This window comes from Notechis scutatus, chromosome 1 (genome assembly GCF_049901735.1).
Source record: "Notechis scutatus isolate UNSWTSFEM ecotype Mainland chromosome 1, rNotScu1.2, whole genome shotgun sequence".
In the NCBI taxonomy this organism is placed as follows: domain Eukaryota; kingdom Metazoa; phylum Chordata; class Lepidosauria; order Squamata; family Elapidae; genus Notechis; species Notechis scutatus.
In genome coordinates this window covers 96,774,584-96,846,672 of record NC_142009.1, presented here as the reverse complement: position 1 = coordinate 96,846,672, position 72,089 = coordinate 96,774,584, and the positions used below count along the sequence as shown (strand labels likewise).

Sequence of the window (72,089 nt, the reverse complement as noted above, 5' to 3'; positions counted from 1 at the left end):
CTGTAACTTTAAAAATAAAGTAAAGAGAAAAATACAGGATGAGATAGTGCCCATAAAGGAAGAAACAGATTCAATAGCTGAACAGGATGAGGAAGATGAACAGGTAGTAGTTCAAGAAAGTCCTCCTGTAAGCCCTGTAATTCCCAGAAGAACTACACGTATATCTAGACCACCTGATAGGTACCAGGCTAACACAGTGTGCCAGATTAATCAAGTTCCTAATTCTGTTGAAGAAATTAATAAGTATCCTAATAAGGAAAAAGAAAGATGGTATGCAGCAATGAATAAGGAACTGAATTCATTAAGTGATATGAAAGTGTATGAGAATGCCAAATTACCTGCAGGAAAGAAATCCATTGGCTGCAAATGGATATTTAAGGTAAAAACAGATAAGGATGGTAATTTAATCCATAAGGCAAGGTTAGTAGCCCAAGGTTTTAGGCAGAATGCTAATGACTATGATGAGGTGTTTGCACCTAGTCTTAAGGCAGCAACCTTGAGGGCAGCTTTAGTGTGGGCAGCTAGTAAAAACTATATAGTTAACCATTTAGATGTGGAAACTGCTTACTTGCACGCCCCATTAAAACATACTATTTATATGAAAAAACCTGTTGGTATTAAAAGTGAAAATAAGGATAATAATGATTGTTGGTTGTTAAAGAAAAGTCTCTATGGTCTAAAACAATCAGGCTATGAATGGAACCAGTATATTAAAGGAACTAGACAATATAGGATTTAAAGCTGGTTTAGCCGATCCATGTCTGTTTAAGAAGGAGACAAATGGGAAAGTATCATTATTATTACTATTCACAGATGACATTGCATTGATAACTGAAACTAATGATGAAGCAAATAAAATAATAGCATCATTAGGAAAGAGAATAAAGATCAAGCAATTAGGGGAGATAAAGAAGTATCTCGGTTTGAATATAAAGAAAACACGGAAAGGTTTTAAGATATCTCAGGAAGATAAGATAAGCAAATTGCTAAAAGATTACAAGATGGAGCTTTGTAAGCCAGCTAAGACTCCAATGAGTCAGGAGTTTAGCAACACTGATGAACAAAGCCCGGAGTTTGATAAGGTGATTTATCAATCTTTAATTGGTAGTTTGAGTTATATTAGTAATTGGTCTAGACCAGATATATCGTACTGCGTGAATCAGTTGGCTAGATTCAATTCTGCACCATGTGAAAGACACTGGAATGCAGCTAAGAGGATATTAAGATATCTTAAAAAGACAATGAATTATTCATTGTATTTAGAACCAAAGGGTGATTTAATTCTGTGTGCTTATGCAGATGCTAGCTTTGCATCAGAAAGAGACACTAGAAAGTCGACTTCAGGAACAGCCATAATGCTGGGTAATACATTAATAGGCTGGAAGTCAATAAGACAACAGCATATAAGTTTGTCTACTATGGAGGCAGAATTCTCCTGTTTATCATTGTTATGTACAGAATTAATAATGTATAAACAAATGTTAATTGATATAGGTATAACTGTAGATTATCCTATAATTATACATGAAGATAATCAGGCAGCAATTCAAATGGCCACAAATATTGGAGTAAAAACAAGGAGCAAGCATACAGATCTAAGATACCTAAACGTGAGACAATCTGTAAGAAGTAAGATGATTCAGCTAGAGTACTGTATGTCGGAGGACAATTTAGCTGATAATTTTACTAAAGCCCAAGGTGCCAGTAAGCACCAGGAGAGTTGTGAAAAATATGGGATAAGATTGTAAGGTATTATATATTTATTTCACCCAAAAGGGAGTATGTTAGGTATAACATTGATACCAAATATGGTTTGGGTGAATAAATATATAAAACTTAGATATCATGGTTTAAGTGCTTATCACTTTAAGCACAATGCAGCAGGAAATTAGCCGATTAAGGGTGCGGCTAGAAGTTACAATATAAGGAAGCATTAGAAGCTGGAAAGCTTACTGGCTGTTACTGTCTGTTGCTGGCTGTTACTGTGTGCTACTGCGACTAACTGAGATTACTGACTGTGAGTGCCTGTGACTGAACTGTTCTTGTTTGCTACTGTTTACTGAATATCCAGCGTTTGTTTCTCTGAAGAGTGAAACCGGAGGAGGAGAAATCCAGCGTTTGTTTCTCTGAAGAGTGAAACCGAGGAGGAGAAGATATCTTTATCGGCTGATAAAGATATTGCAAGGACTCTTAACTTGGACTATACTAGTGAGTCTTACTGGATGGAAATACTGTGAATGACTTAATGGACTGAATGACAATGCTTAAACTCTAACTGGATTAAAAACTATTTAAACTACAAACAGTGTTTGTGTTCAGTGTATACTCTGGGGCCCTTCCGCTCTCCTTTGGCTGCCTGGCTTGACTACTGCTGCAATACTCTGCTAGGGGTTAATCTCCAAACCCTAACACTGATGAACAACACCTAAAAACCGAACTAAACACTCTCACCAACGTACTAACAGCCAATGGATTCCAAAGAAAGAAGATTACCCACCTAATCCAAAAAGAAACCCCAACCAAAATCCAAGACAGAGAACAAGAGAACGGCAAAGCCCTCCTCCCATATATAAAAGGCACTACAGACAAAATCAGCAAGATCCTCCAAAAACACAACATTAAAACAGTATTCTGCATAAACAGAAAAATATCCACCATCCTAAGAAACCCTAAAGACAAAATCGAGTTAGAAAGCCAAGGAGTATACGAAATCCCTTGCACTGCCTGCCCCACCACATACATTGGACAAACTAACAGAAGAATAAGTGCACGCATTGAAGAACATAAGAACTCAATCAAAAAAGAAGAACCGACCTCTTCCCTGGTCCAACACCTCAAAGCCACAGGACACGAGATTGACTTTAAAAATACCAGAACTATCACCAAAACCGAACACTTCAACAACAGAATAATCAGAGAAGCCATAGAGATAGAAAAACGCCCACACAGCATGAATAAAAGAGATGACACCTCCCGCTTACCAGCCATTTGGAAACCCGCCCTCATGAACAGACGAGTACCTAACATGATGAATGACACCAGACCCACACCCACAAGGGCCACACGAGATGCCACCACCACACTTCCACGTAAAAAGCAGACTCACACCCACACAGAAGATGAGACACGACCACAGACCAGAAGCCGCACTGCAGCTGCATCACTACCCACTTCAAACCCCTCTGAGCCATACATGAAGCGAACTGACCCCACCATGAAGATGCAGCACGACCACGAACTCGAAGCCAAACAGCAAGATCACAGCTCACCAACTCAAATCCCCCAGTAACTAAGACCAACCTGAGCACAACCAAGCCCCCACCTGAACAGAACACACCTCCAGCCAATCAGAACATGGCCAACCCCTCAACCAATCAGAACACAGCCAAAACCCCAACCAATGAGAACACACCCCACCCAATCAGAACACAGCCAAGCCCCCACCCAATCAAGTCACACCCCCACTAGCAGTTAAAAGGAAGAAGCAGCTGCAAGCTCACATCACTCTGAGAAGCACAGAGTTGAAGACAGAAGCCTGAAGATGATAAATGAGACTTCATCGAAACGTTGCCTAGATACTTCCAATCTTACATGGGAGAAAACCCAAATAACCAATATCTATCTATCTATCTATCTATCTATCTCTCTCTCTCTCTCTCTCTCTCTCTCTCTCTCTCTCTTATATATATATATATATATATATATATATATATATATATATATATATATATATATATATATATATATATATAAAAAAATTTCAGACACTAGAAATCATTATGAATTTGCTTTAAAAGTTTGTATATAGCTTACCATCTTATGTACTATAATTCTGGATGGCTTACAAATCATAATAAAACATTTAAAACCATAAAATCTAATATAAAATTTCCCACCATTCCCAAAATCAACACATCCCTGAGATCTAACAACTAAATTTCCTGAAATGGTAAAAAAAATGGACAGTACCACATTTATTTATTTATTTATTTTGATTTGTCAATCGCTTACAAGCTAATAGGTATAAGTATATACATAGTTATGAATACATGAAATGGGTACATATAAGAAAAATAAAAGAAACAATAGGACAGGGACCGTAGGCACGTTGGTGCGCTTATGCATGCCCCCTACAGACCTCTTAGGAAAGGGGTGAGGTCAATAGTAGACAGTCTAAGGTTAAAGTTTTGGGGGTTTGGGGAAGAAACCATAGAGTCAGGTAGAGTATTCCAGACATTGACCACTCTGTTGCTGAAGTTCATTTAAAACATAATGTACTCGAGTCGTTCTGGGTTATGCAATAACAGTGAACCAGATTATTGGCTCCAATTCTAATGATGTCTTTAGTACTTGCAGAGTCAGAGCTGAACAATACTTTGTAAATGATAAGATCGTTCAGTGTTTTCATCCAGAAATGAGTGTAACTGCCCTGCAAAATAATCTAGTTTTATTATTAAATGTTGCTGAAATTCAATCAATGATATTATAAAGTTGTAATCCATTGCTTTGGAATATTGCCATTTTTAGAGAAAGGTAGTGGGGTCTAAAATTGATGAAAGTAGCAACAAAGGTGATAGAGCTAGATTTTTCCTCACTATAAGGGGAATGGAAGAGAATTATATGAGTGGATTGCTGCTGGTGTAATACTAGTATATTCTGCAACAAAGAGCCTGTATGACTTCCTGTAACATATCTTTTTCATTACATATTATGATATGTAAACTGATTCTCAATTATTTGGCAATAATTTGTTTTTCTGAAGGAATACCAGACATTGAGTATTTCTTCTTTAATTTCATATTCCATGGACACATGAAAGCTTCCAAGGTGTATATGTGATGAATAGTTTCAGGAAAAGAGGCATTGCTATAATGAATGTGCTTATTTCATTTTATTTTACAAAACACAGATGTTAGAAGCTCTCAATGAATGCCTCATCTTAATGTCTAAAGCAGGGGTGTCAAACTTGTGGCCCACTGGCTGGATGTGTCACACGCTGGCCACACAGATGACCAGTTTAGCGAAGGGGGAAAAGTCACAATATGTAACGAGACAATGGCATGATGACGGGAGTTTGACACCCCTGTCCTAAAGTCTTCACATTTCCAATAGACATCAGGTGCAGCTGCAAGACTCTACCCCATTAAGATGTGTATGACATATTTTTATAACTTTATTGGCTTCAACCTCTGATGTTATTCTGAACTTTGCTACTGCTACTTTAGCACTACGACTAACATTTTTTAAAAAATCAACTGCTCCATGCCTGATTACTGCAGAAACAATTCCTTCACATGCCACAGCCTGGCTTTAATAAGAGTTCTCACTTTACAGTCACATAATTACAGTAATGAATAACAGTGGTCCAGACATGCTCCAATATGGAGAAATTGGTTTTGTTCCATTTTACATGAACTTGTAGTTGGCAGTGAAATAGTGAAGGTGGTAGATAATTCTTGAAGTTCAGAATAAAGATGGACAGTATTCTGGAGAAATTAAGACAAACTTAATTTTAAGGAAGAAGGTAAAGACAAATTTAACAGGAATATAGAATGTGTTATAAGAATATTTCAGTGACAACGAAGACCAGAATACCTAAAAAGATCTTTCTTGAGTTGTAAAAGCTGGTCTTACAAAGAAGATAGATAGCTTAAATTACCAACTGGAGACAATTACTAACAATATTAAAGTCTGCAAGGAAGATCAATCAATCAGACCTGTACCAAATAAAGGCTGATTTATTCCTTGAAACAATGTTCCATGGGTACATCACATATTTTTGGCATATGATATAAATTGATGGTGGAGCAGGAGAAATTATTATGCTTAGAACAGGAGTGTCAAACTGGCAGCCCATGGGCCAGATGCGTCACATGCAGGCCATGCCCAACCCAACTCCGCGAAGGGAAAAAAATGTCACAATACATCACGTGGCAGCAATGTGACGCGGCAAGTTTGACACCCATGGCTTAGAAGGTTAAGGGAAGTAGTCAGAGAAAAACAATTGATAATATAAAGGGATAGGACAAGGATTCTTGGAATGCTCTTGGAACAGGCATAGGTTATTAATATATACAGACCAAGACAGTGGGCATTTGTCCATGCAATTTTGAGGAGCTGAATCTGAATAAAGGCACATGACTTCTATACTTTCTATTCAGGGTGAAGCATTCTCTTTAATCAACTAAACTTAAGATTCAGCTTCACCTCTTGACTTTTCCATAAAATCATGTTTATATCCATGCCTCCTTCTTTCCCTTTCCTCTGTATTCTGAGGTATAGAAAGAAAACACAAAATGAAAATTTTGATTCTATGTGTGTATTTTGAGACATGTCTCACTTACTTCAGCCCTGTCACATGGGGAAATTCATTGGAGAAAGCAATTATGTTTGGAAGAGTTCGCAGTAAAAGGAAACCAAGCTGTCAAAGAACATGGTGGCTGGACACCATCAAAGCTGACACCAGCCAAAGCATAGAAAAGCTCAAAGAAATAGTGCAAAAGCAGAAGATTTGGAGAGTTCTGGTCTATAGAATCTCCCAGAGTCAAACTTTACTGAATGGATAACATCATCATCATCATCAATGTATTTTAGCTTATATTTCCTACTTCTATTAGAATCATCCTTCTGTCTTGGCTAAAGCATCATATTTGTAATTACCTGATTGTAATTAAAAAGTGCAGTGTTTAGTTCCCTTATATTTTTTGTTTCAGAAAAGGTAATGGAGCCAGAAACTGAACTTGTTAATTTCAAGAAGAGTAGTCTGGAGGGTTGTAGAAGGATAAAAACACGTTTCCTCCTTTGATAAGAGGGTAGATCCTTTAGCACTATAGACATCTGCAGAAAATCAGGCTGGGCAATGGGAACAAATGATGAAATGTATGTCATATCATCATGACACAAGCATCATCCCTTAATATATGAGGGTTGTCTTGTGATGTCACAATGCATGCATAGTTATTTCAGTATCATCCTGGGTTAAGAGCAGATGTGAATGCTTAGCATCACAGGTACAAGCAAATTGCATGATTGCCAAATAACTGGCCAATAGTTTTATTTATAAGAGCTCTGAGAAATCCAAAAGTAATCAGTCCAAGATAGAGCAGCTGGTTAGAACCTGATGTTGACACAATGCTTTTTTTAAAATAAAAAAAACACACACCTTTATCTAGTTCTTTTTGATTCCATAGCTTTGCAGTGCTCAAGTTAATTAGTTTTAATCCAATCAAGCAGTTTCTCAAACATCTTTCAATCTAGAGGCCAGCTATTGATTTCTTTGTTCTGTTATATCTGAGGCAAACCTTGGAGATATTAAATTCTTTTTGTCATCTTCCTTCCATGGTCAATAATTGTTTTTCAGCCTAGGCATTAGGTGTACTCCCCCCTGCTTCATGTCCATGCATGAATATATCTAGGGCTTACTTGACTTCCCTGATCCTATTTACGTAATTTATACTGCTCTCTCTCCACTTTATTGCAACCCTTTGACTGTAGTTCAAAAGTCAAACTAACCAATCTTTATACTCAATGGGCTATATTAAAATTAATGGTTTTACAACAAAATATTAGTGATTTTGAAGTCAGTCAATCACAGCAAGATTGTTTTGGAAATGGGGGGCGGAGGTCTCCCTACTCATACCATAAGTGCCAAAGTTTATCCTGGACTGATTGCCATGTTCTACCTATTAGTTGTTCTTGTCCAGTTTTGTACATAAAATAATATCTACATCTCTTTAAATAACCATCCTGTTTGAAAAGGCTGAGTACTGAAAAGGAAGCATTTGCCTGCTGAGAGTTTCCAAATATTCATAAACTAACCAAGCAGATTTCTATTTTAGAACAATTAAAAATTGTGCATTCCTCCATGTCGTAGAAGATTTATATACTAACCAAAGTATTAGCTATTCTTTTGTAATACATTTACTCTGAGAGTTGAAAATTTCCCCCAATATTAGAGCAATATTCTTTCCCAAGAATATTAGAGAAATATTGTTTCTATTTTTGAAGCTAAGTGCATAAGTCTGCTAGGGAACTGTAAAAATATTCTTAATATATATGTCTTGACATGTATATCGTTGTGAACTTATATGTGTAGAAATGTGTACCAACTAGCATTGTCCCTATGGCAAAGATTGCAGATCATAGAAAGCCAGCATTATTTTATTCAGATGGACACGATGATGAAAATTATGTTAGTTTTCTTCAACAGTACTGATTTTAATAGTAATATCAAAGTGTAAAATATTTTCAACTTTCCTCTCATGGGATCGTCTGTACATTCTTTTTTCCTCTTATTTTGCGTCTTTATTAACACCATCCTTATGGTCAAGACTAACAATTCATAGGCTAAATTGCTATTTACTTATATCTACCTCGTGCTCCCTTCCCATCTGTTTTAGTAAACTGGATTAGGAGGATTTTCCCTGGAGTCTTGTTCAAATAAAATCTCCTACAGAAATTTAAATCCATTATATTTTCTGATAAGAGATATTTGTCAATACAACGAAAATGAGAAAGCAGAATTCTCAAGATGCATATTTTAACTTAATGACTTATGATTTAACTGAAATATTTCTATATTATTTAAGTGTGGGCAGTAACAGTCTTATTTTTTTTTAACAGAAGCATATTGATTATAGGTAAAAGAGAAGTAATATCATTGTTTATTTGTAAAAATACTAATATTTTCTTGAATTCATATGTAAAAGCTAGCCCTGTCTGCTAAATAAGGTAAAGGGTTAAAATCAGTGTAACTTCTGAATCAATCAATTAGGGATTAGAAACAGTAATGTGATTGATTTATAAAGCAATCTTCTACTTTTGGTGACTGTTCTGAATCTGTTACATTAACTAAATTAAATCTGAATATTTAATGAGGCAGGCAGAGATTCTTTTTTCTAGTTTTCAGACACTGTCTTTGTTTTACGAGAACGTACATTTCTAATGAAGGATGAAACCACCTATAAATGTGATTTTAATTCATTTCTTTAAAATGCATAAATTACACTATCCATGAAAATGAAATTAGTTAGATGAAATATCCTCATTAAGAAAGATGGGGACAATTAAAACCCTCATTTCTGGACAATCTGGACTGCAAATAAAATGCAGCCTACTCTATGTGTGTGTGGGGGGGACAGATGTGACTAAATTATATTTAAATAAACCAAGCTTAAGTTAATCATTAGCTTTTTCTTTTAAAAAAATTCAGCATAATACAATTTCTACCTCAGTAAGTTTTACTTCCAAATAAATGCACTTAGGATCAGAAAGTGTTTTAGAACCAGTTTTTGCTAACATGTACTTTATACTACAAGCTTTTCCTCCAATATTTTCCACAAAATATTAAATAGAGTTGCTAAGATGTATAGTTCTTCCATCCTCTATTGTAGAAGTTTGTAATAACATGCAGGATATTAATGAAAATATTACCCTTTGGTTTAAGTTAAGAATTCAGAAATTAAAATGTAATTTCATGACCAAGTTATTATTTTTCAGCCCTGTTGTAACTTAACTATATACCGCATGAAAATATTTTATATTTGCTTTCTTTTTAAAATCTGTTGTCCCAAACTTAAACTTCCTATAAGCAAACTTTTCAGCTGAAAAGACTGACAGTATTTCAGTTACTTATACTTTGGCATTCTAGGTGCTTTATATGTTTGATTCCCAAGCTGAAATTCTGTTTCTACATTTTTTTTAACATGGAGATGTTGTGATGGTATCAGAAGTCTATAATAGTGATTTATGAATATGAATTTATATGCAGATGACATTAAAAAATTTCAAACTACCTAAAAATTAAAGATATAACAATTACACAAGTCCATTTGAATGTGGATTTTTGATTCCAAAGTGTCAAGATTCAGAGAAAATTTGGTCTAAAGACAAGAGTATATTTGAACCGATATATTCTACTGATAGAATAGCCTATTTGGATCTTAGACTAAGATGGAAAAAGAGGCAAAATGTGTGTCTCAGCCCCCGCCCATGGGGTGGGATAAAACTGGTAGATGGCATTAACCCTGCAAAATTTTGTCCAGAAAGAGTGTCACTGAAATAATGTTTAAAACAATAACTCCTTTAAGGCAGAGATACCAAGAATTAGAAAAGAGGATCCACTCCAGATAATTAAATAAAATCCCCATAAATAGTTTTGCACGACTGCAGAAAGTATTCTACTCCAATTTAAAAATAATGAAAAAATTACAGTAGTCTTTTTTTTATTTCTCACTTAGTTCTCCAAACATGCCATGGTATTGAAGAATGCCTAAAGACTTGCTGATGGACAAATACAGCTTTGTTGCCTCAAATAATGGCTTAATGCCTCACTTATTGGTTTTGGTTGGTTGTAAAATACATTTGCAAAGCTTGGCAACTGAGTTAGGATTGGGACTTGCTCGCAATGTTGTACGCTTATTAGCAAAAAAGAAAGAAAAAAGGATGCCATCATACAATACAATGCCGTGGAGAAAGTGACATTCATAGAATCCACAGTTTCAGAAACAGTTAACTGTTTAACCTAGAGCCTGTAATCAGATGGCTTCCATATCAGAACATTTAAGCCTGCCCCATCTGTGACAGAATGGTGATAATAATATTGGACCAAGTAAACCTCATGGTGACAGATGGCTGAAAGTCCATCATAGCCTTAGAAGTTCAGTGAATGATTTTGGACTGGTCTCTCTCATGTGGGCCACCCTTACAGAGCTGCTGTTATAGATAGAAAATAAAATAAAATAAAAAGAAATGTTGACATAGGTCATCTTGTGCTTCAGAAGAAAGTCAGATCATAAATCGAATGAACCGACCAGAAATTAGACTGGTCAGCCTTGGTCCCATTTTCAGGGCTGAACTTTTACTTGTGTTTGCAGGACAAGCATAAAAGTGTAGTCTTTTATCAGCACAAAGAAAGCCAAGATAATGCTTGTGTTTGGTCATTTTAAGAAACTAAAAAGAAAGAAATGAAGCCCCAAGCAATATTTGCTACCTTAGCAAAATTCTGATAGGTAGATAATTTCACTCAGGGGCCAGCTATTTAGGACCTATTTAGGAGCAATATGAAATTAAACCTGTGGCTTCACTTTCTACACGTTCTTTGTAACAAACTGAGAAAAGCAGGAAAGTTGTATATAAAGTATTTTGAATCACAAAAATGCTTCAACTAAATGGTTTAAAAAGGTAATTAAAAACAGCGTTTTTACCATTGGGGAAGGATGTAATAATAGAAAAAACTGAAAGAGCTGAAGAACTGTAAGTAGAGTGGGACTATATTATGTCAGACCAACTTAAAGTTAAGGATCATAAGGTTAACAGGTTGTGAATGGAGGGAGAATTAGAGAATCACAGCAGAAGAAGTAAACCAGATCACAAAGAACAGCAGAATAAATCTAACTCTGGCTTCTCCCTGCTCAAGCAAACCTGCCTAACAAATTCTATCAGAACAGTGAGAGACAAAAATATTTCACAAAGATGGAAAGGCAGGATTTGTGGAAGTAATAAGACTTATTGACCACAAACTTAGTTCAATATCAGGCAGACCAGCACACAACTCAGAATACTCGCTAACTTTGTTCATACAGGAAAGGAAAATTGCAACAATATTTGAGGCTCTATAAACCCCAAAAGTCTATTGAATCATTTTCAATTCAATCTGGTTTGATTCAGCACCTCTAAGATTTGGTTTCAACATTCATTGAAAGGAGAGTTTGGAATGAATCTTCTCAGGCCAAAAGGTCCATTTGAAAATTCAAAAAGCCCCATTAAAATCACAGCGTAGCAGCTAGTTTCTGAGTTTCACTGAGCTGTTTTTCAAACATATTATAATAAGTAAGATGGCGGCACAGAATAAAAGCTGCTAGAATAAAACAGGAGCCGCATCTCTAGAGTTATCAAGACTATATAATTTAAACTGTTTTTGCAAAATCGTGTTTTTTTTCTATATTAGGAGGGAGTGTGACTTTCAGTAAGTCACAAAGTCATTAGAACAAATTAATGGCCGCTTACTTTTATATTTGCAGAGAAAAGTACCCATTACCCCTGTTACTTTATGTTACTATCTGTTCTGCTGCCAGAAATTCTTTGCAACGGGTTCAGCTTATTCTCCCTAATCTAGGAAAAGAAACCAACTATTCTAAGTTATCCTCTAGCTGACGCAGCTTCGACTTCCTTGGTATTTTCAAACTCCAGATACGGCTGGGAATGATTTCTCTCTCTTAGATATTCTGGAGAGATCCCGATCATATAGCAAAGGAGATAACGTGGAACAAAAAAGACCAGGGGCCTTATTTGCTATATCAAACCTATGTTTCTGTTTCCTTACTCCTTTAATTCCTTTTAATGTTGTGCAGGACAAAGGCGTCTCTAAAACACGCTACAGCTTCCCTGTTTGCTGGCCTCAGGAAAACAACAACAACAACAACCCTGGTGCTTACGCTTTCCCTCAATGAACAGTGCATTGCAAAAGGGACAAAAACGTGGCTCGGGCCGCTCTGCGGAGCCACCACTTTGGAGTCTCCCTCCCGCCAAAGCCAATTTGCCAGGCAGAAGGAACCGCAAGGGCGAGCGCGAGGCTCCCGGTCACGCTCGCTCTCGCCTCCCCCCCTTTTTTTCCCCTCCTCGCCCAGCGCCCCTCCCTTCTCCGGCGGGAAGCAGAGCCGCCCGCCCGCCGGCCGCCGATTGGAAGTTCCTCGCCCAAGCTGCCGCGCGTCCTATTGGAGTCGGCTTTCCACATTTCATGCGGGCTTCAAAAATGGCCCTGGGCAGCCGGGGAGGGAAGAGAGGACAAGAAGCGCTGACTTGGCCGTGACCAGCAGCGCGGCGGAGACAGCTATCCTTCCTAGCGGAGCCTCACACAACCGGCCCTTTCGGAGAGGAAGGGTGGAGCGGGGTCACCGACTTTTGGCCTGACTTCGGTGCCGCTGGAATGGAGCCGTTTTTCTAACGGGGCCGCCTCCGTCCAGGGGCAAAGCGCGCCTCCACGGGGCTAAATCTGCTTATTCAGCGCGGCTGCCTTTCCCTGCCGGAGATGCTGCGACGAGTCGGGATGTCAGAAGCAGCTACCCTCGGGACAGCCCGAGGACGCGCTCGGGGCTGAAGGAGCTTTTTGAGGCGCTCGCCTCACCTGCCCCAAAGCCTTTCTTCCTCCCCTTCCTTCCTTCCCCCCATGTGGGATTCTCCCCGGGAGTCCTTCGACGGGCTTGAGCGCCGGAGCGCGAGGCGAGGCGAGGAGCACACCTGCCCATGGAGTTCCCGAAGGGGACGGCCGTCCCGTAGCCGGAGCAGAGCGTGAACCCCGAACAAGCCTGGTTCTCCCCCTCACACCTTTTTATTAGACACCCCCCCTCCCTCGCTTCCCGCTCCCCCTCCCCACCCCGTCCTCTTCCTTCGGCAGAATGGTCTCCGTCCTGAGGTCGATCGGGTCAATCGCTCCCCTATCAGGGCTGCTGCCGTTCCTCGCCATCCTTCCGACGAGACTGTCAGGAGGAGATAATCGTCGGGGCAATCGGAAAGTGCACTAATCGATCGTCCTCGGCCGGAGTTTGCAACCCCCCCGCTTTCCCCCCTCCCCTTTTTTTTTGTCTTTTAAAGAAGAAGATCGGGAGCCGTTTCTCAGAGACAGGTATTTCTGCTGCTCTTCCGCACCCACTTCCCCCTCCCCACGTCTCCTCCTCCTCCTCCTCCTCCCCAAAGGACACTAGGCGAGAACTTTTTACAGGGTTACTATGCAATTGCGACTGGTTTCTTGGTTCTTTATCACTTGGAACTTAATGGAATACGTTGGCGGCCAGGAGCACCCTTCCAGAGTCCGACGACAGGGAAGAAGTAAGTGCGCCTTTCTCCAAGCGCTTCTCTTGAAGCGGGGCTCGACGCCTCGCTATCCCAGCGGACGCTGTGGTCTTATAAATGAAGGTTTAGGCTCTTGCAGCGAAGGGTCACTGTTAACGGTATTTATTTAGGCTTCTGCATGGCGCCGGATCGCTGTTACGTTCCGTGCGGTTGCTGTGTCAGGTAAAGACACCTTAGGAGTGCAGGGTCTCTTTGCCGCGCAAAGCGATCCTATGAATGCACTGAAGCAAGTGTAGCGGTGGGGCTTTGGCGTGGAGGAAGTGTAGGAACAGGGGCAGGTTTTCAGGAGTCTTGCCTGCCAGTTAAGTACGCTTACGATTGTGCTGCGTGAGCCTGGTTAAATCCGTGGAAGAAAGCCTACGAACTGCAGTCCTTTGAAAAAATGGAATTCGCGGTATGGTCCGCGAAGGAAAAGCTTTTCTCGGCCTTTCTTTGTTCATCAAAAGCTTAGAAACGATCAAGACGAAATTTGATTAAGGAAAGCTTAACCTCTTCCTTATGTATTAGTCTATCCGCTTTCCTCTAGGCTAGCTGGTGTGTCATTCGGGGTCCGGGAAGCCTAACTGTGCCCCACAACCAATTATAGGATGTGTGGCTGATTAGCTTCTACTGCTCCCGATGCAATGGAGCACTGGTGAGGCCCAGCTGGGTTCCAGCAAGTGCCTGCTGATCCTTTTGCAGAGAGAGCTATTGAAACGAGGAAGCTCCTAGTGGTATACTGATGTCCAAAACAGTTACACACTGCAGCCAGTCAAAAGGAAAAGAGAGAGAGAGAAAGAAAGAAAGATGGACAGACACATAGGAGATGTGGGTCGTAGGTGGGCTTTTCTTGAACTACAATATTAGAATGTCGGAATAAATGTCCTAAAGGGAAGATTCTTGTCAAGATTTTTACCTTGAGGCTGGAGGAAGGCAAGGATCATCCAATCTACCTCATCTAATCTCAATCTAAGGAGGGAGGATAACTGGTTGATCTAAAGGTCACAAAAAGATTCGAAATTAATATTGTACAACAAACAAGCCCACAAGTCACAACACACATAACTGAGTGCTGCTGAGCAGTGCAACCTCAGCATTTTCACTGAGAAATAAGTTCAACTTTGTCACATGGAAGTGTTTATAGCTTTGTGCTTGTCACTGATTTCAATAGTATATTTTCATTTATGCATCATAAATCTCGCTGGCTTAATTTTGGCTGGATGGTGTTTTGCTCTTACTCAGAAATATGCAGAGGCCCAGGAACATTGTAGTGACAATGATGGATGCTATTTTTCCAAACATAGTTACATCTACTGTAACTTTGGTGTTACAGTATTCAAGATCATATCAGTTTATGATCTTGTCTCGTGGCTTCATTTTCAAGGCAGTGGCTGAGGCAGCCTCAAAGCTAAATAAAATATATGACTTAAATATGTGTCTTAATTAGTTTGTAGTGTTAAGTCAAATGGAAGAAGGGGATTTTTTTTTTTTAAAAAAAAGGTAAGTTCAGAAGTGTGGGAGTCAATTTGGTCTTGCTCTTCATTTCTGGCACTATCTCGAGAGATGCTATTTCTCTCATTATCATACCCCATTCTGGTGTATTCCAACTGGGTTTGAATTAAAAAGTTATGCACCAGAGGGCACTGGGTTGGAGGACGCAGAATTACCTTTTCCTATCTCTCTTGTGAACAACAGCAACACTTTGCAGAAAATGAAACAGAAAACAAAAATGTTCATCTGGCCTAGTCTTCCCTCAAGATTTATATTTCTAAGACCTTTCTGAAAGTGTCAGCAAGCCCTCTGGGACAGCTTCATCTTCATGAGTATTTTCTCCCTCTGCCTTCTGACACTACTTGTGAAAAGGGCTGCTTATTTCCCTCTTGCTTAATGGCTCTATTCTGATAAAGAGAGGGGAATGTCAGAACACACAGCAGTCTGTATTCATTTTTTTTTTTTTAAGTACACTGCGTTATGTCCTAGGTTTTGCCCAACTTTCCCTTTTCCCACCATGGCATGCATATCTCTTGAAAGGCTTCCTTTGTAGCATTGGACTCTGAAAAAGAAGATCTGTCTGATTTCACTGAAGGTTCCCTAGAAACATCACTTTTTGCAAGGGATCTTCAGACATTCTACAGCCCAGTGAACTGAGAGAAGGAAAGGTAATCAGTTTTTGACAAACGACCCACCTTGGGCAATGGACTACTATGTTTTCTTCAGAGCACCTCCGCTCTTCTGTAGTCTAGCTAGCAAGACTGGTCTCTAGATAGATTTGGTTTCAGAGTTGCTGAAAGGTTGCCAAATAGTTGTGGGGGTTCTTCCCCCTCTGCACCCTCTCGCAAGCAAAAATAAAACAAATCATATCCTATAGGATTAAATGTATCCAATGAAAATATTTAAGTGTGTATATGCATCATCTCATTGCATGCTAATAAATTCAATCATCTATCCAATAGGAAGGCTGAAATAAACCAATTTCTTCTGATTTCTCTCTTGTTCCTACACTTACAGTGGAATGGGAAGGTTATTTTATACTTGCTTATTGATTGATTCTGAAGGATGTCCAAATTGGCAGTCAGAAATCAAACCCCAGAATCTACATTTGCAAGGCAAAGTTTTTATCTACTGTTGTCTTATATACACTGACTTGCATTGGTACCTAACCAACATCCTCTAAAATTGCTGTGCTGATTGATTACAGTGATGTTTAGGCAACAGTCTCTATCACTAATGAGAAATCACCTTGGGGAACCATATCCCCAGCAATTAAGTTGGGATAGGATTACAGTTTCAGATTATGCTTGCTTGCAATCAAAGATCCAGACTTAATAGGAGAACTGTGTTTTCATAGTAGCTAAGATACTGCAAGAATACTATATATGTTGTATTTATATTTCCCTGAGATTTAAAAAAGAATGTGAACCAAGAAACAAACAAGTTATTCAGGATCCATAAGTAAACAGTTACAAACCGAAAATAGTTTAATTTGCCCAAATGAATGGATAATTATTTAAGAAAAAAGAAGAACTTCTCTGGGCATTACCTACTCAATTCAATTTTCTCCATGGTCTTCCATCTCTCCCTGAATTTTCAGTTGTTTGCATGCAGCTCTAAAACTGTGAGAGGTGCGACCTCTAGTGACTGCTGCAGAAATCCATTCAGAACTCATATACACACTTAAGTCACTCTCCCCTTTGCAGATATGGGCTTGCTTCTTGCAAGTGTGCTCAAAGACTACAAGGGTGAAATGCTACCTAGAACACTGCAAATATTTCAAAGGCCTATACTTTGCTTCTATCAACAATTTGCCTTCAAAAGCAACAAACACGGGTCCTAAACTTGTATTTGGAGGTAATGAACATTTGGGTAGTGATTTGGGTAATGATCAGATGAGATGATGCTGATAAGATCAGCAGATTGTTAAACAGCATGTTAGATAATAGTTTATCATCATTACAAATTAATCAGGTAATGTAAAATGTTCCACTGTTGGACAAAGATTTACTATAAAGGTAGCTACTCCTGTTACTTGGGTCAGAGCAAGGAAAGAAAAGCATACAAGGAGAGCCAGGGTTGTAATTTTGAAAAATAACTAAGAAGAGATTCCATTTAAATTAATGGTGGTAGACATCCAAAATTAGTATTTATAACTCATCAGCTGCTGGTATTTTCTAAATTCAGCAGCATTGCTAGTGAAACAACAGTTTCACCATGTGAAAATCCTGGAGTTTGTGTCTTCTATCCTTTTTATTCACGTAGTATCTGTATTTGCAGGAATATTTGTATAAAACATACAAATATGGTGAGGAAGATGAAACCTGGAAATGTTTCAAAATTGCCTTTGAATTTAGGATGGGATTTCTCTCTTTATCCAACAGTAAGCCATTAGTTTTCTTGGATATATAGTAGATGAGTACAGGAAGACAGGAAGAAAAAGGGAAATGCACTCACTTGTCCTCAAGAATGAGGTGGGAATTGGGGGTAGGGGCAGCTGCAATGTCCTTTCACTGGACCTCTCCTAGTTTTTGCAAACAAAACACAATACTTGGATTTGATATTTCCTCCTTTTTAAATTAGGTAAATTAAAAAAGAACTTTTGAGTTTCAGACTATGAGGCTTTGGCTTATGGGTGAAGAAACCAGAAAAATAACAAGGGAAAAACAAGTTGTGGTGAACAGACTACTGGTATGTGGTCACATTTTCTTCTAGTGGGCAGACTTCATGAGAACCTTAAATTTCCTGTGTAAACCAAAAATGATATTTGGTAATATTCTTTCCAGAAAACAATGTTCATGTAATCAAGTAGTTTGTTCATCATGAATAAATTAATGGAATACATTTAAAATGAAAAATGGTTTCTTCTTTTTCTGAAAGAACAAAAGTTTCTTTTGTGGTCAACCTAATAGTCCTGCTTTGCCATGCATGAAAATGAAGTGAAGTAATCACCTTACAGGCATACAGTATTCATATTTAACTTATAAAGTATTTTCCTGTCAGAAGGAAGACACTTATTTTATCATTTCTGGAAAGATTGCTGTATTAGGTTCATCTGAGGATCAGTTGAGGACTAACTTTGGGAAAAGTGGTATAACTGCACTGTCAGCAGAAACACACTTTTACACAGATAAAGCCAATATTTCAGCTACAGTTTATTCAGATAACATGTAACAGAAAGATTTAAAGTAATTAGCGGTCAAGTATTCTGTGTTTTATTCGGGTAAGATTTCTTAAGATTAACACAGTTTGAGAATTTAAAAGGATAATAGCGTAACAATGAAAAAGCCAAAACACATCTTTTCTGAAATATATTCCATTTAATTCAATAAATCTTATTTTCTGCCACTTTACATGGAAAAATAATAGTATATATTAAATAATTTGAAGAGATCCTCTGTGATGAGAATCAGTCAATAAATAAGTAATACTTATCCTGGTCTTGAAACTGATTTTCAATGCATTGTAGTAGAAACATTAAGTAGGATCATTATATGTAATGCAGAATCAGACTTTGTTTTAGGCTATTATGTCTTTTGATGTTTTGTCTTCTCCTTTTATAGGATATCACTCATGACATCTCCTAGTTAAATGAATGGTTACTTTGGAGAAAAAGTACCCCAACCCTCCCAACCTGTTACGTATTACATTTACATTTGTTTCAATCCATCAATTTTGCTGTCATCCCTTCTATATCTTATTTTGTTTTGTTTACTTAGTATTATTTACATTGTATATAGCTATTTGTAGGCTTCCTCATATTCATATTTTTACAGATTGGTTAGCTATTTTGGAAAGTTAGGAAGTTGAAAACAGACATCCAGTATGAATATATGAATATTTTTTCATCTTTTTTTCTTCCTCTATAAATGTAAGACAAGCCTGGACAATTGGCCTGGACATTACTTGGTTCCTGCTGTACTCAGCATAGACCATTAGACATTTAAATAATAAAACAATAAATAACAACAGCAATAATAAGTACAGTTAAATGATGGGGCTGAGGGGAGCACGAAGTATGCAGGGAGAGTGGGGTCTTTTCTTAACCCAATAAGCCATCTCCAGAACGGTGCACTCCCATTGGGGCCCCAGAGCCAGGTCTTCAGGCTTTATGGAAGATGAGGAGGTTCGGTGGGGGTCTCCCCTCAGGGGATTGAAAAGGATCTTCCAAAGGATAGGAGCTGGGACTGGATCAATTGTGTCTGGGGTCTTGGTCATTGAACGAAGGAGTAAAGCATGACCCCTGTGTGACTGTTTTGCTCAATGACTGCAAGCCTGATGCTTCTGTTTGTGGCTGTGGTCATTAAGCAGATGGAGCAAAAGACCTCTATGCAGAAATCAGCTCCCCTCTCTGAGGAAGGAAACTGCACTGGGTCTTCAGGATCTGAGCTCAGTTTCCCCGCTCTGCCAGAGAAGCCTGCTTTCCCTCAGTACATTGTTATTATTATTGGAAACAACTAGCAGTTTCTATGGACGGAAGGAAGGGTTACAATCTTTTCAGAAAATCATTTGCTTGGATAGCGTTGTTGTTTTTTTTACTTTATAAAACAAAACAACCAACAACCACAAGTCTTACTACTACTACTACTACTACTACTACTACTACTACTACTACTACTAGGAAAAGTTATTGGTGGGCAACATAAAATTATCTAGTATCATTTCTCCTAACTTTCTATTAATGTGCCTAAGAACATTAGTCAGATATGACCTGCTATCAGGAGAAATCTACTGACATTGTCTCTGAGAGGATATCAATCTCTTCAGCTTCCATAGCATCTCAATCAAAAGATTGAAATTTCCAAGGCCATTCATGCATACATACATACATACATTTAAAATTAAAATTAAAAACTCAACCCATCCCCATCACATATTTAGGAAAGCAACCAATGGTCAGTTTTCCTGCATAAATGATACTGGGGAGAGGAATTGGCAGGGGATCTACCAATCTCTTCCCTGAAGGTGTCCTTCAGTAAGAACTGTGTGGAAGAGAAAGCTGCAAAGAATATTGCAAGTATCTGTGCTGCCTTTCCTCCCTTCTGTCTGAGTCTTAATAAGTTTTGAAAGGACAATAGTTCCTAATAAGTTTTGAAAGGACAATAGAAATAGGTTTGTCTTAACACATTTGTGTTCTGTTCCTCATTTATTTATTTCCTTCCTATTTTAATTAATTTTCATATGAAAGATTAGTGCAACAGCTGGAAACTAATTGTGGATTGGTTTTCATTTGCCACTATGAATTCAGGAGCATCTAACTATGAAATTAAGACTAGCCTGGAAGAATCCCAAGGACCACTAGATGACAGTAAAGAGACACAATAACAGGACTTCTGGGTACTTAAGTAGAGAATGATTGTCTTTCTTTTTTCTCTTCTGGTCATTTCTTTTCATTTTCCTTTCTCTCTCCCCCCTCCCACTTGGTACCACTGTCTCTTAATATTTGCTTCTCTCCAAGATCATTTCCTTTTCTTCGTGCCTTCCATTTAAGGAACTAACCAATTTACACTCTAGTTTTTAAGTAGAATATAACTCATTTATGATTTCATCATAAGATCCACACAAAGACCTTAGAACTTGACAGAATTAATACTTGGGAGGTGAAGGAGGCAGTGGAAACAAAAACCACCACCAACAACAACAACTGTAACAACAACAACAACAACAACAAAAGAAAAAATCTAATTCTTAAATATTGATAGATTTCTACATTTTCTCTAGCTTTCACACCTACTGCCAGGAGCATTCTATAGTGAAGTCTGCAGTAAGGGCTACCATATCTCAACTGTAAAATCTTGATTCCTAAGAAATGGCAGCCAAGAAATACCAAAAACTCTTTGTTGCCATCTCATGATGATCCAGAATTTTGCAACTACTGTAGATCTGATAGTCCTTACTTTAAGTAGCAATAGCACTAACACTTAGATTTATATGCCACTTCACAAGGCTTTACAGCCCTCTCTAAGCATTTACAAAGTCAGCATCTTGCCACCAACAATCTGGGTGATCATTTTACCAACCTTGAAGGATGGAAGGCTGAGTTAAACCTTGAGCCAGTGGGAATCAAACTCTGTCAGTCAGCAGAATTAGCCTGCAATACTACATTCTAACCACTGAACCACCACAGTCTTGATCTAGTTATTATCAAAATAAAATCAGATACCCACAGGGGTGGGATGCTACCAGTTCTGCCCGGTTCTAAAGAACTGGTAGCTCTGAAGATCAGCAGACACCGAACCGGTTCTGTGTTTGCTGCTGTTTGGCTCACCTGCCTGCCCGGGCTCTTACCTGTCCTTTATTTCCTGCTTTTTCGACCTCAGCTGCTTTGTGCGGCACAGCTGAGATTGAAAAAGCTGGAAAAAAGAGGCTTTTCAAATGCTGCGCACCTGCGCGCAGCGCTTTTCAGCTGTCCTGGTGGCACAGCTTAAGGTTTTTTACACTCTTACACAGTGCGTATCAGGCAAAACATAGTCACCGAACCGGTAGTAACACTGGTTGAATCCCACCCCTAGATACCCATTTTTAGTGTGACCAGCAACTAAACAAATATTTCCAGCTTGGTTACAGAATACTTGAAATACAACTGATCACAGTTGATAAAATTGTAGTCAGAAGAATGTTTCAGAGCTGGGAAGGGTTAATATTTTCTTTTAAGCAATGACACATCTCAAATGTATTCCTGCTTTAAAACATTAACATTAATAATATTTATAATAACTAAAATGTGTAGGCCAATTAAATGGGTTTTACCTGGTGCCTAAAACATAAGACAGTTGAGCCTCTATGGAGAATGCATTCCAAAAACAGTGCACCACCACTAGAATAACCTTATTATGATTTACCATCTACTTCTGAAAATAGCTGCCCCTGCCCCGCAAATGTGCCATGAAAGTTAACGTCTTTAGCAGTTGTGTGCATAAGCAAAGCTATCTGAATCTATATAGCAAGGCGGTGCAAACATTTTCCAGCCTTGCTTACCATAAAGATTAATGTGATTCAAAACAAACAAAAGATTTAAAAAAATGTTGATGAAATTTGGGGAGATGGCATATAGTAAGTGAACACTAACTTCTTGTGAAAATTCTCCTTACTTTTAAAAAATAATATGAAGCATATTGCTTCTTTCTACAACAGACTAGTACCATTATCTAGCCAGTGAATTTAATGAGTTTATCCATCCAATTGCTAATACAAACTTTAGCAGTCCTGATATGTGAGTTCTCACATTCACCTTCAGGTTAAAGTCCATCTCAGCTATGGAAATTCATTATCTGGTTTTGGGCTTGTCACTAGCACTGTGTTGTGTGGGCAGAGTGTAACATAGCATCAACCTGCAACTTCTTAAACAAAGCATTAATTCTCCAGTTGGAAAAATGAAGCCTCATAATCCGTGTGTGTGTGTGTAACAGCTACTTTAAGGAATTCAGGACAATGCTGATCTCCATTTTGCTCTCAAAATCACAAGTACTGATAGCTCTATCAACCACCTTCTTTCAAACCAAGATATCCCAGAGGGTGATTGTTCTGAGAGTAAAATGATATAGGCCACCTTGAGCTCTTTCAAGAAAAGTAGAATATAAAATTAAACATGAATAAATAAACCTTACCCAATATATACAGAAAGGGAGAAAGACAGATTGATTCACTCATAAAGCAGACTGTTTCTCAAAAAGATTGCCTTTTTCTTCCTGATGACTACAATAACATCACTTCTGTCATGACAGGCCTATAATTTATTGAGAATTAAAAACTAGCTATATTAAGAATTTGTAGTTTAGGCACTATCCATATAGGTAAACATATTTGACGTTACCTGGCAACACCAGATTTTGTTATACGTTAGAGAGTATTTGAACTGAATCCAAATATAAATCACAAATGTAGCAATAACTAGCTAATGTAAAAACACCTGCATTACATCTCGGAATCCCCATGCACAAATTTAAAGTAGAAAACCATGACACTTTAATGTAGTTTATGAAATTTATGTGTGTTATCAGCATATTCACTGAACCAACACAATTTATTGAAGAACATGATATTTGATTCCTATCAGCCTTATTGGTCAGAGGGAAAAATTAACTATATTCCATGAAACAAATCTCCCACATAGCAACAGTAAATATTAGCCTATTGCTTCTTCTAAATGTCAGAATCTGGAAATATTTTATGACTTGCATTACTCCACCTTGATGTTGTCATAATTCATCCATAACATTTTCTCTCATTCCTAAGTAAATGCTTAAAAAGGTTGAATCAACCTTAAAATTACTTAAAAATAGACAATTTAAGTTCATGGAGATTATAATACCATAGTTGTCTGCTTAAAGTAAAACAACTGAATCAATAAAATGTTCAAGAAAACTTGTAGAGGACTGCAGTATTATGTTGCCAATCTATGCCTGTTTCTTTTCATTAGCTTTATATGCTGTTTCAATCACCAAGTGATGCTGAACAGTTCACAAACCTTATTCAGCAACACAGCTTTTAAAATGATAAAACCATAATAACAATGATAAGGCATGTTAACTTCTAATAAACGCTTTGCAGTTTTGGGAGTGTGGCTTGAGGCTCATGATTTAATTGGAGTAACTGCTGGAATCCTGACAGCAGAAAGAATATCTAACATGCTTCCCCTGTCAGAAGGAACCAATCTATCCACCATATACCCAAAGGATCCTTAAAGAGATTTTTCATGGTTTTACAGAATAACAGTAACAGAATTGGAACTGATTTTAGAAGCCTTCTAGTCCAATCTCCTGCTTAAGCAGGAGACCTATACCATTCCGGATAAATGGCTGTCCACTCTCTTCTTAAAAACCTTCAGTGATGGAGTACCTGCAACTTTTGGAGGCAAGCTGTCCCACTTATTAATTGTTCTCACTGACAGAAAAGAGGTTGGATCTCTCTTTGTTAAGTTTCTATCTGTTATTTCTTGTCTTGCTCCCAGGCTCTCTGGAGAATAGGTTAACCCTTTCTTCTTGTGATTGCCCTCAAAATATTGGAAGATTACTATTATGTCAATCCTAGTTGCCTGAACTGTGAGATGGACAGTAAATAAATTTGATAAGTAAATCACTTCATTAAATTAGACATTCCCAGTTCCTGTAACCGGTCATCATACAGTTTAGCCTCCAGTCCCCTCTTCATTTTCGTTGCTCTTCTCTGCACTCTTATGGAACCTCAGATGAATAGGGAATGGTAATATTTCCTAGGGGTGCTTTCTAAAAAGGGGGGAATATAACAAAGAATGTGTGTCCCTACGATCTCTGTATATGACAGTCTCTAAGAGTAGAGATACAGATTTATCAAATAGGCAAAGGCTACTATGAGAAAACAATCCCAAAGAAACCAGCTGCCGAGCAAAAACCCTATAAACTGTAACTAGTGCAGCTCTCAGACTAATTGTTTTCCATAGTAAACTGATTAGTATACATAAGTAGATAAACCATTCTGTTTTCACTGCAGATTGTAATGCCGTTTAAAGGCAGTATCACACCATAGCATGGATGACTAATGACTAATTTATGACTAAATTCCCTGATACTACTAGATGACCTTGCTAGGGCTCACTGCCTTAGAAGAGTGAGGAAAATTCTCAGGGACGACTTACACTCCAGTCAGCACTTCTTCACTCTCCTACCTTCGGATAGGAGATACAGAAGCATAGCCAGCTGCACCAACAGGCTGAAGAACAGTTTCTACCCGTGGGCTGTCAGACTTCTGAACAGAAAAAAACTTCATGTCAACATAGTATGATAGACTTGCGGGGCCGGTGCGTTGTGCAATAAGGTCACACAGTGTAATAAGATTGGGACTGGGTTAGGGACTTCTGTCCCCACTGTGAGTTGTGGTTGGGGCGGGGGGTACATGAAGGGAGGCTCAGCCAATCTCATTGTACACATGTTGTACTCTGGCAATAAAGATAATAATAATAATAAGAGTAGGGCCTTCTAATTCAGAAAAGACTGTTAATTGGTGTATAAGATGAAACTGTAGAGACACTTCTAGACACAACTATCCTCGAACAGGAACTAGAGCATCAGATTATGGAGCAGTTCTGCCTGATGCTATCTATGACAAAGATGGGATATCACTAGAATCAGAGAGCTTCCAAATTTAGCCCTCTTGACTGAATGTGAGCCTGTTTGTCCCATGTGGATTGTAACCGCTTCCAGGCACATGACAGAACCTCATTTGCATCTTCTGCTGTGCTTGGGGTCAAGAGTTAGATGGCAGAGAAGTTATCAAGTATGAGGGGATTCTACCCCAAAAGAACACTCTATGCTCTTTGCTGCATTTAGAGGGGGGGGGGGGGGGGGGGGGGGGGGGGGGGGGGGGGGGGGGGGGGGGGGGGGGGGGGGGGGGGGGGGGGGGGGGGGGGGGGGGGGGGGGGGGGGGGTGGTGGTGTTTTGTGTTTTTGTTTGTTGGTGGGGGGGGGGGGGGGGGGCTACCTTGCTGTAACTCTGCTTCTCCTCCATTATTATTATTTTTAAACCATTGCCTCTGATCTCATTGTACACATGTTGTACTCTGACAATAAAGGTAATAATAATGATTGCTAAGCATCAGTTGGCCTGCTCTATAAAAATGCTATACCGTTCAAAGCTTAGTAGCTACGTAACATTTTTATGAAAAGAATTTAAGGTATGAGTAACAGAGAGGGGAATTACTCAAATACTGTTTTTGGAACATGGGGCAAATGAGGACTCTGTGATAGTGAGGGTGTTTATTTGTATGTTGTGGCTTTTGTAGGCTAAACATTGAAAAGATAGTTTATAATTAATTCAATTATTGACATTTAGACAAATTGCATGCAGTTGATACAAACGTGACACGGTGGCAGTTATAGTATATCTTTTTGGTTCCTGCCTCAAAGATTGAAAATACTCCAACATTGCAGAGCTCCTTGATTACGTCCTAAAGTATGCCCATGATTATTTGGAGAGAAATCTGTTTATGTTTAACTGGGCTTAATCTTAATAATACCCAAAAGTAAACTTGTCTAGAACTATAGTGTAGATTTCACAAGAACTCTAGAAATAAAGTATTGTGTTTTTTAAAAAAGTATCAGAAAAAAAGAGGGAGAAGTATAACTGACCTGTTAAATGAAATCTACATTTTTAGTGGAAAAAGGATTAAAAATCCCTCATATTTATTTTTACTATAGCAATGCTTCTAAGCTGCTTCTGAAAGCAGGACATTCTTATATTAGATGACTATATAAGGATACATATTAAGTATTGCTTGAACTGAAGCCGTAAAATTCAAATAGATTGCAAAAGCCAAACACTATGTTGGTTCATATTATTCAATACTTTTTTTCAAAAAGAGCATTTGCTCAGGAACTCACCCATAAAGTGGGAGTGGTTGTGGCTATATATTACCATTGACAAAAAAAACCCACCCAATCTTGTAATCAAGGATTGAAGAAATGTAGATCCTCTAATAATCCATTGATTTACGGAACTCTCAGAATCCTGAACATTCCATTTTTAATCACCCTTTTTATATCTCAAATGCTAATACAGTACATTTGCTATCCTTATTTCAATTAAGTGCTGTCGTTAAGTATATAGTCAAAACTATGGTTTTCCTAGTAATAAGGTATGGCTGTGAGAATTGGACAGGGGAGTCTGACATGCTGTGGTCCACGGGGACACGTAGAGTTGGACATGACTTAACGACTGAACAATAAATCCTGAACTGATTATATTTACACTGAAAATCAACACAAGAATAGTGGCAGAGGAAGGAAAAATAGAAATGGAATTAATAGGGAAGCTATTCATCCTTGTTTCAGTTGAACAGATGTAGGGAATATTGGCGCTCCCAAGTTTTTCCCATTGGGATTGGGGACAACAACAATTTCTACTTGCCCCAACCCATTCAGAGTGGTTTGGAAGTTGTGTTTCCAGTTTCGACGAGTTCAAGTGTTGCTGTCTAGCTGGCCTACTGTGAGTTTTTTTTATATTATTTATTTATTGGGTCACATATATAATGATTCTAGGCAGCTCACAACATCCATAAAAACATGGCAAAAAACAAAAATAATCCTTCCCCACAAACACCAGACCAAACAGCTACTCAGCTCAACCTTCATCCTAGCTTGGAGGAAGAACTGGGTCTTCACTACCTTCCAGAATGCTAAAAGAATAGAGATCCCTCAGATCTCAGGTGGAAGCCTGTTCCAAAGGACTGAAATGGCCACCTAGAAGGCACGTCCCGAGTTTCAGGATTTATTTATTTTTTTTACTGTGGAGTAGGCTAATCCCTGCACTTTGATTAGCTATTGGGCTGAGGTGGAAGTCCTCGTCATAATTTTCCAAGCTTTTCTTAGATAAGATTTGCTGGCGTTTCTGTTAGAGGTCTTCTCCTTAGTGTAAGGAATATAATGCTTACCTGGCATATTAAATATATTTGTGACAAAGAGGCCCTTTGCAAATTTTTATCTTCTGCATTAATTGTGTCTTTCCTGGAAGAGGAGGCCATATCCACTTCCACTTTCATCTTCATCATCCCTTATTTGAAAGTGGGACTGCCCTTGAAGAATATTTGGAAGTTATAGCTAGACCACCAATGTGTTGGCTCAGGTAGTTATGAGTGCCCTTCCAGGTGTCCACATAAAAAACCTCTACTTCAAGAACTGTTTTGTTTGCCAGCTGGCTTCAAGGTGCTGGTAATCATCTTTAAAATTCTTCATGGTTCAGGGTCCGGATATTTGCTAGACTGTCTTCTCCCAGTGACATCTGTCCATCTAGCATTAGCATCTCAGCACTAAATCTATCTAAAGTTAAGTTCTGCTGAATTACCTAATTTTAATATAGATAATAAAAAGTAATTAATAAATTTCATTGAAGTTCATCATGATTGTTCTCCATGCTGGGGATTGATTTATCACTGGAATTTTGGAACGGTCTAAAATTAATATGTCCAAACCAACATGAAAATATATAATATTAACACTTAAACAGCAAAGGAAATACCCAGAGCCCCAGAAGAAACCAGCTACAGGGGCATCTGTTACTTTCACGAATCTACGGGAACTCTCCCTATGATATTTTTACCATTTCTAAAGTATAATTGCTTTTTCTTAAGCCATAAATATATTCCCCATGCTGTAAATAAGTGGTTTAAAAGCATCATAAAATTAATATATAAGAATAAATCTTAACAACCAAATGTCAGGTCAGAAGTATAAATCTTACCTAATTTGCTAGGTCAGAAGGGAAACATACTTTTTAGTGAAGAAATAGCAAGCATCTTCCAGTAACAGTGATACACACACACACACACAAATATGCTGTTGCCAATAAGATTATTTAAATGGCCTCCGTGTAGAATTTCCAAAAGAAAAATAAACATGTGGAATACAATTAATTTATAAAACTCTCTAAGGTTTATCTTGGCAGAATTCTTTTCAGCAGTGAGATTTTTCTTTCCCTTCCTTTCTTCCAGCCATACACATTTATTTTCGTCTTCTCTTCTCATAAAACAGACATGTTATTTAGCTATAATAAAACAAGAGTAAATTGTTTTTAGGCCTAATAGGAGAAGCCATAGTCTTCCAATGCAGAAAGCTCTCATTTCATTTGAAATGGAATTTGCTACCACAGGGAGTCCCACCCAGACCAATCTTCATTGATTTCAGTAAGCTTTGAAATTGGATTCATGCTTTCATCTTTCCAAGAAATCTTTTCTAATTACAAGGCTTTCTTTGAATAACATTAAGGCCATATTTAAGAGTTTTGTGGGATCTGCAAACAGGTCAGTTGCACTGCTGTACCTTCATGTCTTCCCACCTATGAAAATTCTTGCCACATGGAATATGTCCAGAGTTTATTTCTTATATTGCAATTGGCATTCCAACGTAAACCTAAAATATGATATAGGAAGAACTGTCTACATTTCTCCTCACATTTAAAACTCTACTGCAAAGTCAATCAATCTACATGTCCATGTCTATAATGTTATTCAGATACTCCAAATGGTAAATCTTAACTCCCTATTTTGAAGTTTCTGTTCTGGTCTGATGTATCACAGTACAAACATACCCATTATGCTGTTTTGTTTTAAGGTAAAGTAACATTATACAAACTACAGAAAAGGCCTATGAAAGATCTGCTCGAAAAGAATGATGTGAATTTATAATTAAAGTCTGATAAGGTGTTAATAAGAATATAATAGGCATAGTCGATATATATAATATGAATTATAATTTAAATCTAGAAGGAAAAGATTGCTGATATTGTGCACAAAAGATATGCACCAACCAACACACTGTAAAATGGAAGGATGGTTTTATTTGTTGTTTTGTGTTTGTGTTTGTTTATGTTTATGTTTGTTTTTTTAAAAAAAAAAATTGGGGAAGAAAAGGTAAAGTAACATTATGCAAACTATAGAAAAGGCCTGTGAAATAGTAAGCAAAGAAATTAAGTCACACATTAGGAGAAAGACAGGGGTGGGATTCAAATTTTTTAACAACTGGTTCTGTGGGCATGGCTTAGTTGGTGGACATGGCTTGATGGTCATGTGATTGGCTGGGCGTGGCCAACTCAATATCACTCACATCGAGGCACGCATCTCCTCGCCTGGCCTCTCATGACTGTGGGGACGCTGCAACAGTCGCAAGTGTGAAAAATAGTCATAAGTCACTTTTTTCAGTGCCATTGTAACTTTGAACGGTCATTCCACACAAGTAAAGTACCAGCAAAGGAGGAAAAAAAACTCCAGAGAAGTTCCAGAGACAGGAAGTCTAGTCCTGCTAAGAATGTAATAAGAGTTAATGGAGCTGTAAACAACACCAGAATGTTTCCTTCCTGCCTTCCTTACAGGATTAGGCCAGTAATTTCTTTTAACAACCGGTTCTCCAAACTGCTTAGAATGTTAACAGCCGGTTCTAGCGAATAGGTGCGAACCTGTAGAATCCCACCCCTGGAGAAAGAAGAAGAGATAAAACTAAAACAAATTATTTGTATTTCCCTGTATTTTTTGTTTGCAAGCCGTTCTTTCTGCTAGGCCCGCACACTTCATGTACTTCACACACTTTCATTTAATTTCTGTTTTTAGAAGATCTTACCAATTCCATCCAGCTATGACTTTCTCAGTATTCCCTTTAACTTATTGGCGTGTCTTTCATATACTAGTTTTGCATTCTCATTTATGATCAAATCACTTCAATATACTTCTTTTATTTATGTAACTATTTTCATTTCAGCGCTCATAATTTCATCTACCTGTTGTAGGCTTACTTCATCTCAGAATAACTTCTAGAAGTTCACCCCATTTTTCCTATTTCACAACTACTTTGATCTGATACATTAATTTTCAGATCCATACTTCTTGTATCATGGAATCTATTTGACATTTTTTGCAAATTATTTGGATTTTTAGTTAACAACATTGAGTTGTTTCTGTACGTCAATAACCAATGTACCTCTAAACTCATTACCAGCACTAATTAGACATTTATATATAAATATTTTAAATATCCAAGGGGATATTAAACATCTTTGTTTTAATCTCTGCTCAGTATTGAAACATTTGTTCAGTAGATAGTGTCAGCTGTTCATCCGAGGTTGAGGGGGTGAACGATACGATACCAACTTACTCATGTAGCTTCAGTGAAGTTTTTTTATTCGTCTCCCACACCACAACAACAGGTAACAGCGATCAAATTATGTTTAAAGTCAGCTCTGGGTTTCATTGCAACCCAGAGCTGTACTTATACATGCTATACTTTGGATAACAACATAATTACTATAACCACCTTCCGGCCGCCTTCGCTGCCTAACATCTGGCATTCTTAAATTAAAGAAACATGGTAACTGCACCTTTCCCCTGCTCGATGAGTCCATGTACCCCCATTTGTCTCGTATCATTATTACAACACCACCCCCTTGACATCCAGCCATGAATCATTATTATTGTACCACGCCTTGTCAGGAAGCCGATGTCAGTTATTTGAAGAATATTCATCATAACGTCCACGTGGTAACACAAGGCAAGTAAAAGACTATGGTCATATCACATCCTGGCTGTCTCGGCTCCAGTCTGTTCTTTATTGGAGTCATAACAGGGCAGCCCCCTCTACCATGATTCTGCCCAGAATACAAGAACACATTAAACAAAAGGGATAATGGTGTATAGAAGTTATACAATGGCTCCTGGCTTATCGGGATGGCGGTTGTGGAATTTTTTCCTCAATCTATCTGCACACATATCCAACTCATTCACACAGGATGCCTCTGATTCGGGATACCCTTTCCATCGTACGAGGTATTGAATAGTATGTCTTCGTATTCTAGAATCTAGTATTCTATCTATTTCAAATTGTTCTGGTTCTCTATGTACTGGTTTCATAGGTATCTTATCGTTTCTAGTGACACTTGTTTTAAGTAAATTTGTATGAAAAACGGGATGAATCTGCCCTAGCCATGACGGTAATTTGACTTTACCTGTCATGGGGTTAATTACTCTTACTATATCAAAAGGGCCTAAATATTTTGGACCCAGTTTCTGGCTGTTCAATTTTAATTTGATATATTTGGTAGAAAGATACACTTTATCTCCCACCTGGAAGGGTTTAATATCCTTCTGTGTTTTGTTTGTTTGAATTTTATATTCTCTGGAAGCTTTTTCTAATGCTTTTTGTACGTTATTCCAACATCCTTGTATTTTTTCTGCCCATTCTTTAACACCAGGTGGGTCTTCTTCTTGACAGATGAATTCCAAACTTGAGCCAAATTCCATACCATGTACTATACAAAATGGACTGTACCCAGTACTGCTATGCAGTGCGTTATTGTAAGCAATTTCAGCGAACGGTAATAAATCTACCCATTCTCTGTTGATGTGAGATATACGATCTTAAATATCGTTCGACCATGGCATTCGCTCTTTCTGCGGCTCCATTTGTATTTGGGTGGTATGCCGAGCTGAGTCCCTGAGAAGACCCCATCAAAACGAGGAATGCCCTCCAAAAACGCGCCGTGAACTGCACCCTCCCTGTTGGATATTCTTCTTCTGGGCACCCTATACACATCCTGGCTGTCTCAGCTCCAGTCCGTTCTTTATTGGAGTTGTGACAAATAGTCTTTGAGTTACAATCACAACTGAGCCCAAAATTTATGCTGCTAAGTGAAAAATTTGTTGAGTTTGCCCCATTTTACTACTTTTCTTGCCACAGTTGTTAATGGAATCATTACATTTGTTCAGTTAGTAACATGGTTGTTAAGTGAATCTGGGTTCCTCTTTGACTTTGCTTTTCATAAGGTCACAAAAGGGGCTGACATGACCCCAAGCCACTGCAACAGCCATAAGTATGAACCAGTTGCCAAGCATCTGAATTTTAATCATGTGACCATGGGAATGCTGCAACAGTCATAAGTGTGAAAAACAGTCATGTCCCTTTTTTCAGTGCCGTTGTAACTTTGAAAGGTCACTAAATAAACTGTTGTAAGCTGAAGATTACCTATATTCCATTTATTGTCATGCATGGTTTACAGCCATCATGAATTGTTCTTATCAGATTCAACCAACCTTCTATTATATACTCATGGAAAATATTTCAAAACATATACATCTTCAATGTATGTGTTTTCTCTAAATCAACAAACATACAATAATAATTCTTTCTGTCATTCGTACATTTCTCAATGACCTACTTAAGAGCAAAACTCTGCACACTTTACTGGCATAAACCTTCACAGTACTTCCCAAAAAAATTTTATTGTCACTTCTTGTATCTTTTCAACTAGAATTCATCCAAATATTTTTTTTCTGGTACATTAACAAAATAATCCCTCTGTAGATTTTGCCCTGAAATTTCCTTCCTTCCTTACAGTAATAGCATTCTTCCAATAGTTAGACACAGATACTATCTTCACACATATGTTAAACAAGTCACACAGCACTTAAGAAAACCACAATGATAACACTTCTCCAATTACACACTCTACACCTGCAGCCTGGTCATTTTTTTAAAACATTCACTGCATTTACTATTTGTTTTTTTGTCCTTTTTTCTTTGACAGTAAAATTTCTTTCAATTTCATTCTTAACATATCACTATAATTCCTGAACTCCTCTTTAAAACATATTTCCAGCATTCTCTCACTTCAATTTTATTCCAAATGATTTCATCCCTTTTATTTTTAATCCCTCTTTCTTTTGCAGAGACTTCTTGGCTAGCTCTCTTCACCCAATTTCAAAACTACTTTTATTTCTATTAAAACTTCTTGCATTTTCTCTATCTCCTTTAATCCTTGTCTTCCTTCCTTTGAATAAATTCTCTGAAGCTGTGATTCATCCTCATGTTCATGGTAATCATTCTCTTATAATCATATTTTTCCTGTTCACAGCCTTTTTCATTTCCTTATTTCATCCAGGACCTTTTTTCATTCTTCCCAATCTAACTTCATGCCTTTCTACAAACTGCTGTGGTTAATCATGCTCACCTAAAGCAATCAGATCATTCTGAAGATTCAAATTAAGATTTCTTTCCCTCTCACTACTCAGGGTTCAATTCAGTTTGCACTAAATATTTTCTTACAGAAGCACTAAGCAGTTTCTATGTATGTGGACAGAGGCATCTCCTAGGTTTGATATTGAATGAAGTTCACATGTGTATAGAAAGGGGGTAAGACCTTCTTTTTCTCTGATTCTTCATTTTTCTTGTTGTTGTTTTACTTTTCTTTTTCTTCCACATTAACTCCTTTTTAGTACTAATCTTGACACTACCAAATAATATTTTGTTACACATTCAGGACCTCTCATTATCCTTGTATTCTAATTTTCCTCAATCTTTCATTATGAACAAAATCAAGCTTTTCAATTTACAGTCATTCAAGTAGATTTATACTTACACCATATTTTCAAATCACAAATTTTCTAAGCAGATGCTCACCATTTATAATTAAATCTCTTAATGGTCCAGGCACTTTTTCTATATCTCTGATTTTACTACCATATATCAATTCATGTCATCTCTATTTTCCCACTCCTGGATCACATTAATCCAGAATATTTAACATTTTTCCACTCAAAACTCATTTCTGATGATTTCATTATGGCCATTCGTGGAATATAATATACAACCATAATTAGCCTATGGATTCCTACTTTCAAACACCCACAACTACTTAAGACGGCCAAATCCCATTTCATTCAAAATTAAACCTCCACTGTCACAGACTTGCATGAATCATCTCCATTTCCAATAATCAGTCCACTTTCATTCAGTTTTATTACACCATTCCCTATCTCTTAATTACAGTCATCCAACATAACTATTTTTATTTATTTCATTTTTGTTAATTAATTGTTCTTTATCATATACTCCTCATGTTCAAGTCACAATGTTCCATATGCTGTGGTTGCCACCTGATAGGCTCTGCTGTCTATCATGATTGTGATCAATTGAAGCATTCACAGAACATTTTTTTTTTAGAAAAACAGATTTGAATGAAAGGAGAATTCAATAAACCGATTTCACTGAAGCTTATTTCTCAATAAACAAATATGACGTTATGCCTTCTGGAGATGTTGAAATCACTGCCAAAGTTTATTGAGCAAAAGTCAAGACAATTAAATATGTGTCTACTTGAACCCACCAAACTAAACAAAGCCATATATGGTGGATCCTATGGACATGCTGAAGGCCTTTGCTTAGGTTTTCTGTCTGCAGCTTTAAAAATAAATGAGAGCATCAACATGTATCTAAAAGACCATAATACATAGTGGACTGTGGGTCAGACTGTTTGTTCAGTTTCTGTAATAAAGCTGAATGATTGCATTAAGTCTTATTTCTTTAACAATAAGCAACATAAAAAAATCCTAAAATAAACTTACAGGATTTTGTGATATAGTATGTGCAGGAATAAGAAAATAAGATTTAAAACTAAAAAATGTTCCTGCTAATATTTCTGTGGCTTCTGTAAAAAAAACGGTGTATAACAAAAACTTAGAAGGCTGTAAGAAAACCTTGCTACTGGTGTTTCATAATGCTAATGGTATGAATTGAATGGCTCCCATATAGTTTGAGAGCTGAGAAGGAAATATGTAACATTTAACAATGGAAGTTGTTAAATTTCTAGCCAAGTATTTCAACTCAGCTTTTGGTTACAATGGTGCACAATTAGTGATTGCATAACACTTTCCTAATATCACATTTTTAAATATTATGCAAATAAATGACATCTGTAAAGTCAACTCAAGCAAGAGCTAATAACAATTGAAATATATAATTTTAGAAATGATCAGTGCAAGTAATACAGAAATGTGTATTTCCCCTGCATTATTTAGTTCAGATTGCAAATATGGATCTATAACCCATGTCTTGTTTTAAGCATGGTTTATGAGCAATCATCTATTCACATTCAATATATAAGATATAAAACATGCTTTAGAAGGCCACAGTAGCTCAATTCATATATAACATAAAGCCAAAACTAGTCTAGTGTGAAATTAATTCATACTATGGCTTGGCATAGACAGGGGGAAATGCTTTGTATGACCTGATCTTTTTATAAATAAATAAATAGAAACCGCCATGCTGTAAAACAATTGCATTTACTTGCAGAAATACATTTAGGCCCATGAAGGTCTGATTGGGAGCTTCTGAAGAAGCTAATTCATTTTGTAGTAGTTGGGTGTTTGTAATTAATCATAACACCAGGACAACACTTTTGCTAGTGTGCAGATCTGCCTCAAAATTATTGCATATACTTGGTGTAACATGAGGTATTGATGCAGTCATATGCTAACATCTGAGAGGCTCTAACATGTGACAGGAAATTGTGGTTTGCCACTATATAATTCTGCCTCTCAAAGACCAGACACACATCCCTTTCCTTACTCCATTCTTTTTCCATGCCTTGGAAGATGATTGCATCTGCTTCTGATTTGAAATCAGGAGTAAGCAATTTTTTCTGATAAGGGTGCACAGATTGCATTGCTGGTGATGTGAGAGCACCAGAGTGAATATTTTCCTATTTGGGGCTTTCAGCCCCCCAAAAAAAAAAAAAAATGCCTTTAGGGTCTGTAAGGCTCAAGGAAAAAAATGGGTTTATTTTGGATTTTTAAGGACTTAAATTCAAAATTCAAAATTGAGTTAGATAATTTGGGGGTTCATTAGAAATTTAAAGTTCTGTTTCATGATAGTCTATTTCTCTTTTCTCCTATCAAATTGTTTGTTATATTGGAATTTTCAAAGTAGGTCATAATATAATTGCTACAGAAAAAGAATATTATGAATTCCAGAATATTCAAGTACTTGGGAATATCCAACAGGTAATATACACAGGATAGAAGTAATAGATTAACTAGGCATTTGTTGTGGTAGCAACATTATTATTTTTGGAGGCAACTGAAGGAGTTATAGAAACAAAGAAACCAGATGGATAAACCTTAGCAGTATCCTAAAATCAGACCATTCTTTTTGCAGTGCCATAACTGGTGGATGATTTTTTCTCATCGGTTAATGTCATGCTGACAGGACAGTAGTATGGCCAGTAGTATATCCTATTATAAGTGGTATACTGATGAATCAAGAGGATGCCATTCAGGATTGACCTTAAAATTAAAAATTAGCAAATGGGAACAAGATTTTTTTTATGCTAGCTTTGTTTGATGCTGATCAAGGGTGGCTAGATAGCACCTTAACTCAATAGCCAATTTAAACACTCTTTCCAGTAATGTGAGGACAGCGAGCAAAACCATTCATTAGGAACATTGGCATGGTTCTTAATTAACTAGGTATAGAGATACTGTGTGTGTGTAATGGAACTAACAATTAAAACAAAATAGCAATAGCAATAGCACTTAAGATTTATATACCGCTTCACAGTGCTTTACAGCCCTCTCTAAGCGGTTATACAGAGTCACCATATTGCCCACAACAATCTGGGTCCTCATTGTACCCACCTGAGAAGGATGGAAGGCTGAGTCAATCTTGAGCCTGGTGGGATTTGAACAGCCTATAGTCAGCAGAAATGGCCTGCAGTACAGCACTCTCACCACTGCAAGATAGGTTGGTACAATCTAACCAATCAATCTGCTTTTTCACAATGTGCAGCTGCCAAACTTGTCTGAATTAGGCCTTACTAACTAAAATCTCATTGTTGATTTTATAATCCTTTCTGTTTCTGCATAGAAGATTGCAATCTGATTGACTTTAGGGGTCAAATAACTGTTAAAAGTATACCCAGGGGTACTATTTATTTATTTAAATTTATATAGTGGCCCCGCTTGCCAAAATGACATTTTGTGCAGAACACAGCTCTATTTTTTTAGTTTTTCATTCAAATAAGCTCCAAGATACATTGACCTAATAAAATACCTTTATCCTAGCCTCCTTGTGCATATATGTATGTATGCATGCACATAACTTTGCCAAAATGAGTTCCTATAAATTTTAGAAGAACAAGGAGGAATGTACGGACTGGAGGGGGGGGGAAGAACTGTTCATTCATTCTCTAGACAGAAAATTCTTCTCAGTTTATTTATATGAAATATTCTTGGATGGGAAGCAAACCACTGGCGGCTCATGTGGCTGATCTGGAGGTTATTTCTGTTGTGCCAAAGAAATTAATAGACTGAATAAATTATGCACCCTTCCATGGCGGGTTTTCTTAATCTTGAAACAGTTTCTCAACAAATTCAGGATGCATGGGGAGGGGATATAATTTTCACACTCAATGCGTCTATTTTCTATTTAATATTGAACTGCCTGTGGAATATTCATGTATACTGAATATTTTTATCATAATTGTTGATATTTTCAGTTAGGGATATAATTTTTATGGATCCACACAATACTAAATTCTTAGAACATAAAATCTTAGGGATGGAAGGGACCTCAGAATCCACCCGCCTGTTCAAGGGAGGAGACCTTATTCCACCCAGTGGTTGTCCACTCTATTTTTGAAAACCTCTAGCGATGTAGCACCTACAACTCCAAGAGGCAAACTATTCCATTGATTAATTATTCTTGCTGTCAGAAAATGTGTCCTTACTTCTAGGTTGTTCTGAGAATAATCAATCCCCGCTTTTCTGTTTAGCCTCCAGACACTTCATCATATTTGTTGCTCTTCTCTGCACATTTTCTATGGCAGCGATGTCAAACTCGATTTCATTGAGGGCTGCATCAGGGCTGGGGTGGGCGTGGCCAGGGTGGGCATTGCCAGCTTGACGTCACTCATGTCAAGGACACCTATGGTTGCCCGAGGGCTCTCCCAGTGAAAATGGGCTCCTGAGCTCAATTTTCAGCTGGGACAGCCTCCTGCAACCCTCTGCCAGCAAAATACAGCCCTCGTGATGCTCCATTTTCAGCTAGGATGGCTTCCTGCACCCCTCTGCCGTGAAAACAGAGGTCCATTTTCCCTGGCATTGCGGGCTGGTCCTTCGCTGTTTCCAGGGAGGCCCCATGGACCAGATCTAAGCTCCCCATGGGCTGGATCCAGCCCACAGGCCTCAAGTTTGACATCCCTGTTCTATGGTCTCAATTTTTTTTTTTTTTGTATTGTAACCAGAACTATATGCAGTATTCCAAATCTGGCCCAATTAATGCAGTGTAAAGTGGCGTTATTACTTCTTATGATGTTATCTCTCTATTGTTGCAACCCTGGGCAGCATTGGCTTTTTTGGCAGCACACTTCTGGCTCATACTTAAGTAGTGATCCACTAGAACATCTAGAACCACTTATTTTGTACCTATGCATTTGGTTTTTCCTGCCTAAATGGAGGACCTTATTTTTCTCACCAGTGAACTGCATCTTGTTGGACAGGGCCCAATGCTCAGGTCTGTTAAAAACTTTCTGAATCTTCAGTCTATATTCCAAAATGTTAACAATCTCCCCCCCATGCACATATATTTGGTTTCATCTGCAAATTTGATGAGTTTCCCTTCTATCTCCTCATCTAGATCATTTATGATCTTGAAGAGTACTGAGTGTCAGCTTTGGAAGCCATATTGAGATCTGATGCTGCCACGCTGCCACAATTGACCCTGGGAAAGTGGGAGGGGGGAATTCCTTTGGGTATATCTAGTTAGACAAAATAAAATTATTTTGCTGATTCATGGTCAGGGAGTGTTGCGCATAGTGAAAAGGAAGTCTTACTTTGGGACGGATGGTGATTGGGCCATGTGATGTGGTGATGGGATTAGGGGATGGATTTGTAGTTTTTTTACTTTTGCAAGGAAGCCCGGAACTTCAGCTTCAGGATTCCACAGATGTACCAGTTACTATCCAATTAAAAGGAACTTTTAGGGGATGTCTGTCTCAGAGTTATTGGTTGGAATGGAGGTTTGCTGGAATGCTGACACTGAGTCAAAGACAGAACCTTGAAGTACCCCACTGCATGCTTCCTTCCATGTAGATGTAGTTCCATTAAGGTCTACACATTGGGTGTGGTTGCTCAGCCAATTCTGGATCCATCTGGTGGTGGTACTGTCTACTTCACATTTTCTACCTTATTAAGAAGTAGACTGTGATCTACTTTGCCAAATGCCTTAAAGAAGTTAAGTATACTATATCCATAGCTTTTCGTTGGTCCACTAATTTAATCACTTTGTCAAAGAAGAATAAGTTTTGCCTGGCATTATGTGTTTTTAACAAACCCATGCTGGCTTCTAGTAAATCACCTTGATCATTGCTAGATGTTCACAAATTTTATTTCTTTATTATTAAATAACAATAAATCCTCCACTGGCTTTCCAGGATTTCCCCATGTATTGGTGTCAAGCTACTTGGCCTATAATTTGCTGGATCCAGTTTTTCCTCTTTTTGTAGATTGGTATCACGTCAGCTCTTTTCCAGTTCTCTGGTAATTCCCCTGTGCTACAGGAGCTTTGAAAGATTATATTCAGTGCCTCCAGGATTACGTCTGCCAGCTCTTTCAGAATCCTGGGATGCAAAGCATATAGTCCAGGTGATTTGTATTCATACAGGGTAGATAAGTATTCTCTTACTATTTCCTTACCTATTTTGACTTGTGCACCTATTCTATCTCCCTCAGTGCTGCTTTTAATAGATTGGGCTATATCTTTGTGTGTGTGTAAAAAACAGATGCAAAGAAGGAATTAAGCAGTTCTTCTGTTGCCTGTTACCTTCTTTCCATCTGTTCCCATTGGTGGTCCTATCAGTTTGTTGACTTTCTTCATGGAAAGAAGGATTTTTCATGTGCACTTAACAATCCATGCATTCAATTAGCGGTAATGTGTATAGAGGTTAAAAAAGGCAGGAGAGAAGCATGGATTCACTTAGTATTACATGATTCACTCTTAGGAATCCTATGTGGCAGGGGGGGGGGGTGGGGGGGGGGGGGGGGGGGGGGGGGGGGGGGGGGGGGGGCGGGGGGGGGGGGGGGGGGGGGGGGGGGGGGGGGGGGGGGGGGGGGGGGGGGGTGGGTTTTGGTGGCTTTGTGGTGGTTTTTGGGGGGGGGGGGGGGGGGGGGGGGGGGGGGGGGGGGGGGGTCGGTGGGGGGGGGGGGGGGGGGGGGGGGGGGGGGGGTTGTTGGGGGGGGGGGGCTTCTTTCCCCCCCTCCTTCCTTCTTTTCCTTTTTTTCTCTCCGTCCTTCTTTTACCACTCCCTACCTCCGGTTACCCATATGTGGGGGGGACAAAGGGGGGGTCTTTTTCCTTTTTTCAATTCTTTTTTGGAAAATTTTAGTTACAAATTTAATTGGCAGGCTCCATTACATTCATAACTCAAGGATTACCTGTATTCTAAAGCTATATTTTTCAGGTATTTTCTACTTTGAAGCAGTAGGAAACTGAAAACTGTAGATGCATGTGGTTAAAAATGAAATTCATTCTATTTTATCTGCTATTAAGATCCTGAAGAAACATAAATCAAGAAAGTATAAATTCACAGTTACTATTAGATCTCAGTCCTTCCATATTTTTGTCCTGCTATTTCAACTAAAGATTGTTGTATATAGACATTTGCATACTCGTAATACAAAATTCCGATTGGACAATCACTGCCGCCTAGCGATTGGTGGTTAACAACGAATTATGATTGGCCGCCTAAATGGCGGGAGGTTTAAAATGATGCCATTGGTTGCGAGCTGCGAGCAGCTGCTATAAAAGAGGCTGCCGCGGCTCGAGTTTAGTTGAAGTTACTGACAGTTAAATAAAGAGCTGAACTCAACTCCGGTCTCGAGTCTACTTTGTTCTGGTGATAGAACAGAATGTATAGATAGAATGTATTAAGATAGAAAAATCTTATGAATATTTTTATTTTTAGATTCTATTGGTACTGATTGAGTGTTCATGAAGAATTCAAGAAGTCCTTACTGATTTTTCTTCATTTCATTTTCTTCATTTACCTTTCATGACTTGTGATGATTTAGTGAACAAGAATTCTTTTAAAGCAGAATGTATGATATGAAAATAGTAATCCCAATCAAGTTTATATTAAAGCAGAACATGCTTTAGATTTTCAAAGATTTATTTCTATTGTAATAATCTGAAAACAGAGGCAAAATGCAATAAATAAATACATAGTAGTTATATAAACTATGAAATGGGAGCCAGTTTGTTGTAGTGGTTAAAACATCAGGCTCAACAGCGAGAGATCTTGAGTTCTAATTCCATTTCAGGCACTGGCCTTGAGCCAGTCACTTTCTGTCATCCCAAAGAAGAAAGAAATGGCAAACCCTTTCTGAAAATCTTTGCCAAGAAAACTGCAGGGACTAGTCTATTCTAGAATTAACAGACATAGACATAAGCTATGATGACTATGATTTAGAAACAACTAAATATTAATATTCATATAACACAAATGAATTTCTATACCATATTTTTTCCTTTCCATACAGTTATTGGACCTTGCTATTATTCATATAAATTACAACTGCAATCTAAATCCTTCTTTTCTAGGTTATTTTGTATCATCTGATGTCAGTCTGATGGCAAAATTCCCAGGGATATTAAATTGCTGTTTAATATTTCAAACAGTTTAAATATTTCCTGGAACCAAGTTAAACATAAAGGGAAGAAAATTAAGTCTATTTTCTGACAATGCAACAGAAGTCATTTCTACTTATGAATAATATGCATATTTTCTGTATACCATTGAAGCTGTAATCTATATATTGTACACATATTGAAACTAAAGTAAACCTCATTATACTTGATATATAATTTCTTTCAAAAACACTGAATTAGAAGCAAAATATCAGCTCTCTGAATTTTTGCTATCTTTTTTCTTTCTATAAAGACATTGAAATTCATTGTATTAAACTTATTAATAATGTTGAAATATGAACTTATTAATAATGTTGAAAAATTTTGAAATATGAATATATATATATAATATTAATGCTAATGATAACACCTGTGATTTTTCTTCTTAGTGCATCGCAATATGAGCCAAGCTTGTCAAGGAGGATGTGCAACATGTTCTGAATATAATGGATGCATGTCATGTAAACCTAGACTCTTCTTTTTTCTGAAGAGGAGTCACATGAAACAGACCGGGATGTGTTTTTCATCCTGTCCTCCTGGGTATTTTGGACAACGATCCCCAGAACGAAATGAGTGTATGAGTAAGTTGATGGAATGTTGCAACCATTGCTTTCTAAATTTTGCTTAATATTTGGAAAGTTTTGGACTTTGAAAGCACAAAAAAAACCATGAGCTGCTGGTTAATTGATCAGATAATAATAGCAGATATGACTGCTCATTTGAGCTCACGTCAATAAGCTTCGTGCTATATATTTGTTCTGACTTAAGTATCACCTGATTTATTCTATATCCTCACATTAAATACCAGCATGATGACAACAATAAATCAAGGTTTATTTAGAATCTGAATCTAAAATACAATGTTTCATAGATATTGTTATTAGATACACAGTTTGAGACTGTTGGAAACTTAATAATTCAAGTCCAAATCAAAAATCTAAGAATTATTAAGTTACTAAGATTTATTATTATTAAAGTATGTCTAAGATTTAATATTAAATAATATTGTTATTTACATTATGAACCCCCTCTCCATTGAGGGCTTCATCAGGGCTGTGGTTGACCTCAGGGGGCCAGCTGGGCCAGCTGGGTGGGTTTGGTCAGCTTGACACCACTCCCCAAACTGCTGGTCTATTTTTGCACTGAGTAGACTGGCCCAATGTTTCCTCTTCACATTGGGTAGACCAGGCCAAAGCGATGTGGCTCCTTACATTTTCCAGGATGGTCCCACGAGCCAAATCCAACCACATCGCAGCCCGAATCCAGCCCACGGGCCTTGTGTTTGACACCCCTGTTCTAATGTGCATTCAGGGGCTCATCTTCAGTCATCCCTGCAGTTGATACTGTTGCTTATAATAAATCCTAAGATACAACATGGGTTTTACAATTAAATTTTCCCGGGTACTTACACAATACAGAAGCCTGATGATGGCAGATGAGATTCTGCCAAAATGTTGCTACAACTTTAAAAGCACAACTATAATGACATGGGAGAATACCCGAACAAAGCTGAATACCATACATATGTGTGTGTGTGTGTGTGTGTGTGTGTGTGTGTGTGTGTATGTATGTATGTGTATATCTATATCTATATCTATCTATATATCTATATCTATATCTATATCTATATCTATCTATATATCTATATATATCTATATCTCTATCTATCTATCTATCTATCTATCTATCTATCTATCTATCTATCTATATGCATATTAATTGTCAATAACTTATGAATATTCAACACTGAACACTCCAGCAAGAGAATAATCAGGGAAGCCATCGAAATAGAGAAACACCCCCATAACATGAATAAATGGGATGATACCTCCTGCCTTCCAGAAACCTAGCCCTCACCAACAAACGAGTCCCAGCCATGAAAACCAACACCAGACCCAAAACAACACTGGACACCACTGCCAATCCCCATCAGACCCAGGCCCAAAATTAAGGACAACCACCATCCAGAAACCAGACCAGCTGTCGCACCCCCGACCCCAAAACCAAACAAGTTGACACACACCAACACAGACCCAGACCCCAAACTCGAAGCCAGACCAAAACCCAGAATGCTACATCACAGCCACCCGCTCAGGATATCACATCAGAAAACTCAGGAAATTACACCACAAGAACCAAGAAGTTGCAACACAGCAAATGACCCAGAAAATCTCAGTACAAGACCAAGGATACCACAGCAATAAATCTCACAAGGTCATCACACAACCCATTACCCAAGCCGTTACAACACAGGAGGCTAATGGAAAAGAGATCAAAACACAAACAACCCAGGAGATTACAATGCAGGACCCAGGATACCACAACAAAAGAACTTGCAAGCCCATCACACAACCCATTACCCAAGCCGTTAAAACACAGGAGGCTAATGGAAAAAAGATCAATACAAAACAAACAACCCAGGAGATTACAGCACAAGATCCAGGATATCTCCACAACAAAACTCACAAGGCCATCACACAGCCCATTATACCAACATCAACTCCATCAACCAATCAAGAGGCAGCAGCGCAGCCAACCAGCCCAGCACACCAGCCCCCACCACCAGTATTTATAGAGAGACGGCAGCTCCGATCACACACTGCTTGCACTGGCACAAAGCCGAAAGCACCAGCCTGAGGATGGCGAGTGGGACCTCGCCGAAACGTCACCAATCTTACTCTTACCAATCATACTCTTAATCTTAGTCATACTCTTACTCTTACCAATCATACTCTTAATCTTACACGGGAAAAGACCCAAACACACCTAGACATACATACATACATACATATAAATGGAATCATTTTTATTTAAAATATTTATAAGTTGTTGACAGCATAAAGCCTATGGTAGTTTACAAATACATACAATTTATGAAATATCACCTTTACAAAACAACACAAATGTGAAACCCTTCTTAAATTTGTCATTCTTGCATAGGATATTCTTTCCAAAGAATGAAATTCACCAATCTCATCTTCCTTGTATTTATTCACATCAGTTTTTCTTCCTGTTTTCTTTCTTTCTTTCTTTCTTTCTTTCTTTCTTTCTTTCTTTCTTTCTTTCTTTCTTTCTTTCTTTCTTTCTTTCTTCTTTCCTTCCTTCCTTCCCTCCTTCCTTCCTTCCTTCCTTCCTTTCTTTCTTTCTTTCTTTCTTTCTTTCTTTCTTCTTTCCTTTCTTTCCTTTCCTTCCTTCCTTCCTTCCTTCCTTCCTTCCTTCCTTCCTTCCTTCCTTCCTTCCTTCCTTCCTTCCTTCCTTCCTTCCTCCCATTCATTCATTCATCACATTTCTATGCCACTCATCACCCCTAAGGGTCTCTGGGAGGTTTACAGTAAGCACATGTCTGTTCTTCCTCAAATTAAAATAATGTATGGAACATCATCCCTATAATTTTATAGGAAAGTTCACTTTAAAAATGTCAAAAATTAATATATATAATCTAAACCCTGATTTTCTCAGATATATTAGGATAATGTATATTTCCAGATATGTTTGATCACTCAATTATGTCTTTATGCACCCAGTTTTAAAAAGAAGCTAGTTGATAAGGTATCATACAATTTTATTAAAAGCATAATTTGATTTTTCACTACCAAAGACTATCACCATTTTCCTCCTACAATGATCCATGTTGCAGAAACAATGTCTCATAGTCATTTTCTATGTAAATTGGATGCATTATCGAATATGACCAGAAAGTGATTGGTTATTTCTTGTACTTCAGAATGTAAAGCTGATTGTGAAGCCTGCTTTAATCAAAATTTCTGTACGAAATGTAAAAATGGATTTTACTTACACCTTGGAAAGTGTCTTGAAAACTGCCCTGACTGGCTGGAACCGAACAATCACACTATGGAATGCAATGATATTGGTAAATAAATTGTTTATGCGAATAACTTTATCCAGTAAACAATTCTAGGCGAATACTGTTTTGCTACTGTTAGCTCTCTGTAAAGGCATGCAGCTTAACGTTAGCAGAAAAGAGCCTCACACAGTTTGTTTTATGAAATAAAAGATGTTCCTCTTTATATTTTAGAATTTTGAATTTCAGAGGGATTAAAGTAGGAGGAGTAAAGTGAAAGAACCACTGAAAACTATTGAACTACTGAAAACTACTGAATACTACAAGTATTATTTGCCCAAAAGGTTCTGCTCCAGCTTTCTCCTTACCCATGCTAGGAGTGGTTTTGTATATAATATTTTTTTATTATTTTCAGCCCAGAATTTTATGGTACAGGACCCATCTTTAGCTGAATTAAGAGGCCTTTTTGCTGATGCAATGCAATGATATAGTCATCATCACATTATTTTGTTATTCATCCTATTTATTGTACTGCTTTTTCACTGTCCAGTATATAGAAAAGTTCCAGAAATCATAATGCAATTTCTTACAAGACAATGAAATTTTCTTTAGCTCATTTTCCAACTAGTAACTCATAGCCAGCAGGGTTCAAACTTCTTCAAGACACATATTAGTTAAAAAGAAGTCCTGAAATTCCTGATTAAGAGACAAAGCTCTAATGATAGAAAACTGGTTGTGTTCAAGATTTGTTTGTTTGTTTCAGATTCTCTGATTTATAGCATCTTCTATGGTCCATAAGATCCTTTATTGCGATAAGGACAGATTTTATATTACTCCAGTGATTGTTGAGTGATGCTATAAAGAGTCTGCATGTCACCAGTGGGAAAATGAGCTTTGAACAAATAAGAACTTGCAGCCATATTTGAGCAAATGAAAACAGCCCTTGGCTCTTCAGAAGGAGTAATTTAAGATGATGCAAATTTATATAGAGACTTTTTCTATATTTAATTTACAGACTAAATATCTGGTGTGCATTGAGATGGGTGTATCTCATTGGCTATTGACCCATATTTATTGATATCATGTTTTTGTTACAGTTCACTGTAAAATTAATGAATGGAGCCAGTGGAGTCCTTGCACAAAGAATGGAAAAGCATGTGGTTTCAAAAGGGGAAATGAAACAAGGGTCAGAGAAATCCTACAGCTTCCTTCAACAAAGGGCAAATTATGCCCACATACAAGTGAAACAAGAACATGTGTTGTACAAAAAAAGAATTGCCAGAAAGGAGGAAAAGGTACTTAAGATTATTATTGCCAAATAGTTTTTATCTAATGAAAATCAGTTCCATATAATGTTTATTTCACCAACATTTTTGTTAGGCCTTAATTGTAGTTTTGCTTTGATAAAAAAAAATGGACATGTTGTTGGTATTGTTGATTTATAGCCTTTGTCTCTTCCAGCAAGCAAAAATAGTTCTGGTGTTTGCCATCAATTTTACTTCATTACTTACAGTAATTCAGCTATATGAAGTTATGTGATATGCCTATGTATCTGCTTACAATTAATATGTTTTTGTTAAATACTATTGGAAAACATGATGCGATCAAGCTATAAAATACCATTTCTCACTTGGCAATTGCTATAAGAAGAAGCAGATGTTCAGGATAATTCCAGGGTTAATTTTAAAGCAGTCAGTGCCTTCCAGGAGACAGACTGTATTCATGGAAGGGCCTCTGTATACGTGTAGCAACTCTTTCTGATACACAGTGCCACACGGTGGGTAATAGAAGGCCTGTCAAACTGGCGACCCGCAGGCCAGATATGGCCTCCACAGGCCACACCCACCCCGGTTCTGCAAAGGCAAAAAGCATTGCAATATGTCATGACATGGCCTTCAATGCAAGCATTGAATGCAATGCAAGATTTGACACCCCTGGTGTATAGCATAGGACAAATTTTTTTTTACTATTGACTAGTATTGACAATTACAGGTAGGCCTCGACTTATTATCATAATTGAGAAGAGAATTTCTGTTGCTAAGGAAGGCAGTTTTTAAGTGAGTCACGCCAAATTTTATTCATTCATTCATTCATTCATTTTGCTGTTAAGCAAATTTCTGCAGTTGTTAAGTAAATCCAGCCTCCCCCATTGACTTTACTTGTCATAAATTGGGTGGGAAGATCACAAATGGTTATGATGTATCCCCAAAATCTACAACTGTTGTAAACACGTTGCCATTTACACAAATTTTGACAACATGACTGTGGGGATGCTATGACAGTCATAAATGAAGACCAGCTGTAAGTCAACTTTTCAATGTGATTATAACTTCAAACAGTCACTAAATAATGTTTGTAAGTCGAGTATACCTGTTAGGTCACCATCTCTGAGAAATAGATTGTTAATAGATAGTCATATGCTCAAAAGTTATATTTGGAATGTTTGGACCTCGTGGGTTGTAATTTGAATCCAAGTACTTTTCTCTGAAATAATATAATTGCTTGCTGACTACTTTTGCATGTCAACCAAAAAATAAACAAGTGCAAATCAGAAAGTGGATCACTATTGTCTTCTGCTATTCGCCACAAATTCTTATGCACAGCAGAAAATTTGAGTGCGCGTATCATAAATTAAATATATTTTTTAATTTGAATAATCTCTGACCTAAGTCTCTAGTCTAGGTTGAAGAAGATACTTCTTTGCTAAAGGTTGAAAAGGGAGAGAATTTTATTTTTAGACTCACTCTGCCATTTCATCGAATCTAACAAGATTTCTTTAAACACAATATTTAATATTTAATATTCACCACATGAGGCTTCACTATAATCCCCACAAACACAGTGTGAAATGGCAGTATAGAATGTACCAAGTGCTATCTTACAGGTGTAATAGAATGATAGTAATAAAGAAAAGGCTATCTTTTCAAAAGCTATTATTTCTGATTTTATTGCTCAGAAACTAAAATACCCCCAGGAACATATGAAAACTATTAATTCATTTATTATGATACAGCAAAATTCTTAAACGACAGCGCAAATATAAATAGAATAGAAAACATCCAATTAACCTTCTGCCATTTGTAAAGCCAGGACAGAGAGTGGAAAGAAGTAACAGTATTTTATATTCTTCTGAAATTCTGCCTGCATTTTTCAATTTCTATGGTTATTCCTCAGACTACGATGGTCAAGAATTTTAGTTTGGAACTATAGAAGGGGACTAAAGGAGCTTTTAATGCTGCATCTTCATTAAGACAGAGACACTTCCACCCTTCCACCCCAACAGAAGAAGATTAGGATAATTTCCTGTTATGTTTAAATCATGTCTTCGAAATCATAGGAACATTCATATAATTAGTATATGGTGAAGTACAGTAATACAACAAAGACACTTTATTTTGTATATAGAATCCAGGAGAATGTCCTTTGGTGCCTTTCTAGAACACTCTTGAATTAAATTCCAATAGCCCAACTATTCATTAATGATAACTGTGTTTCTTCATAATGACAGTGTGATATAATATAAACAGATTTAAATTATTAATATATTGGGTGATTTTATTTGCATCTACTCAGATACCACCCAGATGCAGACATCATTAAAATGTAACACAAAGAAAAATAAGCTACTCGTATAGTGTTTCTTTTGAAACAATGAATGCGTAATTCATTTCTGTTCAGTTTCGTCTATTTATAATAATATAATTTTCTAGTAGCAATTAAGATTTGAAGACACGTTGTGAGGTCCATTAAAAGGAGAAATAGCTGGAAGTCTTAAAAAGTAGCTTGCTCACTGTACTTAGCTTTTATTGTTTCGTGCTTATTTGTTAATAAGCTATTAATTGCATTGTCACCTTTATGATAACACATTGTTAAATCATGATCATAGTCCTGGGTTTTGGCTTGAAATAATCTGCTGCTGTTAGCCAGTTTGAAATAATGTTTTTGTTGTATTATAGTGATTGCAACAGCAACTTAGTGTGATGTACAAATAAGGTTGCATAGTTTCTTTTCAGATTCTTGGCTTGTTTCTGGTTGGATTTATGCCTTGTCCACTTAATCAGAAGAGCAAGGAAAAAACAAACCTCTCATGAACAAAATATTAAAAATAAAATAGGAATTGGCCAAACAAGTCCCAAAACAGGCTTATCCTTTAATTCTGGATTCCTCAAATAATGTCTACATAAAAGTTAACTAGAGTAACATATGAACTTATCTCAGCAGTTTCTGCAATCTTTGCAATTTTTGTCCCTTGCAATATTACACTGTAAACTCCACCCTTTCGGGAGCAGGTTTCATCATGATGCATGTAGATAAGGGGCCACCATCTGACCCTATCATTCTGATCCCATGTTCACTGCTGACTCAGCCTATAAACAAGGACCTATACACCATGCACCTGACATGGCATATAGTGCTATAGTGGGAACACTACAAGTGGGAAAGAGTTTATTTTGCCCGGAGCTCTATGCATCTTTCATAACCCTTGGGGTAATGGCAATATTGTACTTTGCAATTGAGAATAAGGCTGTTAACCCTTTTAGATAATATTATATTTATAGATAGGAAGATAAAAAAATTTCACTCCAGAAAATAAATATAACACGCTGAAATAAATAAGAAAGCAAATAAATAAAATATCTTAGGGATTCTGCAGCTGGAGCATATTGTTCCTGCATAATTTTCTAGCAACAGCCTATGAATGACACCAGTATGGTTACAGTTAATGCTCTTTCTTTATAGACTGTAGAGGATTCAAAATTAACATGACAGTAATTGTTGTATCTCAATGTTGACATTTTTACCTACACTGCTGGGTCATCATAACTTGGAACTGCAACTCTAATTCTACTACTATAAATGATTCATTAAGTATTGGGCTTTTAATTGCTTATTTTCTGCCAACAAATCCTCTTAATGCATGTTTTTTCCTTTCTCTTGCAAGGAATGTAGCATATTTCTGCTTCATATGAACCACTTTAAAGTAGGTTGAGAGTTCCCAATATAAAAACATTTAGCTGAATTGGCATTATCAATGTGACTAAAATGCAACAGAAGGGGACAAAAAGAAAGGAAAATTATGTTATTGTTCTGGACATCTGGACACATGATATATTATTAACTATAATTTTAATCTGCCCAATAACCCAGGTTTCAGGGAATAATTACATCATAGATTTTTAAACTCATAAAAAGCAAATGAACGAATAAATAGCACAGGAAATGTAGTAGATAAAATAAAATCCATTATTCTAATGGTCACTTACGATCAAATTAAATATCCATTTATAGAAATGCCTCGGGATGAGGCAAACTGCCTTATGTGATATTAGTTGCATGAATGTAATGAATTTTAAGTTTATACAATGTAAATAGCAACCCTGAAGAGACTTCAGCATTTATGAAATTGCATAGATGGAAAAGATGATTAGACAAAAACTGTTTCTCCCCAAATGCTTTTTGCATTAACTGTTTCAGGCTGCCAATCTGTCTTAATACAATTGAGTCAGAATATTCATCCTTCTTGTCTAATGCAATTTTCTTACCCAGTAATCATCCATGACAGTAATTTTGCTACAGATTAAATTTATATTATTTCTATATCAAAATTGGTCCTTTAGTTTCCTTCTTCTTTGAAATGCTTCCTGTTTTGCTACCTTTTTCTCAGGGAGCTTGATAATTTCTTTCACATTTCTTTGATATTATTGATTTTTTTTTGCTATTGCCACAAAGTAGATATTTGTCTACTACTCTGTAGGCACTCTGCTCTGGAGAGGAGTTCCAAGCAGAGAGTTTTGCTTGATATCTTTCTTCGTGGGCTTCTTTGAAGTGTGCCAGAGTATATTGACTACTGGAGAGATGATTGTACACTGATGGAACCTCAGAACTATCTTTTAACCATTTAATCTATCAGAATTCCACTAACATTTCTCTTGCATTTCTTTTTTTTTTTTAAACAGACTTTATTCAGTTTTCACATTAAAAACAAAAATCTCTTTTTAGTGGACAACATATTTCCGGGTCATCATCTTTACATACAAATATGACAGAAATTATACATTGATATATGCATACTTAATTCCATTATTACCTTTTCCATTCCAAATTTTCAGTAAGGAGAGAAACAAACACATTAATTCTAGCCTCTTTCATTAATTTCAATCAATTTTGTTTCATTTCAATTATTTCAAATATAATCCTTTAATATTTATTTTTAAACGTAAAGATAAACAATATATATTTGCCTAATAATGGTAATAATGAAGTTCAATGTCTCTCCTTGCTTTTAATAATCTATATTAAACTTATTAAGCTTATTAATTTAGCTGGTTCTTTAGTCTGTCACATTCCCTTTCCATTACACTTTTTTTTTTATAAATTCTAAATTAATACAGATCTTAACACACCCACACAAAAGAAAAAAGAACAAGTATAAGTTTCCCCTTTTACTATTTTAAGTGTTCCACCTTAATGATTAGAATATACCTTTATTCCCTCATCTTAATTCCCAATAAACCATTAGTCATTACATCTTCTCAATTGGATTCCACAGCATATTTCCCCCCTTTAATAAGAGTTATCAGTATCTATATTACCCTATTTTCTAAATATTTTTAATTGCAGAAATATTCTTATTACCCCTTGTCACCCTGCAGAATCCCCCTTAATTCATCAACCATTATCTCTGAAAAGGCAATTTCTTTTCAACATTTTACTAGTTCTGTGTTTCTCTCTTTCACACGCGTGTTTCCCACTGCTTCTCCTCCCCTCTCTTGCCCATGTCTTTTCTCATTCTTTCTGCATTTCCTGACTTCACAAGTATTCCTTCTTTTAATTGTAAAGAAACAATTTCCTTTCAACATTTTACCAGTTCTGTGTTTCTCCCCTTCACATGCGTGTTTCTTACTGCTTCTCCTCCCTCTCTTTTCCCCATAACTTTTCTCATTCCAATTTATCTCCTTAATATCTTCCCTTCCCCTTTTCTGCTGAATCTTCCTGCGTCTCCTAACTTCACAATTATTCCCCCTTTTAATTGCTTTCCTGAAATTCAACTTTTTAACCTTCCTTCTTTCCCCACTTCTTTGTAACGTTCTTTGTGTTAATTGTCCATTCAAAATGTCTTCTCCTTGAGTCAATTCCTGCTCCTCTGAGAATCTTTCTTCTTGTTCTTCAATCGCCATTTCCATTTTTTAGCACAGAGCAAAGTGATTCGCCTCTTTCCTGTAGTAATTCTCTCATATTTTTAAGTTCCATTTTTAAATCCCAGAGAGATATCATCATTCTTATATTTTATGATCCTTAAAGTCCACAAAAAGAAACCACTTTTACTTTCCTTCTTTCTTCTTTCAATTTTTAAAGTTCTCAGCTATTCCAGTCCAGGGTCTAAACCAAAAACATCAATCAGTCCCACAAACAATCTTTCCTTCCTTGCTTTTCCTTTATTCTGGTTCTGCTTTCACTTTCCAAAATTCTTACTTTGTTTCAATATTTCTGTAATGTTATATCCATATCAGTTCATTCAAAAACAAAATGTTTTCCTTTTTATTTGAACTAAATTTTTATCAAAAGGTGACACTCTCCATTATACGAAGTCTTCACTTTTTCCCCCTGTATTTTTATTTAAGGTTTTCGAACCTCAATATTCCAACACAATCAGTCTCCAATTTGTAAACTTTATTATTATTATTCTTTGACAATCTTAAGTCCAGCTTTAATTTTATACTTGATTATTCCCAAATTATTTTAGTCCAATTTCATAAAATCTTTAATTCCAGCTTCTTCCTTTCCCGGTTCGAAGCCCCATTTAGCTGACAAAAATATTTTCCTTTTTTTCTCTGTCTCTTTTGTAGTTTCGCCGCTCATGTTTCTTTTCTTAAAAGTTCTATGTTACCTTAATCCCGGGTACTTTTATTTGGTTATGTTGCCCAGTTGTCCCGGTTCAGATGTTATCCACCTCTTTCTTCCCTCCTGCACAAATCTTAGTCAAGCTGAGTCATCCTCTTCGGGATGGCCATTTTAGACCATCGCTGCAGTCGTCTTCGGGAGGAAAAAAAAAACAAGCCCAGGGGGGAGATGCGGCTCCCCACAAACAGGCTTGTTGCTTCCTCTTACTCCGCTGCCCCTCCAAGGCAGTTTCAGCCCCTAATCAGGATGATTGGGGCTCTCCGACGAAAGAGCACGAGCGATAGCCGCAGAGAGTTGCGATCTACCACCCGTCGGCGAGGAGGCTCCGCCTTCTTTTTTCTTGCATTTCTTAATATCTTTATCCAAGTCCATCTGTACTTTCCACGAAGTCTTAAAGATAACACTTGAGATCAAGAAAACTTTTCCAAATCCAGGAAAGTCCTCAGATTCTGCACAAATTTCTGTTTGAACATTGACAAAAAGGAATTGCCTTTATTTTCAGAGCATATTTGGTCATGTACTACATTAACACTTTCTGTATGTTTGTCCTTCCTTTCCCTCATTCTTAAGATGGGCTAAAATGTAACTGTGACATCTGCTGTAATTTACGTTCACAGTTACTTGCCAATTGTGCAGAATATACTGCAAGTAAACAGTTTATTTAAATATATATTGAATATGTTGAGACTCTCTTAAGTAAAAGTTATTTAGTTATATAGTTTAAGTTTAGCAATTAACTATAGAATAAATACTTTTAAACTGCTTACCAAGTCAGAGTACATAATTTGATTTTTTTATATTTATGGTTCTTATTAATTTATCATTATTTTATCTTAAATAATTTTATCCTTAATTAAAAATAATAATTTTATTCTTCAAATATTAGTAACTTAATTAAGTTGAATTAATTAAAACAAGTAAGCAATAAGAAACTAGATGTTCCATAATAAGGAATTGGAATGTTATGCATATTTTTGTATAATAATGAACAGAATGTGCATAACTTCACATGAAGGTTCTAATTTGTAAATAGATTGTATGCACACAACTTTGTGCATTTTTCCAATACACTTATTCTGAATCACTTAAGCATAATATATAGAGGCATGCCCAATCATTAACATTTTATAAGTGCAGCAGTTTTGAAGTTGTTTCATATCCTTACTGTTAAATACAGGCAGTTGTCAATTTACAACAGTTTATTTCGTGACCGTTCAAAGTTACAATGGCACTGGAAAAAGTGACCTAGGACTTTTTTCATACTTATGATTGTTGCAGCATTCCCACCCCCCATGGTCACATGATCAATATTAAGATGCTTGGCCACTGACTCATATTTATGACAGTTGCAGTGTCCTAGGGTTATGTGATCCCTTTTACGACCTTCTGACAAGCAAAGTTAATGGGGAAACCAAATTCACTTAACAACCATGTTACTAACATAACTATGATGATTTACTTAACAATGGTGGCAAGAAAGGTTGTAAAATGGGGCAAAACTCACTTAACAAATGTTTCATTTAATAACATAAATTTTGGGCTCAATTGTTATTGTAATTCATGGACTTTCTGTACTGTCAGTACAGCTGCTTAATTTTTGGGTGATTCCATTGAAGTGACTTAAAACTAGTATCAACCAGCACTGAAAATGCTTAATACAAATAGCTTTTTCATGATGATTCTCAATGTCATTTAGAAAATTGAACTTTGCAAACTTATGATTTCCTCATGTGTACTGGTGTGAAAAGATGCCAATGAAAAACAGGACCAAAAAAGGGGGATAGTATGATGTCTTACACTAGTGTAACAAACTAGCATCAGTACATGATTAGATGGATGGAAATGTCTTTGGTTAATACTGTATTTTAGTGTTTGAATATTGGAAATGTTGTAAGTAGAAGAGAAAGGATGGCAGGGAAGAAAAGAAAAACAAATAATATATAAGTACCTCGGTTAAGCTCAGCCAAAGTATGAAGAACACGTGGAGGAATAGACATTTTAAATATAATGATGGCACAATTTAATACGGGTTAGTTATTTTTCCATGAAATACTTCCATGCATAGAAACTCAGTTAGACCATTGTTAACCACCAAGTTCAGGAAAGTTTATTTATTACTCTGTAATTAACCAGGACTTTATGGGAGTCTTTCAAAGTGGTATTGAGCCATTGGCATTCAATTCCTACTGCTTATTCCAAGTATCACCTTCAATATAGTTTTTATAAAGGAAGACTGGCGAAGTACAGTCAGTTCCATTTATTAGGAAGTGGCTTAGAAAGTGTCCAAGTCAGCGAAGGCATAGGAAAAACTATTCACATCAGGTCCAAAAGTCTGTTATATTATCTAGTCTAGACTCCTACCTTATATAAACCACATTTATCAAATTGTCGTGACATTACTAACAGTCAACTCAAACACAGTTAAGCAATTAGGATACAATAAATTGTAATTTAGTATTTCCTTTGTATGAGCTTTAAGGCTGAATTAATAGAGAACAAATCTTCATCTTATACTATATAGTGGTAAAGTTGTTATAGATTCCTTGTTAAAAAAAAGATTTAATAGGTCTCATTTGTTTACAGTATTTACAACCTTTATTCCTGTTGATTGGACACAAAATGTTAAAGGCGAATATACGTGTTCCAGGATAATGTTGCAGGATCTAATCTGGGTTGGTCACTGGGACCAGAGGTTTTGTCTTCCGAGCTTTCAGGCTTGTTCTGGAGCTCATCCTCAGGGAACTTTTCTCTGGCAGAGTGTGTGCTTTGGACTATTCTGTGCCTATATTGTGCCTTGGAGCTGGGAGATACTTCCAATGTAATCTACCAGATCCTCTGCCTGGATTGCTCTTGTGACTATATAGGACAGATGGGGAGGAAGCTAACTATCAGATTGCAAGAACACAATTGAGTGGTTGGATGAGGAGATCCAAACTCATTGGTAGTCTCACATTGCAATAAACAAGGACATATATTCAATTTTGCAGTTAAGATTGTTGGACGAACAAGCACAAAAATATCCAGGGACATGAATGAAGCCTGAGTAACAGGGCCCTCGTCAATCAACAGGACTCCTGATTTACCCCCAGTGTCAACTCGTAAAGCATTCCTATGCCTGTTTTAGAGTTGCCATAAACAGGGGTGGGGAGGAAATCTGAAGGAGCAGGGTGGCAGTTTAAAACCAGAAGTACATTCCACACTTATCTCACAAAGATTATAACTAAGCTACCAAATCTTCTGCCCACAAAAAACCTTAATTGGAGAATGTGATTGATGACATCCAGCCTGAACGTGCTTCATTGGAGAATCTGATTTATGATACACCCAGGGGGGAGAGAGGAAACAGGGTCACAGGGGACTGTAAATTACATATGCCAGAGGTGGCTTCATACAGGCTAATGCCAGACATGTTGCTCCTAATAAATCTTCTGGATCATGATTTAATTAGGGCAATCACCGAAATCCTGACATCCAGCATATCAAGTACTTAGGAGACGAGGACTTGGCAGCACAAGAAAACAACAGTCAATGACTTAATACCCAGCCATCAGCACCCCAATCTATATCTAAAAAGTGACACACCACACAGGCACCATATAAATGCCACACATAGAATAACCCAAAATACACACTCTACCAGAGAGAAGTTTCCTGAGGATGAACTCCAGCACAAGTCCAAAAGCTCAAAAGTCAAAACCTCTGGTCCTGGTAACCAATCCAGAGTGCTCCTTCAAGAAAATATTAAAATTAAACATAAAACCATGGGACAATGAATCAAAAACCATGCAGCAAATGATTAATTTGGCATTAAAACTGGAAAATAACAAAGGATTAAGGTATTAATATATAACCCAATTTTATAATACATCAAATTTAAATCAGAAGAAAAATCAGCTACACATGAATTCCAATTTTGCAGCTCAGCTCCAAGTGGTGCATAAAAATACATTTCAAAAGATATATAGAGAAATTTTTATGAACAATTTTATGTTTAATAGGTATTAACTGACATGTGTTTCAGACATGTTTGAAATTGAAAAAATATGTTTCTACATAACACATGCTATTTGGACTATTTGTGTGTATCCCTATAGCAACTAACAATAGCACATTCAGTTGCATCCAGTAAAACATTTATTCAAGGCAAATTGAGACTGGAGACTTATTAAGAAATAGTTACTCCACAGCAGTTGTTTAAGTAGTATATTATTACATTACTGGTAACCAAACTGCACTTATAAATGCAGAAGAATTGTATCATATATTAGTGTTTTAAGTACAAAGATATATTGCAACTGGCCCTATTTCTATAAGATGCTTAACTCACTCAGTCATTAAACCAGTCAAATTGCATCACTGATGATTCTGGCAGTGCACAGTAAGTACTGTAAACCAACTAAGTACTTTTTTGACAATATTGCGATCCCATCCGCTTTCTTCAGATGGCATCAGATATCTAAACACAGTCACCAAAGAAGCATTGGTCAACTCTTGAAAATTAGCTCCATCAAATGGAACAATGCCAGTACCTACATTGCAATTAGATAATCTAATTAGGCATGTTACTATAGGTAGTAAATGGGGCTAAATTCAATCTCCTGGAAACTTAGCTGATGGTGTTCCTTATTTCTTTTTTGGTGTTCTCATATCATACATAAAGTTGCTGCTCTCCACTTACCAGTGGTGGGATTCAATTTTTTTTTACTACCAGTTCTGTGGGCGTGTCTTGGTGGGCATGGCAGGGTACAGATACTGTAAAATCTCCAGTCAGAGGTGGTGTTTGCCAGTTCTCCGAACTACTCAAAATTTCCGCTACTGGTTCTCCAGAGCTGGTCAGAACCTGCTGAATACCACCTCTGCCACTTACCCAATTACAAGTGTGTGTGAACAGTGCCGTTAGTTCCAGAATAATTTAGGAATTTAACTCATTAATTTATAAAACGAATAGTTGATTAGAAATGTGCATCAATTAATAAATACTAGTGAGTGATGCAAATGCTAGAACATTGAAATATGGATAATGGCTTACCTACAATTTATTATAATTTCATCATATAATTAGGGTTACCAGATCTGGGCTGCAAAACTCCGGATAGGTACTAGATAGAAACAAAGATTTAGAGTGTTTTGTATCTGCTGCCATCCAGAGATTGTTTAGATCTTCGCAGCCAGATAGAACAGTCCAAACATTGGGCACACTATTTATGAATTTTCATAAATATTTCTATTTATTTATTATGTTGCATTGAGCTACTACCTGTTTTAAAAATTCAATTTCTCACACATATTTTGCACAAATTCTGTGAGGTAAATTAGGCTGAAAGATCATAAGATGAGATGAAGACATTGAAGACAGTCTGAATCTAGAATAACTATGCTACCCTGCTCCATTCCTTCATGATTAATTTGGCTCTGCTTTAAATTAAATTAAAATGAAATTAGCTCCACTTTACAAATTTTAGATGGACAGCTCTAATCTGTTCCATCAAACTTTTAATGGTATAAGATCCTGTTTTATTTTCTAACTGCAACTTTGATTTTGGACTTTATTGAAGTGAATGGTTCTGTTTCTTTTTATTGTTATGACATTAAACAAATTGTACTTTTATTGTATATTAGCAGTGTTGAATAGACAGGAAGTGATTCTTGATAATTAAATAGAGAAATCAGCATAATTGGGCGTTTATATTTTAAATATAAATTAGACTAGATTTACCCTTGATCTTAAAAAGCCTATATATCACACACAAAAATTCTAAAAAGGGTTGGTATATCTAAAGCACATTGCATTCATTAGTGAGGAATCACAGAGACACAAGTATTGTAGGCTATATGAAGAAATACTTGTGTGTTTTGAATATCTGGACAAATCATTAGCATGCTAATCCATAATAGGCTTTGAGGACAGAATTATTTGGAATCCAATACACTATGAAATATGTAATGTGGCTGTTTATGGTTTCCTGCATGCCTAATAGCACTCACAGTTTTAGGAAGAAAAAAAAGGAGGATATAGGACAGTAGAATTTTATTTGTAGTGTATATTGTAAGACAAAGCTGAATACTCAAATCCAAGCAGAATGAATTACTATAGTTTAGATTCCCATGAAATAGCTGTTGTGGCTTTTCTTTCTCATAATGATTATACTGATCTTATTTCTAGCAATTTTGCTTTTTAGGCTAGAACAAGACATGTTATCCTAAAGTTTAAACTCTCTACCATCACTTTAGTGCACAGGGTATCATTGGAATTAACATTTGACATACAGTATATCATAGTAACTGGAATAAGTAATATTCAACTAATCATGGTAAAAATTATATATCCCATTTAGTCTTAACAATAAGTGGTGCCATTCCATTGCCTCAGTGCTTGCAATTTAGTATTTTGTGGCACAGCAGCAGTAGCAGCAATAGCAGCAGTAATAGCAGCAGCAGTAGCAAAAAAAAAAAAAAGTTTGAAATGCCTGTTTCAAGCTGTTCGCAATATAAATCCTACAGGCTTCCGCAGCACAACTGGGGAAGGCCCTAAAAAGAGAACAGTAAACATTGCTGTCAAAATGCTCCTCTTTGCACCAGGCAAAGTTGTGGACTTTGCCAGGTGCCAAATTGTGCTCTACATAGCTTATTATATCTTTTTGTTGCCTTTCTTCTTTTTCATTTTGTTTATAATAAAAATGTGGCTGCACTTTCTTTAAAAGTGGTGGGTTTTTAAAAAAATATAATGGTGTTATTCATTTTTCATTATGTGCCTTACTGAGGGTATTTTTGTGTTGCTCATACATGAAAAAGGAGGGGGACTCAGTATTGTATATTTGTTACATGTCAGGGTATACAGCCTGGTGCAAATGTAGACATTATTACACATTAAATATCAATATAGCACATTTAACCAATGCAAAGAACTGTGACTGGATGTCCATTCATCTGCTTTATCTGACTAGTCAGTGTTAGTTTTCAATGAAAAAAATCTAGATTTTTAATCTCTGAGCCCCGTTATCTTTGAAGTGTAAGCCAACTGAACCCAAGGAAGTGGACAGAGTTCTCGTGGCTGTGAGCTTGGCTATCTATGTTCTGCGTTCCTGCTTGGACAAGGCCTCTCAGGAGGTAGCATGTAGTTGAGACCAACCACTGGTTAATGCTTTGGTGTGGGAGGCATTGGTATCACCTGCTTAGAATGAAGCAGTGGGCCATTCAATTCTCAAGAGGCCATCCTTGAACCCAACAGTGTTAGATACCATTTGTCTGGTTTCTTCAACCTTCCTTTTTAAGGAAAAGTTAGGGTGGCTGGTTCTCAGCTACAGAGGGCCCTTGTTGTACATGGTCACTTGTGCCTTGGTTATTTCCTAGTTGGATTACTGCAATGCAGTCTATGTTGGGCTGCTTGTGAAGACCAACTGAAAGTTCCAATTAGTACAGAATCAGCAACACACAAAGTGAAGGATATTTCTAGGCTTACCCACCTGGCTCCTAGTTTCTTTCTGGGTGGGATTCAAGGAGCTGATTATTACTTTCTTTAAAGCTCTATATGACATGGGACCAGGTTATTTGCATGACTGCTTCTCCCTAAGGACATCTGCCCGACTTGCAGATCAAATACAATCAGCATGCTCCTAGTCCTTTCCCTTAAATGTTGCCATGTTATGGAATTCAGAAAGTGTGCCTTTTCTGAGGTAGCCCCTGCCCTATGTAATATCCCCCCCCCCAAAAAAAAGTTGACTGGCTCCCACCCTTTTAATCTTCCAAAAAGCAATCAAGACCTGGCTTTTTCCCCCAAGTGCTGGGAAAGGGGGAATTAAGTTTAGTTATGGTAACTGGTTTTTTTTATTTTATTATATTTTGGTTTTAATATTTTTGTTATATACAGATGTGGCTTTATCTTTAACCATGATTTTATAGGCTACATTTTGTTTTCTAGTTCTGTGTATCTATGTTGGACATTAGAAAATAGTCTTCTCTTGATAAAGAGGAAATAGGTTTTCTATCTTTTTTCCCACATAAAGTTTAACTTATTTTCCCAACTCAGATGGAGTCACTTGCTTTGAAAATGCTATGGTCACAGTAGCTTGCCTATATCTAATATATTAGTTTGCTAGACAATGCATGCATTATTCTTCTAGGCCCCCCAAAATATCATTAGACTTTGGGGGGATGATATTAGACTTTATATTTCCTATTTCTTAAGATCTTACAATTATGGAAACAAAAGTGTTATTCGCATAAGAGAAACCTGTATTACATTACAAATTATTTGAAATATGTGTATTTTATTGGAGGGATAAAACTACTTTGATTTTTTTTAAAGCATTTTTTTTTAAAGAAACAGTTTGAATTAAAAATCATTTAAACATGAAATCAAATAATTTCATTTGGCTGCTCTCTTACTATAATATTGTATTTGAAATAATTTAGATATCTGTGGGATAGGAGCATCTGTACCTTATCATGTATAACTTTTCCTGATTATTTCTTGAAATGCAGACTAAACATGCGATTCTGACATAAGGCAGCATCACATTTGTATTCCTAGTTTACTCAAACGCCTTTGCCAGCTGAACTAATGTCTCATAAAGAACAACTGTGACCTCAAGGGAATCTTGTAGGAGGCACTAAACTGTAGAAGGCCAAAAAGAAGTTACAACTATTTATACCAAAATTCCTGATCCTAAGTCATACTACATACATATATCATCCCTATCTTATATTATATACAAGACATATATATGCACAGATTGTTTAAGCAGCAAATCCCACTATTATATTTTAGAACTTTTCAAAATTCCATCATGTTTAATATAAGTTTCAAGAGTATTGACCATATAAGTATTACTATTCTGCATAAACAACAGCTTGATTACAAGTTCATGTTTTATAAATGGGTGGCTACATGTGCAAAGACAATCTTACTTGCAGGGACATTGTGTTAAAGGTTAGGAATTGCATACCTACTAACAAGCGTTTTGGAGATGACTGGACACAAAACTGGGAAATCTGGTTTTCAAACTCTACATGAACATGAAAGTTATTGGCTGCCATTGACTCAATCCTATACCCCCTCACCTTGATCTCCCTTGTATCATTACTGTGATAATATCATGCAATTAATACTCAGAACTGCAATATCCAAAAAAACCTATCATTCGGAAAATATAGATTCTACTTCCTGTACCTGTGGGACTGTTCTAATAAAAACACTCCCATCATGATAACATTTCTCAAAAGCAGGGAGACTGACATTTGCTCTTCAGTAAAAACACAAATCTCCATACACTTAAAATATAAGAAGCTAGAACTATTTGTTGACAAAGGAAATTAAAAGGTCTGAACAGATACCTTGTAATGGGAGGGGTGGAATCCTTAAATTTTGTTTTGGCCAGGATCTGTCATGTTCAGCCTCAGGGTATTTGAAATTTGACCTGTCTCCAATAAATTGGTCATGCTTATTGGAAATGAGGAAAAGATGCTAGAAATATGCATAATTCTGCATTAATGGAATGTAAGTGGTTTGAAATGACCTGTGGGTAGTAATCAAGAATTATATCAGTACTTTCTTTGCAAAGCTGGTTCTTCAGGTGCATGTCTTCTTGAATTGTTACCTTTATTCTTTCTTGTTTGTGCCACAATAGATAGCCTGGTTAGATGGACATTATAAGTCCTACCAGGTATGCAACCTAAGTAAGTGGTTTCACACAAACCTGAATTGCTACCATGTCCAGACTAAATTATAAACCATTTTTTTCAGGATAAAGGCAGGGAAAGCCAAGCAGAAGCAAATAAATAAGTAAATAAATCAGAGAGCTTCAAGTAACATATTATGCCTCTTAATCCTCTAATTAAAAAGTCAGAAAATATAATTTGTCAAGTAAGATTAGCTTATTTTTGAGCATAATGCTTTCCTTACAACACTTTAGTTTAAGGAAAAAAAAGAACTGTTATAAAAAAAACTCTATCTTTGAAGGCCCATAATATTGGATAAATATTAAATTGCAGGGTATAGTGCATAATTCTGTCCATCTTCTCATTCTTGTATCATAAAATATGATAGCACTGCACCTGTTTATTCTCACTCATTCTTGGTTATATGGCATAACCTATAAGACAACATTACATTGTGTGTCTTATGTCTGTCCCTTTATGATTGCATTGTCTGATAAATCAGATGGATTCAGAGAACACAAACACCATAAAAATGAAACTGAACATAGAATTCATTCACTCAGAATCAGAACAGACCATGTCGCAAAAAAAATAAAAAGAAATTTACAATGTTCATTTTAGAAAAATCTTTATTTGAAGGCATTTCAAAAGATGAATTTAAAAAGCACAAGGGTGCCCCCTAGTGGAATTTTAGCTCACATAACTAAGTGCAATGCATTACAAATCTATTCAGAATTACAGCAGTTTTTTTTTTTTATTTTGAGCACTTGAAGAAATCTGCATTCACATTTTCTCCAACTGCATTAATCACATTGTAAATTATTCTTCTAATTTTTAAGTCAGTTTAGTTTATTCATTCTTCCTTGTCCAGAGTCCATTGGAATAGTTACGGAACTAAAAAGAGAATATGTTCAACTTTAGTATCAGATTATAATTATGTTAGTTGTATTTACCACTTTTATAAAGAGCAAGTATAGAGTGGTTAATACTTAACAAGTTTAAAGTCCTGGCCTTGGCTTTGTCAAGTCTTAACCTCATTTCATTTATTTTAATTAGATAATTTCCTTAATAGGTTGTAATAATATATCTTGGCCTAAGCAAAGCATATGTAAAGGAAGGTAGAGATGTCCTTTGGAAGGGAGGTTTTCAAGATTCTGTTACTATACCCCACAACAAGAAAGTAGCATTCCAGGAATTCTTATAGTAGCGATTCCCAACCTTTTGTTCACCATGGACCCCCTTTAAATACCTTTTGTGGTGAGCACGGACCCCCAAACTAAACTCAAGATTTAAATCATAACATTTCTTCAAGCCTTTGCAGACCCCCTGTGATGGCATTGCAGCCCTCCCAGGGTCCGCGAACCACAGGCTGCCTTGTGGTTTTTGTTTCTTCATCTGACCTACTTAAGGACTGGCATCAACTTTGAAAATCCAATCCAAGGTGATCTCTTAACATTCCTTTCCAGGATTTGACAATACATTCCATGACATTCTGTTTAGCACCCAAGAGTAACTAACCTAAGCTGGATGGCATTAACAATTATGTGGACATACAGTTGTTCCAAAAGTTGTACTAAAAGACATCATCAACAATTCCTAATCAAACTGGAGCCACTGTTTGTGGCTGAGTTCCAACAAGCTTCAGCCATAGACTGTTTATTTTTTAATATTTTCTTAATCACTTAAAGAAGTGGAAGGGATGTTTATTTGCAGATGATGCAAAGTTAGATGGGATTTTGAGAAAGAGATTTCAGGGATATACTTCATAGGTTAGATAGGTTGAAAAATAATATAATAAAATAGACCACAGAAACTTATGCATTTGGAAGACAAAAATTACATGCATGTATTATGGACAGAGATATCTGGCTTGGTAATATTATTTATAAAAAAAAAAAGATTTTGGAATAGTTGATTGCAAACTGAATATTATTCAGCAGCATAATATGGCAGCAAAAAAGGCAAATATAATTCTTTTTTTTTTTTTTTGAAACAAATTTTATTAATTTTGAAGACAAAAAAAGCATCATTAGACATTAAAGACATTAAACCTCTTTCCATTATAAATTTTTACAAGGCATATAAAACATGTTTTTATACAATATAATTCTAATATATCCCATTTCCACTTAAATATTTTTAGCAGATTTCTTATTATTTCTCTTTGCTCTTATTCAATTACATTTCTTCTATATTTATCCATTTTATACTCATCATATTCATATTTCCCTCTGCCTTGTTTACAAATATTCTTCTCGCTTTCTCCCAAGGTTTTATTAAATCTCAATCAAACATACACACACAAAACACAAAAACATAAAACTTCTTTTTTAAAAGTAGCTTGGCCCGGATTACCTCTCTTTGTATGGACTTCAATTAAATTCATGTTCAACTTATATGCCATTACCTATCTTATTACCCTTCTATATCTTCATTATAACTTCTCCCGCTTTCCAAATCATTATATTTGTATCTTTTGTCCATTCTTTTCCAATTATCCATTTATCTCATTCATATTAGAAAAAAAAAGATTTCTCCTGAAATCACTAATCAAGTATGATGCCTTTCCATCGCTCCCCTAAATTTACATTTAAGGTAACACCTAGTTCCCTATCTAATTCTGCTTAGTACATTCTACTTACTAAAATAGTAAATCCATAAAGTAATTAAATATATAATTAAACATTAAATCTCATAGCATTCCAATTATCTATTTCAAAAACAAATACCATAATAATAAGTTCATACAAACATCCACACAATAGTCAATTATACTCTATACTTAAACTAAATATTTTAAACATTCCTTTTAATATTTTATTAAATCTTAAAATCTATCATTATTAAACCTTTAATGTTTTAATCTTTACTTAAGTCTTGTAAAATTCTAATTTTCTATTTCTAATACAAATACTACAATACTATCATGTACCTTGCAGAAACATTTTGGAACAAAGTTATGCATTACCCATTATCCCTAAAAAAGATTTCTTTTCCACATCTTGTTTCATACCTTTGTGGCTTTTTCCCCCTTCTTCCTTCCTATCTTATCCCATCTGGTCTTTTTACCCCCTTAGCTTCCCCTCTCTGTTGTATTTCTCTTTTCTTTGCTTTCTAACATTGTATTGATTTTGCATCTTATTTTTCTCTTTCTTGGATGTTTTTTAAGTCTTATGTCCTTTTTAATCAACTTTGTAGACTCGTTAAAGATGGCTTCTTCTTCTTCTTCTTCTTCTTCTTCTTCTTCTTCTTCTTCTTCTTCTTCTTCTTCTTCTTCTTCTTCTTCTTCTTCTTCTTCTTCTTCTTCTTCTTCTTCTTCTTCTTCTTCTTCTTCTTCTTCTTCTTCTTCTTCTTCTTCTTCTTCTTCTTCTTCTTCTTCTTCTTCCTTCTTCTTCTTCCTCCTCCTCCTCCTCCTCCTCCATTAATTGTTGTGTTTGTTGATAAGTGGCAAGCGCCATTTCTAAAAAGCGAAAAATTTCTCTCACACCGTCTTTACCTTCTTTTTTTTATTTTACCATATTCCTCTCTCAGTTCATCAACAGATAAAGCCATTATAAACCTTTTCTTCTTCTTTTTTCTCTTCTTCTTCTTAAAACAACCAAGATAATTCAAAGCTTGAAACAATTCCCCAAAATCCCAAAGTCATCAAACAATCCAAACAGAGCACAAAGTTCTTCACACTTTTTCTTCCTGGGGTAATATCAATTGGCAAGGGGAAAAAAACCCAATCTGTATTTTAAAGTCTTATTGCAATTAACTTCCAATCTCAAAATCTTCCAGGCATCTCCTCCAACAAAATCTTAATAAAATTTTCCTTTTGTCCTCTCCCTTCCCACTTATAACAGAAAGCTTTAAATTTTTACCTTCTGTAAAATAGCAGGATTTTCAATATCCATTTGTTAAATCCATGTGGAAGGAGAGTAAACTTTCTCTTTAAGCACTTTCACTCGCCGCTTGTAAATCTCTTCTGGAAACAAAGTATCTTTCAAAAAATCAGGATTTTCAGGATATTACTTGTATCTTATAGTCCCAGTTCAGCCAAAAACTTTCGCTTCAGAACTTTCTCCTTCTTCCTCCAGCACAATCTTATCCAGCTGTCAGCTTCTTTGTGGCGGCCATTGCTGACCGCCGCTCCACCGCCTTGAGAAAAGAGGGTTAAGCTGGGTGGGGAAGGGGTCTCGAAAACCCCAACCCCTGTCCGGATCCCTCCTATCTTCGGCTGCCTCTACGGGCAACCTTAGCCTCAAACCCATCCAGATCGGAGGCACCAAGACGGCTAGCGCAACAGGGATCGCGCAGGATCGCGAATCCCTGCCGCTGCCGACAAACCGGAAGTCCCAAGGCAAATATAATTCTATTACATAAAGTATAAAAATGTAATTTCAAAATAATTGGAATTAACAGTTACAGTATTCTGCATTGGTCGGATTCTATTTAAATGCTGAGTCCATTTCTTAGCCACAAGATTTTAATAAATTTCTGCTACATAGTTTTTCTGAAATGCAGATGAGGATGATTTACAGCTAGTAACTAATATGATGAAGAAGACTGAAAGAACCTTGAGAAGACTGAAGGGAATAGAACCCTTCAAGTATCTGAAATTTAAGATTTATTCTGAATTATTCCAGAGAGCATTTGAAAGTTTCTTGACATAGACAACAGTCAAAATTTGTTCTGGTTTATTCCAGACAGGACAAAGAATAGTAATTTAATATTAAAGGACAGATTCTGGTTGAAAGATAACAAAAATTTTGTAAGAGCAGTTAGATGGTGGAATCCATTATCCAAAGGAATAATGGGTTCCTTTTCCCTGAATGTCTTCAAGCATGGATTCTAGAGTAATCTGGATTCCTGCACTGAGCAAGGGAGTAGATATGATGGCCTTTCCAACTTTATGATTCGACAACTAACTGGCAAGATATAAATTCAAGTCCCTATTCAGTCGTGGAGCTCTCCATGTCTCTGGCTCAGTTATTCTTTCTCAGTGCTTTGTGAACCAAATCAGGGAAGAGTCCTTGCCATTTATGTAGATCAGTATTCCAGAGAAGCAAGATATGACATAAATGCAATAAATAAAAATGTTTTATTACTGTTTGATTTTAAATTCTGGCTTACTCCCCATAGGAAAGACACTTACAAACATCATCACAATTGTAAGGTATTGCTAATTATTAAAATATATGGAACAAAGCTAAGGCTGCAGTTTTACTCATCTGATTATAATATATGATATACTGAACAATTTTGACTTGTAACTATAGTAATCTAAAGGCTTTTTATATAAAAATAATATGTGATGACATTGTACATAATGCCTCTTAAAGCACTTTAAAATGAAAAGACAGGGGCTATAATTTATATTTTGAATTATTTGTCAAAATGTTGACAATGGACTCAGTTCTCTATATTTCCAGATCTTCTTAATCTTGTTCTTGGAAGAGGCCAATGTCAGAAGTTTTTCTTTATTTAAGAGTTCAGGGTTTGAGAATACCAGAATAAGAGAAACTAATCATACTTCCTCAAACACTCCTTTTCCCTCAAACTAACCACTATTGACCTCATCTCATTCCTAAGAGGTATGTAAGGAGCGTGCATAAGCGCACAATTGTGCCTAACATCCCTGTCCTATTGTCCCCAATTATTCGTACCCATTTCCTGTATTTATACTTACGTTTATTATCTTGTAAGCTATTGACAAATAAAATAAAAAATAAATAAAAATAAATGATATACCTTGTAACGTAATGTAGTTTTTTTATTGCAGAAAGAAAAAGGGACAGACGAAAAAAACCAAAGAGAGAAGAAAGCAAAGAAACCAGTCAGGAAAACAGAGACCAAGAATCCAGAAGGCAGGGCAGAGATCCAGAGAGAAAAAACAAAATGCAACCGAAGAAGAAAAAAGGCCAGAATAAACAGCAGAAACTAGTTGCCATCAGCACTGCACACTAACCGCCTTACACCACTGTTTAAGACTATTGCTGCTGCTATCACCACCAGACCTCCAGGGTCAGTGTTCCCCAATTATCACCAATAGACAATATTACAAGCTATACTTAGACAACATTCCAATACTTACTATATTCTTCATGCAGTCACAGTTTAATCGGAAGACTGACATGAAGCAAGATTTTTGTTTAGGTTTTTTTTTTTTTCTTTAAATGGGATACGTTCATCCTTATATTACATGCTTCCATGCATCTCTTAAAGAGTGTCTTAGCAGGTGGCACTGTCTGGTTGATCTGGTCAGGCTTGGAAGCTCGGCAGGGTGCGGCCTGGCTAAGTTCTACAAGATTGGCAAAGTGGTAAGCAAAACGGGGAAGTCATGAAAAAAAAAAAAATCCCAGAAGAAGGGAGTGGTAAACCAATTCCACACTCTTGCTGAGGAAGCTACGTGGATGTGCCCCTGAAGTCACCAGGAATCAAGTGGATTCAAAAGGACTTTAGCTTTTATCTCTAAGGGTCAATTTAGAAGCTTGTATATAATTATCAATATGGTATAAGGTATAACAATATATTGGATGACTACTTTTTCTTCTGTAAAGTATTTTTTCAACCCATTCTTTTATGAGGCAAATAATGCCTAAGGTAAAAGATACAGTATCCCTAAGTGCATCATTACAGTATATATACGTTGCATAAAAAGAAGGAAGAAGAAAATGTTTTAAGAACTGAATATTTAATACCGCAGTCTTGTCAGAATTACGTTCACTGGATTTTGTGATTCATATTAGAAATTCCAGACTGAAGAACTCCAAGGCTCTGAAGCGAAGGCACAAAAGAAATGGAAGCCTCGGTAAACATATTGCAAAGACAAGCGTTAGATAGCCCTATTATTTGCAAGATAGCAGAATACTTTCTGTCAAAACCTTGGTAATACAGCTGTTCTATGCTTTATATCATTCTCATAACTGAAATCTTCCAGTGACTGACAAATCATATGGGGGGGGGGGGGAGCAAAACACTGAGATAATAAAGAACAGAGATGGGAGATCACACAAATCGGACATTTGCACTGATGACTTTTTAATCCCTCTTGTAATTGAACATTGTCACACAGTCTGCTTTGTAAATGGAGAAAAGTATGCTGTTCTTTAGAAATGTTTTATCTAATAAACTAAGGCCACTTTACTAAATGTACAGGGGAATATCCAATTAACTCCTCTAGCTGATGGATTGATGGAATGGCAGAACAGGCACAATGCTATCAGCAGAGTGGGCAAGAATTCTTTAGGGTTGGACAAAGGATAAATATTTCTACACTATATCTGAATTTATAGAATTTCCACAAGCAGAAAAACAATATCGCTCATTTTTCTTCTCTCACAGTCAGTGAGCGCCAAGGTTGAGTTTCTTCACTTGCTATGGACACAAACATGCTCTAACGTTTTTCTGGTCTGTTTTCATAATGTGGTCTTTCTCTGTTCCCCAAACCATTCCCGAGACAGTCTTGAATCATTGTTAATAGTACCCACTAGGGTGGTTATTATATCTCTCTTATCTTGACACCGCTTTGCAGGAGATACAACCTGGCTGACTATTTTGTCAGCAAGGTGACCCATACCTACTAGTTGACCTTAGGCTAATACTAGTATGCATTCTTCCCGATTCCCAGGCACTGGCTTCAAGGGCTATTGTGCTTTGGGCAGCTGAACAGCCTGGTTATTTAAAGTTGGGTCCCCCTCACCCTCATTTCTGCCAGATCTCTGACTCAATCCCTCATTCTGCTTCTTGGAGCACCCTTAAACAGCAGCTAGCCTATGGTAGTGACAGGAGGGGAGGTATTGCAGGATAGCTATCTATCTATCTGCTGCTTCGTGGTACAGTCCCCATAATGTCTGTCAATTGTCATTCAGGCAGGCTGCTTCTGATTGCTCACCTACTGAACATGAGTTTAGCGCTTTTCTAGAATAGCACTAAATCTGTCTCCAGCTTCGTCCAGATATGGGTTTAGCAGACAATTCATCTCTAAAATGGAGCTTAAGTTCTGTCACTTTCTTTTCAAATGCACAGAGACAAAACACTTACTAGTCTGACCACTATCAAATTTGCCTCCTTGCCAATCTTAGCCCACATTGACTTTCATAGGGGACTCCAATAATGCCTGTCTTAATGGGCCTTATACACTGAATAGGTGTTAGCCATCTGAGGTAGATCAGGTCAGGAAACAAACCACCACAAGAAACATTAGAACTCTATTTTATTTAGACCATAATAATAGAATCTTGAAAGCCTGATACAATGTATGTTTCCTTCCCGCTTATACCCAAGACTGTCAAGGTAGGCCAATCCCGAGTTTCTCCCTCAGACGCTACTGTCTATCGGCTTTATTCCTGTACAATAAGGACAGTTTCATTCATTGGCATCATGCCTGCATCAATATAGGAATGGCTAGTAAGGATGGCAGATTGTGTACCGCTATAAAGACAGATGGGTTACACT

General features: G+C 36.8%; 1 protein-coding gene across 1 annotated transcript; it reads left to right on the top strand.

Annotated features, from left to right (window-relative positions):
- Positions 1-12,634: 12,634 nt before the first annotated feature.
- On the top strand, positions 12,635-70,783 carry RSPO3 (R-spondin 3). Its single transcript, XM_087972365.1, has 5 exons — positions 12,635-13,824; positions 42,679-42,870; positions 46,014-46,160; positions 47,189-47,386; positions 69,415-70,783. Exons 1-5 carry the CDS (start codon positions 13,725-13,727, stop codon positions 69,597-69,599), a joined length of 822 nt encoding a protein of 273 aa, XP_087828491.1. The 5' UTR covers positions 12,635-13,724; the 3' UTR covers positions 69,600-70,783.
- Positions 70,784-72,089: the final 1,306 nt, after the last annotated feature.

Coding starts and splice junctions, on each gene's coding strand:
- RSPO3 (XM_087972365.1), top strand. CDS start 13,725: ATGCAATTGCGACTGGTTTCTTGGTTCTTTATCACTTGGAACTTAATG. Junction 13,825..42,678: donor AGTCCGACGACAGGGAAGAA/GTAAGTGCGCCT, acceptor TTTTCTTCTTAG/TGCATCGCAATATGAGCCAA. Junction 46,161..47,188: donor TATGGAATGCAATGATATTG/GTAAATAAATTG, acceptor TTTTTGTTACAG/TTCACTGTAAAATTAATGAA.